The sequence below is a fragment of the Mesoplodon densirostris genome, chromosome 8, assembly GCF_025265405.1.
Source record: "Mesoplodon densirostris isolate mMesDen1 chromosome 8, mMesDen1 primary haplotype, whole genome shotgun sequence".
NCBI classification, from domain to species: domain Eukaryota; kingdom Metazoa; phylum Chordata; class Mammalia; order Artiodactyla; family Ziphiidae; genus Mesoplodon; species Mesoplodon densirostris.
The window spans coordinates 21,489,635-21,561,723 of record NC_082668.1 but is presented as its reverse complement, the minus strand read 5'-3'; positions in this window follow the sequence as shown (position 1 = coordinate 21,561,723).

Below are 72,089 nucleotides of genomic sequence, written 5' to 3'. Positions count from 1 at the left end.
CAGGCAGGAGCTGGTGTGTCAAGTACAGGGAGACAATGCTCTCTATTCTAGAGACCCAGAGGTGAGTTGTCATGGGCTAAAAAGAAGTGACTGAAAACTAAAAACACACTAATAATTTACTGATTGACTGGCACCATCTATGCGTATACGTATCTATCCATCTACTTAGCTATTTTCTCACAGCTGTAGAACAGATGTCACAAATGTACATAGCCCTGGTAAGTCACAGGATGCAGGCTGGGTGGGGACTGGGGAGAAACATGGGTTCAACAGGGGATGTTACAATTCACTTTCAGACTATTGTTACCATTTGGGACTATGAAAACAGCCTTGCCCCACCCTACTCTGACCTTTTTTTTTCTCCCCAAAGATTTAATTGGATATTTAACTTTATTACAAAACCCTTTTTATTTTTATTGTGGAGACTCTCAAGCATACATAAAAGTAGAGAGAATAGTATAACAAATCCCCACGAGTCCATCCTTCAGCCGGAAACAACCATTATTCCGTGGCCATCCTGCCCCTTATACACAGCTCTCTTCACTTCGTCCACTTCCACTGACTGAATTTTAAAACATATGGAAAACATAACTCTTCAGCTTCATGTTCACAATTATGTTTATGGAGCCTCTTTCTTTTTTTTTTTAAATGAATAAATTTATTTATTTATTTATTTTTGGCTGCATTGGGTCTTCGTTGCTGTGCGCAGGCTTTCTCTAGTTGTGGTGAGCGGGGGCTACTCTTTGTTTTGGTGTGTGGGCTTCCCATTGTGGTGGCTTCTCTTTGTTGTAGAGCACGAGCTCTAAGCATGCAGGATTCAGTAGTTGTGGCACGTGGGCTCAGTACTTGTGGTTCGCGAGCTCTAGAGCTCAAGCTCAGTAGTTGTGGTGCACAGGCTTAGTTGCTTCGCGGCACGTGGGATCTTCCTGGACCCATGTCCCCTGCACTGGCAGGAGGATTCTTAACCACTGCACCACCAGGGAAGTCCTGGAGCTTCTTTCTTCTTGCACCCTGAAAATTCACCCAAACATTTGCAAGTAATAAGTAGGGAGATAGATGATTTCCTTCTATATTATAGAGGAGGAAATTGATGCCCAATAAAATAATGTTTGAGGAAAGTGGGTCAGTGGAGGATAAATGACTTTGAGGTTCCAGAGTTTGGACATCTGAGAGGATGGTGGGGGAAGCAGATGATCTGGGCAGAGGAAGCACTGAATAAAGGTGGAGAATGAGGTGGAGAGGGTACATCCAGTGAAGCTGCCCTGAGCACAGAGAAGACAGCAGGTCTGGAAAGAGCAGAGCTGGTGAGAGAGACCTGGAGGTCATCCACAAAAATGTGGCAGTATGAACATGAATGCCCAGAGGGGAAAGCACTGGGCAGAAAAGAGCACCTCGTTCTGAGCTTAGGAGGAGAACTCAAGTTATTGCCAGGAACCCAGTTATTACTGTTTCCCGGGAAGGCAGAGAGGTGGTGCTGGGAGGGAGAAATGATGGAGGGCATCTGTTTGACTTGAACTTGGTGAAGGAAATCACCAAGGAGGGCACTGGTCATCATGTGAAGGTGGGAGGAGATTGGGACATGTGGAGAGACATGAGCATTTGAAACAGCTGGGATGGACTGGGTGGGAGAGAGGACGCCTGGGAAACTCATAGGAGGAAGTGACTGCCTGCTTACCCAGAAGGGAAACCTCTCTACCCACACCAAAAGTTATCTGTTCCAGGAGAGAGAGAGAAAGAGAGAGAGAGAGAGAGAGAGAGAGAGATTGAGAGAGAGAGAGAGAGGGAAAGAGAGAGAGATTGGGAACCTCTGCTGGTTTGAGTTTCAAACTTCAGGGAACATCTAGAGCCTCTTTTAAAAGCCATATCATTAGGTCTGGCCCACCCAGGAAAATCTACCTTTTGATTGACTCAAAGTCAACTGCAAATTAATTGAATCTGCAAAGTCTCTTCACCTTTGCCATATAAGGTAACATAATCACAGGAGTTGATATTCTATCACGATGTTCTAGTGGTTAAAAGCAAGTTACATGTCCCACCAACATTCAAGGGAAAGGATTATAGAAGAGTGTGGGTCACTGGGGGTCATTCTTGAATACTGCCTACCCCAGTGCTTGACAGGTCAATGTCATTTTTGTCCTCAGGTTCCCCACCAGTACAATAATAAGACTCTGAGTCCTCGGAGCAGTGCTAAATCTCATGTATAGATCTAATTGTCAAGAGAGAATGGATTTAAGAGAGGAAGAAATATTAAGTTGTCTTCAAGCTTCTCAAGTTCTGTAGTGTTTCAAAAAAGTCAGAAGAGGATACCAGCATATGAACTCAAGTCAACAGACATTTAATGAGAGTACTTTAGCACCAGGCACTGTCTTTCATTTTGTGTTACCAGGGACACAAAGATGAGTGTGTTTCTTGATTGCAGACATCTTTACAGTTTTCTATGAGATCAGACACATCTACTGAATACAAAGTAGCCTAAAGGAAATATCTTGTGAGATGTAGGCAGCCAGCCTGGGAGCCATAAGACCCATACTCAGGGGTATCCCTACAATACACACACCTTGATAGATGTCCTATGGCTTCTGGTCACTTAAGTACCTCCTTTTATTTCTGATTGCCATAGGGAGCACAACCAACTCCAGGGAAGAACATACAGACTCTGTTATTGCCAGGCTGTGCGTCAGCATTGGCTGACATCTGGTCAACCCCACAATAATAAAGCTGCACAGCCCCTCAGTGCAAAAGAGGATGACAGCCCCGGTGAAAAATTGGGTTTTCCAGTTCTAACGTCCAGGGGTTATTCAAAGTGTCAGGGATATGAGAGGAAGGGAAGACATTCAAAAAACTGACGAGGAGTGTTTGGGCTGGGAGTGGAATCTGCTCCCTTCCTGAGTCTGACCCATCTCACCCCCGAGTCTTTGAAGTGTGTTACCTGGACAGTGAGCTAAGCCATGCTTGGCAGGAGGGGGCGGGAGGCTGTGTGGTCTGGCAAAGAGCAGAGCAAGGGGCAGGGAGATGGAGCTTGGATCTGCGGCTGGCTCACACCACCTCTCATGCCAGGCATTTCACCGTTCAGTCCAGCTGGAAAATGAGGAAAAGACCCAAGTCGGGATTTCACTGAGAAATCCAGATGCCTTTCACAAGAATAAACAAGGCAGTGTTTCTCCCTCTCTGGTCTCTGTTTCTGTGTGATTGTGTCTATTTCTGGGTCTTTAGGGATGTGTGTGTGTGTGTGTGTGTGTGTGTGTGTATGTTTTAGCTGTGATCATTTCTCTCTGTTCCCTGTCCTCTTACTTTCTCTGTGGACCAGCTTCAGGATGTGATTTTGGGTTCCACTTCTGTCACTGTCTTCAAGTATGACTGGGCTGAGCCACAGTGCCCCTCACCCCCTTATGCCTCTCTTTAGCTTACTTTCTGGCTCAAGTGAGGTCTGCGTTTCTGCTGCATCTTCTGAGTGGCATGTCTTGGCAAGCCTCTGCCCCTCATCTTGACAATGGAAATGTTGAGGATCGGGGTAGTAGAAAAAGCTCTTGACCTGGCAAAGGCCTTGCAGGGCCCTGGTTCTGTCTGTTGCTGGAGCAACGGCAGAGATTTTTTTTTTTTTTAATAGGCACTTCTGGTACAGGGACAAAGAAAAACAAAAACAAAAAAATCACTCCTTTAAAGTGAACACTTTTCTATGGCCTTAGATTTCATTTTCTCTGCCCCCTACCCCTGCCCAGAGTCCTCAGATGGGACAGACTTCTTCCACATTTCTACCATTTTATCCTTCCCATTTAGTCAGGAAAAGTAAATCAATTTTTCCTTCCTCTGGCCTTCCTCCCTTCTCATTCTTCTTCTTTAGGGTGCTTTGGGGAGTAGATTGCCTTTTACCGTGTGCATTTAATTTGACTCCATTTAGAGAGGGAGAACCTTGTTTGGTGGCTGCTGCATCTGAAAACATACTGGTTAGGAGTCATACAGACCTGAGTTGAAGCATTTAGCTGAGTGACCCTGGTGAGTGACTTTTCTGTAGCTCTGCTTTAGTTTTCCTAACCTATAAAATGGAAATAAGCCCACTGTGCAGGATGGGAATACTAAAAGGAAAACATATGTAAAATTCTTAGCACTGTGTCCACTAAATGGATGGGCTTTGACCTTCATACTCATTGTGGGTAGTGGACACACAGTAGTTCATACATCTTTTAAAGATGCCTTCCCTTCTCAATGTATTCCTCTTTCCCTTTTTATTAGGCTTAATGATGATTGCCCTGCCTTGCTCATAGCCAAGCTCAGTGTCTTGAACCCTCTCTGCCAATCAGAGTGATTGGCTCCAGGGAAGACACCTGACCCTGTCACAGCTCACCCATGGGTGAGGCTGGGCCAATTAGATTCTCCCTTTCATAAATGTGAATGAAAAGCACAGAAGGAAGGACCAGTTGGTGGTGGTCATGGGAGCTGAGAAGTCTTAGGAGACTGAGGTAATAGGACAACAAGAGGAATGAACACATACTCAGCAGCAAATGGCCCTGATTCACAAAGGCTTTTGGCTTTCTTGTTCCACGGTCTTATGATTGTCCTCACAATCCCATGACATTCCTTCTACCCTTTCAACAACCACTTTCTTCCCTTGACTAGTTGAAGAGGGTTTTGGCTTTTTGCAACCAAAAGAGCTTTTTAAAAAATATTTTATTTATTTTTAATTTTTATTTTTTAAATATCTTTATTGGAGTATAATTGCTTTACAATGTTGTGTTAGTTTCTGCTGTATAACAAAGTGAATCAGCCATACATATACATATATCCCCATGTCCCCTCCCTCTTGTGTCTCCCTCCCAGCCTCCCTATCCCACCCCTCTAGGTGGTCACAAAGCACCGAGCTGATCTCCCTGTGCTATGCGGCTGCTTCCCACTAGCTATTGGTTTTACATTTGGTAGTGTATATATGTCCCCAAAGAGCTTTTATTAAAACATCTTCATGGATTTTCTGATTTGGGGTGGTGCTAGGCTGTCACGGAAGTCCTCTTCTTCTCCAACCTTGCAGACTGTTGGGATTGTGTGTCTTTATGGACTGTTGACTCTACAAGAGTTTGTGTGATATGAGTTCATTATCCTGTTAATTTTCATACATAGAAAATTTTCACTCTTAGGAAACTCTTGATGTGCTAAACATTGGTTCTTTTGCTGAAGTTTGAACTCTTCTTTCATAATTCCTTTTATTCCCTCTGGGATCCTTGTAGCGCTACCTATTTTTCTCCAAATTATTTGGGTGCCAGGACACTGGAGATCTTCTTTTCTGCATCCAAAAGAGTTGGAGTTTCTCAGCAGAGAGATCCTGGAGATACAAAATCTGTTTTGAAAGTCTTAAACCATATATTACCCTTGAAAGCTGCTTGCTATTTCAGATCTTGATGCTGTGCCTCTGAAAATTCATCGTATATTCACAGATAGCATTTTTTTGATCCTCCTGACAATACTTGGCTGGTTAAGTGAACCTATTCTACCAACCTGGACATAGAAGCTCAGAGGAAGTCTGGTTGACAGTAGGGGTCTTTGGAGCACATCAGCTTTGGAAACCTGGGTAGAATGCCTCCTTTCCCACTATCTCAGGCTCACTGCCAAACTTCTAGCTACAATACTGAGCCTTGGGTAGAGCTCATTTTAGGGGGAATCAAAAACATGAGGGATTCTGTCTATATGTGCCCAATAAAGGAGACTTATCTCCAACAGATAAGATAAGATGTTTCAAGGAACCCTACCAGGGACTTGGGAGATCTTTGCTTTTATCCACTTGGAGAGAGCTCACCAACTTGGAGGATACACAGCTCTCCATGGAGTGAGCAGGGAAGGGACTTAGAGATGTCCCGAGACTCTGTCTCCATGGCCGTGGTAGTCTCATGGAGCACAGGGTTGGGGCACATGCATAACAGGCACAAAGCACACCTCTAGTCCTTTAACACCAGATCTGCTAAGATAGCACCACTGCTGTCATGGATATCTCTGGGATGTTACCTTAGAAACCAGCTAAGCTGCTTCTTTGATTTTCTCTAGTACCTGGGAATTAAACTCTTCATATGAGCTAATACTTTCAGCCTTTTCTTAGTCCAAACTAGCACTGTCATGGAGGGAAAAATTAGAATGAGTGAGCTAATAACCTCTTGGGATACCAAAGGTCTTTGACGTTTGGTGAGTTTGTGCACCCCTACCTCCCCACCTTTAATTACTGACCAGATTCCTGAGTGAGATCAGGAGTAAGACAAATGGGTGAAGGGCTTGAAAAGAGCCTGCTTCTCTCTAGAACCTCAGCCCTGGTTATTTTCAGATGACTGTCTGAAAATTCACAATGGATCAATGTTCATGTTCACGGTAGAGTGTCTATGTGGGGCTAGGTGAGAGTACTTCTGTGGGGCATCTAGTGGTGGATGCCTTAGGGTTAGGGATGCCAGACAGAGTATAGAACGGCCAGTTAAATTGGAATTTAAATAACAGTGAATACATTCAGTATAAGTATATTCCATGCAATATTTGAGACATACTTAAAATTTATCTGTTGTTTATCTGAAATTCAAATTTAACTGGGTGCCCTATATTTTTATATTTATCTGACAACTCTTCCTGGGGTGAGCACAGTCCCTAGTGACTCCAAGTTTGTGAGAAGGTAATATGTGCATATGTTTGCATGTAGGAGGCATGGGTACCAAAGCAAATAGGAACGGTGTATGTGTAAAAGTGTGTCTGTATCTTAGGAGGAAACAACATCTGGGTCAGAGATATTGATTCCAAAATTATTTTTTATTTCCAAACATTTCCCAAGACCTTAGAGATCCTTGGAGAATTCCAAAGGCCCTACTAAAATTTGAGCGATTGATCTTCCTAAATTAAATAGTCCCATTAAGTCATTTGGAAGAATGAGCTAGCTAACATTCTAAGAGTATAATGTAGAACTTTCCCCCTTCTTTTTATTATTAGTTTTTAAAATCATTATTTAGGATTTTTTTCATTACACTCCTCTTTCTTCTCTTTGATGACCATTGAGGAGATAAAATATGAAGACAGAAGCTGTAGGAGTTTAGGTGTGGTTGGGGAAAAATAAATCGACTCTTAGAGGTTCCTGTGCAAAAGAGAGGGGCATCCAGAGAGGGCTCTGTGGGTGCGGGGAGAACAGGTTCTGGGCTGGGACTCAGGGAAATCTGGCAGCAGATGAATCAGTCCCCGGCAGGTCTAGGAATGGAGGACTCTACACAGCTGGCTCCCGGTGGTGAAAAGGGAGTGGCAAGTGAGGGCTTTTATCCCCAGGCTAAATCCTGGAGGAGGACGGGAGGGACAGGCAGCTTTACAGGTTGTAACAAACTCCAAAGCCTTGCCCAGAGTTCTCTGGTTGCCCTGGAATGGAGGTGTAAGCTCAACTGCCAGTCTGGGGTGTCTGGATCTTTTTGTTCAAGGCAGATGTGACATTACTTGATGTTAGTTGTCAGAGGACTTGACCAGGGTTAAGCAGTGTTAAGTGCAGGGCAGGGGTGAGAGGCAGGCTGGTCCTAAGTTTCCAGCTCTGGCAAGCTCTCCCTGCTTGCCTGGGTAGGACACACACTTTCCAACCGAGTGTTCTGTGACATCCAGGTGAGCTTCTCTCCTTCTTGGCAACCTTCTCTGGGGATAAACTAGTCCCAGGTCTGATACCTGGGAGCACACACACACCTTGTCTCAGTGAGCGGCCATCGGCCAATTAGGAGGATGTTCAGCCTCGCTGGTATCTCATTCTCCAGTTCTAGACAATACGCCTGGCTGCAGATCCTGGAAAACTTGGGTCTGATGAAGCTGGAGACTCAACCTGTTAGCACAAGTGGGAAATCAGGATTCCTGCTGGCTTCCCTGCGCCTTCACGTTCTTGGCCAACGTGTGCACCAGCCCGTTCTCTGCAGACACTGGCAAAGCATTTCCCTTCTGTGCCGCATCTTTGACTCCCATTTAGCTAAGGGTCACAGACAAACTGATATATCCCTTTGGCCTCAATTTCCTCATCTGTAAAGTGGGTGGCACTTCATCCATCCCTTCCCTCAGCTTCAAGCTAGGACATTCCTTCCTTAAGCTTATGATGCTATAGATTAGATATGGAGTTAGAATCTCCCTCTCTCTTTTTTGGGGGGATGTTATTTATTTATTTATTTATTTATTTATTTATTTATTTATTTATTGGCTGTGTTGGGTCTTCGTTGTTGCGTGCAGGCTCTCTCTAGTTGCGACAATCGGGGGTTACTCTTTGTTGCGGTGTGTAGGCTTCTCACTGCGGTGGCTTCTCGTTGTGGAGCACAGGCTCTAGGTGCGCGGGCTTCAGTAGTTGTGGCGCACGGGCTTAGTTGCTCTGCAGCATGTGGGATCTTCCTGGACCAGGGCTCGGACCCATGTTCCCTGCATTGGCAGGTGGATTCTTAACCACTGCACCACCAGGGAAGTCCCTCTCTTTTTTAGAACTATTGTTAGATCTTTATTTTAAATACATTTTTTCTCTTTTCTTTTTCTTAAAAATTGAAGTATAGTTAATGTAGAATACTATGTAAGTTACAGGTGTACAACCTAGTGATTCACAATTTTTAAAGCTTATACTCCATTTATAGTTTTAGAAAATATTGGCCATATTCCCTGTGTTGTACAATATATCCTTGTAGCTAATTTTATACATAATAATTTGTACCTCTTAATTCTCTACCCCTATTCTGCCCCTCCCCTCTGCCTTCTCTCCACTGGTAACCACTAGTTTGTTCTCTCTGTGAGTTTGCTTCTCTTTTGTTATATTCACTAGTTTGTTGTGTTTTTTAGATTCCACATATAAATGATATTGTATGGTATTTGTCTTTTTCTGATGTATTTCAATAAGCATAATACCCTCCAAGTCCATCCATTTTATTGCAAATGGCAAAATTTCATTCTTTTTTATGGCTGAGTAGTATTCATATATATATATGTGTGTATATATATATATATATATATATATATATATATATATACACACATATATATACCATATCTTCTTTATTCAGTCATCTGTTGATGGACACTTAGGTTTCTTCCATGGAGTTATAATCTCTTTGTAAAGCCCTTAGAGGTTGGTTGCCCCTAACATTTCCACTTTCTTAACTTTGGAGATTCACGAAGATCTTAAGATACAGTCCTTGGGAATGTCAAGGATTTACTGTACATCAGAATATCGATAGTGTGTTATCTCTGGTTGTTGGGATAATAGATGATCTCGTGTCTTCTTTGTACCTTTTGTGTGAGTATGCATTACTTGTACAAGGATAAATTATTACCTTTAAATGCTGTCTTGAGAAGGAGAGGTCCAGGCTGTTTGCTAACCTTTTTCTGGAGGATGCTGATGGGGGAGCAGTGATTTTGTGTAGATGCTCGGATCTTATTCTGTGACCTCTGGTAGTTCCTTCCAACACCTGAGTCTGTGCTCAGTGGACCCAGCCAGCTCTTACCTACCTGCAGGAACCTGTTGCCAGGAAAGAGAGACAGAGGAAGCAAGGGAGAGAGAATGGGGAAGGGAGATAAGGAGGAGAAAGACAGGAGAGTAGAAAGAGAAAACTGCACTGTCACAAAAAGCTCAAAACTTCCCTTTCAACCTTTCCCTTGTAATTAGTTGGTGTAGCTGGAGGGGAAGAGCTCTCGGTGAGTTAGAACTTGTTGGGCCCCAGTCCTCAGGACTTTTTTTTTTTTTAACATCTTTATTGGAGTATAATTTCTTTACAATGATGTGTTAGTTTCTGCTTTATAACAAAGTGAATCAGTTATACATATGTTCCCATATCTCTTCCCTCTTGCGTCTCCCTCTCACCCTCCCTATCCCAGCTCTCTAGGTGGTCATAAAGCACCAAGCTGATCTCCCTGTGCTATGTGGCTGCTTCCCACTAGCTGTCTATTTTATGTTTGGTAGTGTATATATGTCCACGCCACTCTCTTTGTTTAAGACTTGCTCAAGTGTTTGGGGAAAGCTTAATTCTCAGATGGTTCCTCCTCCTTCTCTGTCTGTCTTTTTATTTTAATTCCCTGCCTGGAGGGGGTTTGTGAAGGGTTGGAAACTTTCTAGTGTCCTGGCCAAGAAGCCTTTTCCTCAGGGCTGGTCTGGAGATGCTGGCAAGAACTTGGTTGAAGCAGGTTTCTCTCCACAGTGATTTGGGGGCTGACTTTGCAAAGGTCTTGAGGGGGAGCAGCGGAGGAGGAGGGGGGGTGGCCAGGGTCCAAGAGTGGCTAGTGCAGTCTGCCTCTTTTCAGGACCCTTGTGATTGCATTTTGGGTCCTCTCAGATAAGCCAGGACAATCTCTGTATGTAAAGATTATTGGCTTCCATCTATAAAATCCCCTTTGCCATATAAGGGAATGTATTCACAGGATGCAGGGATAAGGACATGGACATCCCTGGGGGGGGGCATTATTCAGTCTACCACACGGATGGTTTGTGCTTCTAGAACAGTCCTCCTACCTGCCTGTGCATTATACCAGTAAACAAAACTCCCACTTACCCAACACGGACTCTGGGCTTGGAGCTGGACCAAAAGCTCTGTGAGGAGCACCTTGCTAACCCCTCATAACCCTTTCTGATGCTGGTGCTATTATTTTTATTCTCATTTTACAGTGATGAAACTAAAGCCTGAGATTTCAGTGACTTGCACGAGGTCACACAGAGAGTAAATCAAGGACCTGAGATTTGTACTCAGGTCCGTTTGGTTCCAAGATCATTCTCTTCTACATCCCACTCTCCTGGGTATGGGAGCCAGGCCCCTAAGAAAGCCCCCATTGGTCCTTGCTCGTTCCCTTATGTAGGCCCCTCCCACATTGTACCGGGATGAAAGAGACCACCATGAAAGTGAGAGTGTGTGTCTTCTGAGGTTAGGGCATCAAAGTCATTGTAGCCATGTTCTGTCTTGGACACTCACGCTGGGGAACTAGACATCATGCCACGAGTCCTCTCAAGCAGCCCCGTGAAGAGGTCCATATGGTGAGTAACTGAGGCCCCCTGCCACCAGCCTGCACCAAATTGGCTGCCACATGCTTGAGCCACCTTGGAAGTGGAACCCCCAGCCCCTATCAGGCCCTCAGATGACCGCAGCCCCAGCTGACATCTTGACTGCAACTTCATGAGAGACTCAGAGTTCAAACCTCCCAGCTAGGATACTCTCAGAAACTATGAGAAAATAAACTTTTTTTTTTAGCCACTACTTCTTGAAGAAATCTGTTACACAGGTATTGATGACCAATACAAGGTCCAAGTTCTAGAAAGATGGGCACGTTTTGCTCTGAGCTCTAGCTATGCAAAGGAGGTGCTGGTCAGACCTTTACCCTCTGAAGCTTGTGTTCCATTCCAGCTGGTTAGCGCCTAGTCCTGGAGTGAAGAACCCAACAATTCCAGGATATTCCCCATTCCTGAGCCACTTCCCAAAAAGAGCAGAAAGAGTGTTCGTCTATTATCCTACTGCTCTAAAACCACCCATGGCTCCCTAATGCCCATAAATGGTTCTCTCAAGCCTAAACTCCTTAGTCTGGCATTTCGACTCCCCATCTCCCTTATATCACAGCCCTTCTGGTCTCATTTTTCATCGATCCTCAGGCTGCCCCTTCAGGCCTGGTTGGACCAAGGTGTTCACTGCTACAATCTCTTCTTGGTTACTGGCTTGTACTGCTCTCCCCACATCAGTTGCAAAGGAATGAACAAATCCAGACTGAGGATCTGGGAGATACTAGGAGCCAATGAGGGATGTTCTTTATGTGCAGTGTCTCTATTTGCACAACAAGCCATTTTTACAGAGAAGGAAACAGGTGAAATGAACTGCCCAAAATCCCAGGGGAAGTAAGTGATGGAATCAGTCCTGATAGAGTCAGTCCCACTCAGCCCTGTGGCTGTAAGTTCAGTGTTTTTCCACTATACAGTATTGCATCTGACTCACATTTCTATAGAATTTTACAGTTTATAAAACCCCTGCCTATGATAATCTTTATTGAGTTCCACAACAACCCAGGGTTATAGAGAGAGCAGAAACTGCTCACCCCATTTCACAGATGATAAACTTCACAGGGGGAAGAGGATTTGTCCTCATGGGGACAAGTATCAGAGCTGTGATTCCAACTTAATCTCTGTCTCCAGACCCACTGCTCTTTCCTCTGCCTTCCTTTTGTGCCTTTCCCTAAACCTACCAGAGATTTTTGCGTATCATTGATACTCAATGCATATTTGTTGGCTGTTTGATCAATTTTGTAACGCATTCTTTAGTAAATGGTGCAAAAAGCGGTCTGGTGTCTGGAGAATCATCTGTGATGACTGAGACTGACTTTAAAACAAGAACTTAAAAAGCTCTGGCAGAAAGGTATGAGGGCAGATTCCAGAAGAAGCTTTATGATGGAAAGTCTGAGAGTAGTTACACAATGTTGAACAAAGGAGGTGTGGGATTAATTCTGCTGGGGAATCTCTAAGAATGATCCATCCTTGCCTGAGTCTAAGAAAGTACTGTTTATTTTTAGGGGCAGGGTGATGGACAAAATGAGCCATGGAGGGTCCAGATAGTCCAGCATCCATGAATCTGTTGTGGATGTCATTGTCATCTGAGTCACTGAACCAGAGCAAAGAGGAGGAAGATGGTGTCAAGTTCTTCGCTGGGGACTTCTCATCCCCTGAGCTGCTCTACAAAGAGACTCTTTGGGGACAACTCATAGAGGATCAGGTTCCATGGGCTTGTGAGGACTCACAGGTTGTCCCACCCATGCAGAGTCCTTAGATATCCTGAGTTACTGCAGTGGGCACTCAGTGACTGTCTGCTGAATGATTGCATGAATGTCACATAAATGGATAAATGGATAGCTGTGGCTTTCTCCTGTCTCTCCAGGGTTCTCACAATGTTTCACCCTGTCCTGGACACCCATTCTGGTTACAACTGTTCTTCTTCTGGCTTCCTTCTGCCCTCTAACCACACTCTAACCAAACCCAGTGGACTCTTGTCTTGCCTTCTGTGGACATAATCCAGGACTGGTCACCCCCAGCCTGTAATCATCAGGACCTGGTTTTGTTTTGTTTTGTTTTTCATAGTAGGGTCATCTTTCTTTCTTTTCTTTACTTTTCTTTTTCTTTATAATATTTATTTATTTAGTTTGGCTGCACCGGTTCTTAGTTGTGACACATGGGATCTTCGTTGCGGCATGTGGGATCTTTTAGTTGCAGCATGTGGACTTCTTAGTTGTGGCACGCATGTGGGATCTAGTTCCCCGACCAGGGATCGAACCTGGGCATTGGGAGCACGTAGTCTTACCTTGTGGACCACCAGGGAAGTCCCTTGACCTGTTTTTTTTTTTTTTTTTTTTTTTTTTTTTGCGGTACATGGGCCTCTCACTGCTGTGGCCTCTTCTGTTGCGGAGCACAGGCTCCAGACGCTCAGGCTCAGCGGCCATGGCTCACGGGCCCAGCCACTCTGCGGCATGTGGGATCCTCCCGGACCGGGGCACGAACCCGTGTCCGTTGCATCAGCAGGCAGACTCTCAACCACTGCCCCACCAGGGAAGCCCCACGACCTGGTTTTTTTAAGCACCTTTTTGTTTGGAGTCAGAACCTACTTGGCGTAAGAGATGTGAAGAGACTCAAGTGCAGCCAGAAAGCACCCTTGAGCACCGGGCTGTCTGGGGCTAAGTCTCCCTTTCAGAGTCCACTCGGGTGTGTGTGTGAGTGAGGGGGCCATTCCCCAGATCACAGTGGCCTCCATCTGGGGGCCAGGAGACACGGCTGACTCAGGATCTGCCACACACGAGCCAGCACATATGACCTTGGACAAGTTCTTCCTGCTCTGGGCCCTGGGTTCCTCACTGTGAATAAGGTGGTTGGAATACTTCATTCTGTCCTCCACTCAACAGCTGTTTCCTGAGCACCTATTACATGCCAGACTTTGATGACATGGTGGTAAACACAATACAGTTTCTGCAGTCATGGAGCGTATATACAGGGGGAGTCAGACAAAAGCCAGAGGAAGCAGTGAGTGACTGGGGAGCAGATGTAATGTCAGATAGATGGGTGTGGGGAAGGTAAGTGCAGCGGGTGAGTGGGAGGTGACTGATGGGGGCCTGCCTTAGGTGAGGTGGTCATGGGAGGCGTTTCCTAAGAGGTGACATTTGAGCAGAGACATGAAGAAAGGAGGGGAAAGGCCAGGCATGTCTCTCAAGGAGTGGATCCTCAGAAAAGGAACAGCAAGTGGAGACCTTTGGAGGGAAACTGTTTGGTGTATTTAAGAAGCAGCAAGGACAGGTGGGGACAGAGTGCAGGGGCCAGGCCACATGGTAAGGACCTTGGATTTTCTCCTGAGTGACTGGGGCAGCCATGGGGCTCTGGGAGCAAGGGACTGGCATGTTCTGACGTGGGTGTTAAAATAATAAGTTGATCCCAAGTTACCCGACCTCGGGCTACTCCCAGTCCCAGGCTAAGTGGATCTGGCTTGGTATGGGAGGAGGAAGGATAGACCCAAAGTGAGGTCCTGCCTGAGAGGCAGACTTCATGAGCTGTGCCAGGACAGACCGAGGGAACCTGCCTGCCCATGCCTCGTCCTGTTCTTGCTCCCCAGCTGCAGCCCAGGCCTCGCTGGTGCACAGGAACACAGAGCTGGTGGACAGATGAACCTGCACCCCACAAACCATAGGCCATGGCGGCTGCTGGGTTGGGGTGTGGGATACTAACTTAAGGATTAGATGTTTGGGGTCTCCCAAATGATATGTTCTTCCCTCTTTAGAAAAATCCTTCCTCTTTTCCCCCTTCCTCCCTCTAGTTTCTCCCATCTCCATCTTTATTCTTCCAGTTAGTTCCCTTTTCTTCTTTATCTATAACCACTCCCCAAGGACTGAATAGCATCTCCTAGAAGCCGAGGGCTTATTAAGTAAAACCTAATAAGATGGGCTCCCTGGCCCATCAAAAAGCTAAGACACTTGCCTTCGGTCTGAAAACTAGAAAGTTGTAGAGTCTGTACTTGAAGTCAGGGAGTATGATTCTGGAATTCTCTAAAACCTCCTAGTAGGTCCCAGGGAATCCCAAGTTGTGATAAGACCAAGGATGCAGGTACACCCAAGGCACTCTTGGAAGACAGGGAAGGGAGCGCTGGTCCAGCAGCAGATGGGGACGGGGCGATCAGGGAAGTCTTCACAGAGAGGTGGGTGTTTGAAATAGGGTTTGAAAGATGAATCGGATTTTGCCAGACAGAGAAAAGATGTATGTGGGAGAATGTGAGGAAAGGCCCAAAGCAAGGAGGCTGGGAAAATCCATGGTGTGTTTGGGGAGTGACTAGTCAATTATCTAAATTAAACACCAAAAGAGATTACCTTAGTGGAAAAATCAGACACACTGTTTGTTTGAACAAATCTGATAGTTTTTGTTTTGTTTTCAAGTAACTGTCACTAAATAAACAGAATAATTTTCAGGTAATAAATGAGATTAAATATTTATTTTATGTTCAGGTCAAAGGGTAAATATAATGAGGGGAGAAGGGAGGAGAAGATTGAGCTCAGGGATAGGGAATTTCCTGTTTAGACAGAATAGTGTCTGGTCAGCTGGCGACATTTGATCCTGAGAGGAAAAAAAAAGAAGTTTGGGAAAACTGGTTGAAAGGATCTGAAACACTCCACTCTATTGGAAAACCATTTCTCAAGTCTCCTACTCCTTTTTCCTAGAAATAGTTCATTTTGTTTAGAGTATTAAGTGAAGAAGGGATTTAAAGAGAAGAAATTCTGATTCATAATCATAATACCCCATCTTTCTCCCAAGGAGCTCAGGTTGCTGGAGGGAAATTACATCATTAATTCCTCAGCTCATTACCGCCTCTTTTGCCCCCAAATTATTCCCCCGGCACTACCTGGAGAGAAAAAGGTAGCCCTGGCATAGCTTCTGTGGCTGGCATGGTGCTCCAGTGGGATCTGCCAGGATGTGCAGGCCGTGACTTCTAGGACTTGGGTCCCAAGGCTCTGCTGTCTTTGCTCTGTCCACCCCAAGCCTTCAAAAGAACACTTAGATATCTGTCTACTTAACCCCAGTGGGACCTCACCCAGCCATACTAGATATCAAGCAATATCCACCTTCCCTAAAAATCTTCAGAAAAGAAAATACCACGACCTTCTTTGAAAGTGTATCTAAGCCCCAGTAGAGCGAGGAAGTGCTTGATACCTAACTCAAATCTCTTCAGCTGTAGTGAGCCCCATTCTTTTGGGTCTTGTTTCCAGCTGGCACAAAGAACAGCTATTTTGTCTCCATCACATCAAAGAACCCCGGAACCTTCCCTTAACTGGACAATTTTTAAAGTTAATTTGTTAGATCCTCCATCTTGCAAAAGAGAAAGCTAGACTTTTCTAAAGCTGACAGAAGAGAAATTCTTGCATCCCATCTGCTGGTGGAGGTGGATCCACTGAGTCAACTATTCTTTGGTGAGTACTCACTGAATGCAGAGACCTGTCCTGGGTGTCACAGAAGATAGCAATCAATTATGGCAGCTCTCTGTCGTGAAGGAGCTTGTAGGAGAGGATAAAGCATGTATCCACAAAAAGCTAAGCATCAACTTAAGAGTTAAATGTCAGTACAAAATAACCATGGACAGTATCGTGAGGGAGCGTATTATTATATTAATTCAAATAATAATAGCTAATATTTATTGACTGCTTGTTATGTGCAAGGCCTGTCCTGAGTGTCTTGTATTCATTAACTGATTTCATCCTTACCACTCCCTTCTGAGGTAAGAACAATTACCTTGTTTTTGAAAGGACAAAACTGAATCATAGAAATATTGAAAGACTTGCCTAAGATCACAGAGTTAGTAAATGGAAGAATCCACATTGTGAACCCAGATTATTTAATAGCAGAGTATGAAAGATTAAGTTCCAACAGGGAGAAAATACAATTTTTATCATGATGGGACACTGGGCAGATGTCTGAGGGAGTCTATGGAGAAGGTGGAAGGGGTTTTGCACATCAAACTCTCTGTGACTGGCAGAGCTACTGTGCTTTCTCCAACTTTAGTAGGACCAAAGATTCGTTTGTCAATGTATTGTAGTGATACCTGGATGGTCCCCGAGGTAGAGTAGGTGGAGAGAGCTGGGGGTCAGGGGACAGAGGCAGAGGCCTGGGTCAGCCTGACTTGTTATGTGTCCTTGGACAAGTCACTTTCCCTGTGGGCTTTGTTCCCATCTGGAAAATGAAAGCGTGTTGGACTCAATCTCTTAGGTCCTGTCCAGCTCTAAATACTAGTTGTTATGCTTCTTATAGACACAGATACTATACGGAGCATAAATGGTTCAGCCCAGCCCAGCGCTGGGTACATCTTATGCCAAGTGTTCAAGAAATGGGTGTCAATTTGATTGAGTTTCTTCAGGAGTGTTGAGGGGGGGACACCCCTTGGGGCTGGAGCAAATGGGCAAGACAGATGTCACAGAGAAGATGGAACTGGGGTGCAGAATAGGTGGGGGAGGTAGCTGAGGTCACCCTTTCCTGCCCTAGAGATGTGAGTCTATGTGTCTAAGTTATTGCATTGACAATTGTCTTTAATCATTGCATCAGATACGATGTGCTCAGTGGCAAATAACAGAGAATTTCCCTGAAATCTGCTCTACCATGAAGGGGATGTTTTAGCTTGCATAACCAAGAAGCCTAACTGAGTGGTAGACTTCAGGCATGACTCAATCAGGGCGCCAGCTCTCTGTGGTTCTCTCAGTTCTGCCCTCTAAGTGTTGGCTTTGTCTTCAGGTTACTTTTCTCATGGTTGCAAGATGGCAGCGTACAGTTGCTGTGGCTACATACTCCTTGTTCTTGGCCACCCTCAACCAATAAAATAGAGTCCTGTGCAGGACTGGTGACATCATTTGTGGGGCCCAGTGTGAAGGAAAATGTGGGCATCTTGCTCAACAGTTATTGAGAATTTCAAGAAGGCAAAACCAGAATATTAAACCAATTATGGAACCTTAGGAAGTGCGGAGCATTGTGTGACTGTATAGGTCACATGTGCATGAGGTTGGTCTTGGTCCTGTGCTTAGTCTTATTGGGCCAACTTGAACTAATCACTATGATTCCCAGAAGGATCCCATAAGTAGATTGGCTTATTTAGGTTATTGCTCATTCATGGACCAATTCTTTCTCTTTTAATTTAATTTTTGTTTTATATTGGAGTGTAGTTGATTTACAATGTTGTGTTAGTTTCAGGTGTACAGCAAAGTGATTCAGCTATACATATACATATATCCATTCTTTTTCAGATTCTTTTCCCATATAGGTTATTACAGAATATTGAGTGGAGTTTCCTGTGCTATACAGTAGGTCCTTGTTGATTATCTATTTTACATATTGTAGTGTGTATCTGCTAATCCCAAACTCTGAATTTATCCCTCCCCTTTTTCCCCTTTGGTAACCATAACTTTGTTTGCTATGTCTGTGGGTCTGTTTCTCTTCTGTAAATAAGTTCATTTATGTCATATTTTAGATTCCACATAAAAGTGATATCATATGGTATTTTCTTTCTCTATCTGACTTACTTCACTTAATATGATAATCTCTAGATTATCCATCCATGTTGCTGCAAATGGCATTATTTAATTCTTTTTTATGACTGAGTAATATTCCATTGTATATATGTACCACATCTTCTTTATCCATTCATCTGTCGATGAACATTTAGGTTGCTTCTATGTCTTGACTATTGTAAATAGTGCTGCAATGAACATTGTGGTGCATGTATCTTTTCAAATTATGGGTTTTTCTCCAGATATATGCCCAGGAGTGGGATTGCTGGATCATATGGTAATTCTATTTTTAGTTTTTTAAGGAGACTCCATACTGTTCTCCACAGTGGTTGTACCAATTTACACTCCCACCAACAGTGCAAGAGGGTACCCTTTTCTCCACACCCTCTCCAGCAACTATTGTTTGTAGACTTTTTGATGATGGCCATTCTGACTGGTGTGAGGTAATACCCCATTGCAGTGTTGTTGTTTTTTTTAATTAAATTAAATTAAATTTTATTTTTTAAGTAAGAAGTAGATTTTTTAGAGAGAAACACACTCCACAGACAGAGTGTGGGTCATCTCAGAAGGCAGGCCCAAAATATGGCATGGTTAGTTTTTAACCTCATTGTAGTTTTGATTTGCATTTCTCTAATAATTAGCAACGTTGAGTATCTTTTCATGTGCTTTATGGCCATCTGTTTGTCTTATTTGGAGAAATGTCTATTTAGATCTTTTGCCCATTTTTTGATTGGGTTGTTTGTTTTTTGATATTCAGCTGCATGAACTGCTTGTATATTTTGGAAATTAATCCCTTGTTGGTCCCTTTGTTTACAAATGTTTTCTCCCATTCTGTAAGTTGTCTTTTCCTTTTATTTATCATTTCCTTTGCTGTGCAATGTGGACCAATTTTTATGATAAGTTGGATGGAATTTTCTGATTGGCTCAGACCAATCAGGGCTCATTTTTGGAGTTCAGGTTGGGCCATGCTCCACCCAAACTACAAGTGCTACCAAAACAAAGGAGAGGCAGCCACAAATCAACACAGTTAGGTATCAATGGCTCTGTGTATGGTTTCAGAATGGGTGGATCACATAGTATCTTCCCACCAGACAAGCATCTGAAATGAGCTCCTATCTCAAGAAGTAGCCTTGCTGTTTTCTCCTCCCTCCCTCTTGTCCAGAGCAAATTATCCATCCCTCTGGTGAGTGGAGAAGAACATAGATTTTAGGCAGTGTGGAATTAGGGGAAGAACTCTGAATTCGCACTTCTAGGTATCTAAAGGAATGAAATCAGTATCTTGAAGGGATATCTGCACTCCCATGTTCACTGCGGCATTGTTCACAATAGCCAAGGTATGGAAACAACAAGTGTCTGTCAAGAGATGAATAGATAAAGAAAATGAGTATATTTACAGTGGGATATTATTCAGCTTTTAAAAAGAAGGAACTTCTGCCATTTGCAGTAATGTGGATGAACTTAGAGAACATTATGCTAAATGAAATAAGCCAGACACAGCAAGACAAAGCATGCATAGTATCACTTATATATGGAATCTAAAAATGTAGACCTAGAGAAATAGAGAGTAGAATGGTGGTTTCCAGGGGCTGGGGGGTAGGGGAAATGGGGAGATATTGGTCAAAGGGCATGAACTTTCAGTTATGAATAAGCTCTGGGGATCTAATGTATAGCATGGTGACTATAGTTAATAATATTGCATTGTATATTTGAAATTTGCTAACAGAATAGATCTTAAGTAGTCTCATCACACACACACACACACATGCACAAATGCTAACATGTGAAGGGATGGATATGTTAAATAGCTTGATTGTGGTAGTCATTACACAATGTCTACGTATATCAAAACACCACATTGTATACCTTAAATTTTTTTGTTAATCATACCTCAGTAAAATTGGGGGAAAATGATGATTCTATGTGAGGTACTTGCATGCAGATTTAAGATCAGTGTTATTTCAGTGAATGAATGTGAGCACCACACTGTGAAAGTTGTAAATAGTGTGTAAACATACATGTATGAAAGCTGTTTCTAATACTAAGAAAAAAAAGATTGGAATTAACCTCTCCACTTGATTCTTTACTAGGTACGTCATCTTGAACCCATAACCTTATTTCACTATCACTGTTTTTTTTTTTTTTCCCCCCCACACCGGGCAGCGTATGGAATCTTAGTTCCCTGACCAGGGATCGAACCCACAGCCCTTCAGTGGAAGCGTGGAGTCTTAACCGTTGGACTGCCAGGGAAGTCCCACTATCACTATTTTCTTGGCTTTGAAGAAAAATAACGCCAGCCTTACCGTCTTCAGAGGGCTGTTGTGACAACTGAATGAGAGTGCATAAGTGAAAATGCTTTTCAGTCTGGTCAGGATGATATGTATGAAAAGGATTGCTGCTATTTATTCTAAAGTCTGTGGGCTTTAACATCTTGAAGGCTTAACATGCAAGTCTCTTCCAGATTTTAAATAGGAAATAGAAGAATGGCTAGTAGAAAGAAAGATAGATTGGGTAGGGCAATTTGGGAAGGTCATGAAAAGACTCTTGAGCTTTAAAAATTAGGAGAAAGGTGATTGGTATTAGAGCTAGAGAATAGAATTTCTTGTCCAAAACAATAATTTCAGAGGCAAATCATCCTAATTTCTTACTGATATGTAAAATCACCTCTTGGTCTCCCTCACTGGGTCTCCACCCCATCATCTCCCCCTCCCATTACCATTCTGCTTTCCTCACCCTCTAGACCCCACACCCCACAAATAATTCTTAAGCTGATCCTACTACCTCTCCAATCACACTTCTGGTGCCTTGGCTCCGATATCTTCTAGGCAACTTGGAAGGGATCACCAATCATGGGTCATCAGTTCTTGATAGTTGAGGGTAAAGAGAATGGAATTAAGTTCCAACAGGTTCCCAGGGCCCAGGCCTCGGGTTCATGCCTTCCTCCAACCTGAGATTTCAGCATCCATCATTCTTGACAGTTGCTTGCACGGGGAGGCCTCTTCCAAATCTGTAAATCCCAGGTGCTCCAACAGGGAGGGCAACTTGCCTGCAGCCTATCAACACATCTAGATGTCTATCTTGACATAAACACCTGCAAAACTGAAGGCACATCTGCACATAAATTAGACGTTACCCATCCAACCTAAAGTTGGTTATTCCAACAGCTCACCCCCTTGTGTCCCCTTCTGCCCCACCCCAGCACACCAAAAATGAAACAGCATGATTTCATACTGTCTCACATAAAAAAATACACTAATGGACAATATCAACCCTTCCACGTTCCCTTGGTGGTCCTGAAACTTGGATTCTTGTAGATGTGGGAACAACTAAAGACGTTACTTTGCTCATTCTCCTATTTCTAGACAATGTTCCATTCAAATAATCTCAGGAACAGGTTTGTATATGATTTTCTTTTGAAATTACCATAGAAGGAGACGTCATAGTGTCCTTTGGTTGCCCATTCCAGTGCTTTGCATTCTGACAGTTTGGTAAAGCTTAGTGACAATGAGGACATATGTATTGGCTGCTTGGTATCCATTTTCTCTTTCTTTCTTTCTTTCTTTTTTTTTCTGAAAACACCACCCTAATTTCAAATGGTGGAATTACCCATGGGTGCAGTCTTCGTCTCAGTAAAGTCCTGTCCTGGTCTAACCAAGAGGTGGGTCCATGCCCCAAGCTATGCAGTGGATTTTCTCTCCCAGGACTTAGTTGAGATGAGCAAGCAGGATGAGCCACACTGTTGGAGCCCATTCCAGAGGGGCTCCTGGCAGGCTGGGCTTCTTTCCTACCCCACACATGCCCTGACCTACTCTGGACCCAGCCTTTCTAAACCTGGTCGCCAGCTTTTCCTCTGATCTTGTGAGCCACGTATGTTGGCCCCCAAAGTAATCCCCAATCCCCAGGTGAGTTGTTTTTGTTTGTGTGGTTCAGCTTGTTTTTTGTTTGCTTTTCTTTGAGTCTGCCAGTGTGAATTCTGTTTTCTCCTAACCAAAGAAACTTATCTAACTTCATAATGCATATACTTTCCCTGGACAAGAATATTCACACTCATGGCTCCAATATACAATCAATATACTAGAATTTAAAAATCTGATTTTAAGTCCCTGATCCTTTCCCCATTTCCAGATCGATAAATTCACTTTGACTAGGCTTCTCCACCAGGGTGTACATAGCCATGCCTCATATACAAAACCTATAAGTTTCTTCAACAGAGCTTTTCATTTCTTCTTCTTTTTTTTTTTGCACGTACCAGATACCAATCACCATGCTAAGTACTATGGACTTAATAGCAGGCCCTTTCCTTAAGGACCCGTGGTTTAGTGTGTGGCTTAGAGAAGTAAACACTTCATTCCATATGGTGTGCTCAATGCTTTGCAGAGAAAACAAGGGAGGGTCCTAACACCAGCTAAAGGCTTCAGGAAAGGCTTGCTCAAGGGGATAATATCCAGGTAGAATTTAAAGTTGAATTGGAGTTAGCCAGGTAACTATGGGAATGGGAGTTAGATCTGACTGTCACCAGTTCTTATGGCCTTGTTTACTTGTTTATCCTCGAAATGCCCTCACTTCCTGCTGGAATGTAAGTAACAGCATGAGAGTGGTGAGCTCGTCTGTCAGTTCACTTCCTGTATCCCAGGAAGAGAGCCTGGCACATTGTAGATGCTAAAATAGTTCTACATAAACATGTTCTGAATATGAGGCATCTCCTGAGGTGGGTGCCGGGTCCCTGCTTTCCTTACCTTGTGCTGCACTGGGGGACACTGGGGGACACTTGAGGACACTGGATGCCATCGGTTGTTAGAACATGCTGTGCTGTTCCAGGCTCTGGGCCTTTGCACACGAGGCCTGTGGTGCTGTCTTCCCTCTGCCTGACCGGTCTCTGTCCTTTCACAGCCAAGCATGGGGTTCTCCATCACCTCCCCCTGTACCCTTGTCCTGACCCCACTCTTCCACCTCCCCTCCCCGGCCCCTGCAGGACCCTCTCCAGCCTGCTGTCACGGTGCTTCCTGCCAAGGCTGCTAGATTTAACAAATACAAACATAGGCTGCCTAGTTAAGTTTGAATTTTAGATAAACAACAGTTTTTCTTTTTTAAGTATAAGTATGCCCCACATAGTATTTGGACATACTTGTACTATAAAATTATTCCTTGTTTATCTGAAATTCAGCTTTCACTGGGTGTCCTGTACTTTATCTGACAGCCAGACTTTCCAAACTGGGTTTTGGCCACTGATTTTCCTGTTTCTCCCTGTTCCCATCATTGTAAGACATTTCTTCCCCCATCTCTCCACTGAGCCCTGTGACCCACTTGCTGTCCCTCAGGCCCCAGACTGCTACCTGTGAGGTCAACCTCTTGACCATTCGGTAGAACCGGACAGGGGTCCATGTCACCTGTGGGACATGGACTGCCTCTCTGCAGACTCCCTGCTAGGAGCCCTGGGGCACAGCTGTGTGTGGAGGGCAGATTTTAAAAGGGCCCTTTCTTCTGGTTCATCACTGGGGATGATTTTTCCTTCCTGCTTCCTCCCTTCCATCACCTCCTCCAAACTCAAGAACTTCAGGAATGAGCAGTAGCTCCGCTGTTGGGATGGGGCTGGTCTAATGACAAGATAACAATGACTGCTGATACGACTAACAGCACTGGGTGTGTCATAGGTTCTGGACGCTTTACTGAATGCTTCCTAAAATCATCTCCCCTAATACGCATGAGAACCTTAGGAGGTGGGTTACTTGTATCCCCATTATACAGCTTATTATCATCCCCATAATGCAGATGAGGAAACTGAGCTTAGAGAGGTTACTTACGGGATCCAAGTAGTACAGTTGTGAATCAGGGGGTGGGATGGGGGCGAGGCACTCTCAGCCAGGATAATTCAGGACATCTGTCCCTCATGGGATGGACATTTCCAGAGGCGTTTGCTTAGTATCTTTCCAAGGGTCCGTTAATAGAAGAGGCTCTTTGGGGAACCAGGGAGATGTGGTCAGATGGAGGTTGGACGGTTGTGAGCCCATGCTCGCCCCGGCTCTACCCTTCCTGCCCCGGCGCTGTGCTAGGACCCGGCTGAGGAATACGGTGGGGTATCTTTGTGCCACCCCATCCTACCCATACAGTGGGTTAGCGTTCTCTGGACTGTGACTCTGGATATATATAAATTCTTATTTTTGCCTGCTTTCTCTGCTATCTCACTCTTTATATACCCCCTTCTTCCTCCCTCAGTAATGACCTTCCCAGTGCTTTCCCAAGCCTTGCTAAGAAGTCTCGGAAGCCTCACCTGGAATAAACCCTGCCTCCCCAAGCCCCTTGCAGGCCCAGAGCTGTGCTAGGTAGGTGTGCCTTCTGAAGGTGCAGCTTGAGTGGGAGCTCTGGGTACCCTCTCCCTTAGCCCATCAGCTGTTGGGCAGCCGGGGCCATTCCATCCAGGTGGCTTGAGCTCCTGACCTCACTCTGTGTACCTGGAGCCTTGGGCAGCCATCCACCTCTCCAGTGTGAATACACCCACTTTTCATGTTTTCAGCCTTTGCTCATTGCCAAGGCCATTTCTACCTGGAGCTCAGGTGTGACTCTCACATAAATCCTGAGTCCCCTCTCTCCTCCCACCTGCCCCTTTACCAGCAAGAGTAATCACAGGATCGTAGTGTTAGCCTTAGATCAGATTTCAGTGAGAGATCATCTGATCTGATTTCCTCATTTTCCAGATGAGGAACTGGAGGCCTAAGAAAGATTAGACAGTTAGTCAAGTTCAGAGTTAGCAGTGATTTGTCTTTTTTGAAAACTGAAGACGTGAACCGAGTATCCTGGAGAGCATCGGCCGGTGGGTCTGGGTTATTCCACTGAGAGGTTGTGGCCCCAGTGGACGTGACCAACGGCAGAGTGGCGTCTCATGAATGTTACGGCTTGGTTATCAACCAGGCTTTGTGTCCTAGGATAAGTCAGGACATCTGTCCCTCTCGGGGTGGACATTTCCAGAGGCGTTTGCTTAGTATCTGTCCAAGGGTCCGTTAATAGAAGAGGCTCTTTGGGGAACCAGGGAGATGTGGTCAGATGGAGGTTGGATGGTTGCCAGATGCCGAGAGGGTGGGAAAGGTTTGCCCTTGGACAGGGGAGGGGGATGAGAAAATCCCTGAAGTCCCAACGAACACCCAGATTCTACAAACTCTGTAAGCTGGGACTCACACCCAGGCCTGGAGGTGTTTTGTTATTTGCTTATTTGTTTTCCAGATTCTACAAACTCTGTAAGCTGGGGCTCAAACCCAGGCCTGGAGGTGTTTTGTTATTTGCTTATTTGTTTTTCAGATTCTACAAACTCTGTAAGCTGGGACTCACACCCAGGCCTGGAGGTGTTTTGTTATTTGCTTATTTGTTTTTCAGTTTGGGCATGCTGCCTCCACCTAGGCCATTAGGGCCATCAAAGTCACAGTGGCCATCCTTCGACCTCTGCACCCCTGCGAAGCTGACGGAAGTCTATCACGATGAGAAATATTTCCAGGGAGGTAAATTTGTTCTCTCTGGACCCCATGCTTTGGTTTCACATGCTTAAGAGTTAGGAAGTCCTCCCAAGTGTTCCCCCTGGGGGCGGCTTTCATTCTTCCCTCCTTTGTAGGTCATTGGTGAAAATGAAAATCATATTAATTAATTTGTTAAACATTTACTGAGCCTTACCGTGTAACACGGTGTTAAACTAAGGGGTTATAGAGATGGACAAGTCAGAGCTCACATGTTCTTTCAGCTGCAACTGTCCACAGGCTGCCAGGCCCGGATGCCAAGTTTCTGATTCAGGGCCCTTGGCATCCCCCTCCTCTCACACCCAAATACAGGATTCAGTTACAGCCATGGCCCCCTGACAGGGTTTGCTTACATTCGGGGATTATCATCCCCCCCAATTCCCTTTTCTCTGGGGACTGTGCTTTGGAGCATAGTTACATCCAGGTGTTGGTGGGCAGTGAGGTGACTTCAGAGTCCGAGAGATTTTCCCCTCCTCCTCGCAATTCCCAGCCGGCTTGCTGATGAGAGATCTCTCTCCTTCCTTTTAGGAATTTGCTACTCATTAAAATGTAAATCCTTCTAAAGAGAGGTCTCACTTATGCTCTGATCAGTTGCAACTGATGTTGATGTAGTTGGTGATGAAATAAGATCTTTTTCTTATTTTCATATAATTATAAAAGTTATTCCTGATTACTGAAGAGAAATGGAAATATATAGAAAATGCGTAAATAAGGAAACAAAAATCACCCATGTTCTTATAACCCAGAGACAACTGTGGTTGAGGTTTTGTTCTAGTTTCTAGCAGGCATATTGCTTAGTTTACTGAGAGGCTAAAAGCAAAATCTCTGAGCAAGGGGCTAAGCCAGTTATTAGCTTTGTGTTCTTAGCACAAATGCTTGGCAAATGGCTAAGCTTTTTCTGCCTCAGTTGCCTCATCTGTAAAATGGGGATAATTGTGGTGGCTACTCTATAAGGCTGTTGTGAAGACTTAGTAAGTTGATACATGTAAAGTGCTTAGAGCACTGCCTGGTATATCGTAAGTGCTCAAGAAATGATCCTTGTTAGTATTATTATTGTGATTGTTGTTATTGTTTTGTAACACACTCATAACTAAGCCTCCCTGGGCTGCCTCTGTGGTTCTTGTTTTGTGCTATCTGGAGGCCAATCCCTGTAGTCCCTGGACTCATCCAATTCCAACTCCTAAATCATTACTGAGTGATGTAGATTCTTCTAGAATTTGGGAGATGTTGGAGAGGTTTACATCACACTATGCAGCAAATTCTCCCTCTCCCCATGCACTTTAAACATCTGTGAGCTTTCTCCGAAGTTTTAATCCTGGTGGAAATTGTCCCATCCTCTCTTCTCTGTCTTTCCCAAGAAACTCATCCTCAGCTTCTCCAGCCACCTGGCACTTAAATCCTCCCACCACCGTCTCAGAATCTCATCAGCTTACAAAGCTAGCAGCTGCACTCAGTAGAACCAAAGAGCCAAATCCTGACCAAGCACACCCCCGGGGCTTCATTTTATCTAGCCATGGGTGGGTCAATTTACACACATGGACACACTCAGAGCAATGTGCCTAGGTAGACCCCCCAAACAGGAATCTTTCTTCTTACACTCTTTGGTGTCTTGCTTTTTTTTTGTTTTTTTCACTTGCTAATATATTGTGAGCACTTCCTATTACATGATGGCACATCCATGGGGCAAAATATTATATGGTCATTAAAAAAAATTTAAAGGTTCTTTTATACAGGTTTCTTGTTTTTTTGTTTTTGTTTTTTAATAAGGAGGAGGCTGGAGGCTGCAGGCACTGGAGGTAATAAGAGGCTAACCATGAAGGCTGCCAGCAAGTCAGCTTCCGTGACCACGCTCACAGCCCTCTAGAAGCTGGCTTATACACACCTGCTTTGCCATCATTATTCCCTTCCTGAATGCTCTCAAGACCATGGATTGGAACATGTTTTTGTAGCTTTCTAGCAACTCCTCTTCCTTCTCCTCTGCCTGTCTTACCTCTTCTACTCACCCTTAAAGATGGGGCCTCCACAGGGTTTTCCCTGGGTCATTTCTCATCTATCTGTATGGTCTCACAGGCACCTCCTCTATTACAGAGCCTTCAGTCATCATTCACTTACCTAATATCTTTTCCCTCAGCCCCAGATCTCTGCATTGAGTCCTGACCTCTCTGCTTGGCTTTCTCCCAGGCCCCAGTCAACATGTTCAAAGTGGAATTCATAATTTCTGCTCCACGCTTGCTCCCCGTCTGGTTCTCTGTTTCAGTCAGTGGCATCCTGTTCACCTACTCCTCAAGCTGGAGGCCATCTCTATGTTGTCTTTCCCCTTTCCTTCCACGTCCAATCATTTTAGTCAGTATTTCATAAAATTTTATGTATTCAATCAAAACTATTATCCTTTATTTTGAAATTGTGTTCATCCCGTGTCTTTGATATCAAAATACTTAGAAAAAAATGAGATGTAGGAGATGGTAGATGGCAGCGGTTTTTGTCTGTTTGTATGTTTTCAGTATCAGTGATGGAGATACTGTTGATTGCTACTGAAACCCAGACTCCTTCCTTTTTCCCAACAGAATCCAGTTTTGTTCAGATTTCCACTCTATCCCCTGCTTCAGAGGGCAATTCTGATCAGTCTAAGGCAGCAATTCTCAGTGTGTCCATGAGACCCTTCCAGGGGGTCTGGGAGGTCAAAACTATTTTTATTCTAAGCCATTATTTGCCTTTTTCACTCTCATTATTTTATGAGTATACACTGGATTTTTCCAGAGGCTGTCATGTGATATTGCAACAGATTGAATGCAGAAGCAGATATGAGAACCCAGCTGTCTTCTATTAAACTAGAAATTAAAGAGATTTGCAAAAATGTGGAACACTGCCACACTTCTCACTAAACTTTAACAAGAATGGTTATTTTTTATAACAAGTTATGTTAACATGTAATGTGTTTATTATTGTTACTTTAAAATACATTGACAAATAAATATTTTTAAAAATTTCCTGTATTAATTTATAACACAATACACATCAATAGCTATAATCCACCTAAATGAAAGCTCTCTGGTGTCCATTTTTAGAATATGAAAGGGGTCTGAAGTAGAAAAATTTGAAAACCAATGGTCTAATCTGGTGACAGCTATTGCTTATGTAAGTGACCCAAATTAGCCCAATCAGATTAGATCATGGAAAGATTTATATTCCATGTCTGGGGCAGAGATTTCTCTGCTTTCTCTTGTTGGATGTGAAAGCTTTTTGTCTCCATTGCCACTGGTAGGATGTCACAATGCTGCTGATGTGACCTTGTATGAAGCCACTCTCTGCTCTTCTAGTGACATAAGAAGATAAATCTCTATACTGCTGGATCCAGTTTGAGTTGGATTCTTCATTCTTCACCTCTGAAAGCCCCTTAACTGATATAGCACTTACCAATAATACCAATATCATTCTACACCCAGTTCTGGTGTGTGTGTGTGTTTTCCAATGCCACCAATTAACCAAATTCTGATACTACCTAGAGATAGCATCACATCCCACAGGTTAAGGGCTCAATCCCACAAAACCGTCTTCCTTCACCCACTCCCTGCTCCCACTTCAGATGCCAGTGCGCCTGTGCTTATGACTGATGGGCTATGGATTGGAGGTTCCAGTGGCTCCTCCTTAGGTTCAACTACTTTGCTAGAGCAGCTCACAGAACTCAGACAAACATCTTACTAAATCACTGGTTGATTATAAAAAGATATCAGGAGCAGACAGATGGAAAAGATGCACAAGGCAAGGTATGGGGCTTGGAGCTTCCCTGCCCTTTCCATGCGATCCTCTCCCTGCAGCAATGTTTTCACCAACCTCAAAGCTCTTTGAACTCTGTCCTTCTGGGTTTATATGGAGGCTTCTTTATGTAGGCATGATTGATTACATCATTGTCCATTGGTGATTGATTCAGCTTCCAGCCTTTCTCAATTCACCTGAGGCCAAGGGGGTGGGACTAAAAGTTCCAACCCTCTAATCATGTGGTTGGTTCTCCAGGCAACCGGTCCCCATCCGTAGGTGCTTTCCAAAAGTCACCTCATTAACATAACAAAACATCGTTATGGCTCTTATCCCTTAGGAAATTTCAAGGGTTTTAGGAGCTCTGTGCCAGAAACATGGACGAAGACCAAATATATATTTCTTCTTATAAATCACAATGTCACAGTTAGAAAATGAGGAGTTGGCATCCCCCCTGTTGGCCCTAAACTTTGGAGGACATTTTACTGTTCTGTATAATCTATAAACCACCATATTAGATGATCCTCAGATCTTTCTCTGAGCCCGAGGAACCACCTAGAAGGAAGAATGGGACTGAGAAAGGCGGAGTAGCAGAGAACTGAAGCTGTGAAACATTGAAGGTTCACCACATATAGATGTTCTAGTTCAGAGTGAGAGACATTAGAAATAGGGTTGCCATGGAAATCATAGACCTGGTGTGTCCTTTGAGAGCCAGACTCTTTGAAGCTACATCCCTTTCCTTTCCATATTCCCTAGCCCCCACTCCTCCCTCCTCTAGCTCTCTTCTTTGTAAACCGAACTGTCAACGTCTGCTTGGGTGAACTGACTCATGGTGACAGCTGGGAAAGTTTGCTCCACTGCCTGATGAGGGGTCGATTAAACTTCACAGCCCTGGGACAGAAGAGCATTTTCTACCCTGGATATCCATACCACCAAATTGAGAACAAAGAAGGATGGATGGGGCAAGAGGCACCTGAGGCATCTGTGGCACCTGGGTGACTGTCCCCAGTACTTTCTCCTTCTGTTGGCAGTTGTACTAGTCTCTATTTTGTCCCTTTAGTCAGGACTTTCAAAGGATCTTGCAGATAAGTTTGGGTGAAATGGGTGGGATGAAAGCATGGTAGAGAAACTAGTTCCCATACCTTTGAAAAGAGCATTCTTGCCTGTTTAAAATTAGCTTGGTATCAAGCGGCAATATTTGATGCCTTTCTTAACAGGACACTCTCTAGCCACAGCAGATATTTCCTGGGAGTGAGGGAATGACTATATGCAAATTTACAGGTACTTCAAAGTGAGTTTGTACAAAAGCTGGAAAACATTTGTCTGGTTTTTATTTTCTTTTTGGTGGGCAGCAAAGTGGGAAAGAAAGCAGGAAAAGAGCTTGCTGGTTTAAAAGGACAAATTGGACTTTTCTCTAATAAACTGCAAGTAGGATACTCAAGGTCTTTCTCGTTAGAAAGAGATCAAAGCTGGATAGAAGCTCCTTGCACTATTTTGTTAAAAAATAAAAAACTGCTACGAAGACACAAAGCACACTAGATTTGGGATAAGCCCTGGGGAGACTTTATGTCCAAGTTAGGATAATCAAAAAGAGTTTAATTTACTCAATTCTGGAATAAAACCAAGGTTGCATTCAGCAATATTTGAAACCAGATAAAGGTCAGCGAATGAGATGCCCAGTTGTGTTTAAATGTTTGCTTCCATTTATTCATGTCTTACGTTGTACTCTAAACCACTCACCTTCCTTTTTTAACTAAAAAAAAAGATAATCGTCATGCCTAATCGTTTTATCATAGCTTTTAAGTTTTAAAAAAGCATAAGGAATGAAAAAAGCATTTCCTAATCTTCAGTATTCTCTTTTTTACTCTCAGGGGTCCTTAAAGCCAAAGAGAGTGTCTGTTAGTGAATTAGAGTAAAACCACAGGATAATTACTTTCTGGGCTACCAACGCAACATGAGTTGCTTTCTGTTGTGAGAATGCTGAAAAGTTGCCACAAAATTAAACCAATTAAGATAATAATGGGAGAAAGAGAAGATTAAATTTATTTCCATCTGATTTAACTTATTAATTTCTCAGGGGAGAAGGATTCCCTGCTGTTGACCTCCAGGTTTTAACCCATGAACCACTTTTGTTCTCAAGATGTACTTGGGATTTAATTCATACCCCAAAGGCTGGGCCTTTTTAGTTGACTCAAATGCCTCTGACCTTTAGGAAGTAGGTTTGAGGAACGAGAGTCAGGGAACAAGTTAGTCAGTCAACAAATTTGTTTGGAGCCCTTACTGGGTGCCAAGCATGTTCTATAGTCTGGCAATTCAGCGTGAACAAGTCAGAACTCCTGACCTCCAAAAGCTTATGCTCTAATGGGGGGAAATAGATATAAACACACAAACAAATAAAGCAATAAAATAATTGATAAGTGTTACAAAGAAGACAGAAGAGGGAAATGTGATAGAAAGTCACTTCCCAGCAGGTAGGACAGCAAGTGCAAAGGCCCTAGGGCAGGGTTACACTTGGTGTGTTTGAGAGAAAGAAGTCCTGCTTGACTGAGGGCTAGGGGGAGAAAGAATGTAGTGTTATACCATCTCTTCTTTTACTACTTCATCATGGCCTATGCAGCTGAAATCTTCCAAACTGTTCTCTACCTTGTAAGTGGGAAAGCTTACTATAAAGACAAATGCCTGGGAGGGATTTGTTGAATTTCATGCCAGGTCCTACTGCTGGTGCTAGCCAAAGTCTAGGGAAACTGGTGTCTTCCTTCTCAGCAGCTTAGGGAATATAGTTTTCTCACTAGGTTTAGGCTTTCGTTCAACCATAATTACATTGTCAGGGATGGTCAGTTCTAAATAGGTTCTCCCACTTCTAGTTGCCGAAAGTGGAATCCACTCCAGCTAGTACAGGCTGGAAAGGACTTATTAAGAAGTATAGATATATCATGGACCAAGTTGGGGGGCTGAAGAAAAAGATTCTAGGCTGAGCTTCCAGGAATGACTTCTTAAACCACACTGCAGAACTGCACCCCCATGGAAACCGCTGCCTCTTCTGTGGTCAGAAAGCCAGCATAGCCACAGCTGGCTGTTCTTGCCCCCCCTGCCTTTGCTCCAGTCTGCTCCAGTTGAATATACATCCCATACTTGTCCTCTCTTCCTTCATAATTTGATGCCAAATCAAAGTCTTGAATGAGTGTGTATGATTAATAAGTCCCAAGTTACATCTCAAACCTTAACTGCTTGGGCAGGAAGGTCAGCTAGAAGCTGGAGTGGGAACTGAGGAAGGTAATCTACTGAGCCTGGCACCTCAGCTCAGCTTGGGTTTTGCCAACTGCATTCCAAATTTTGGGGCTCATCCCGGTTACTCCAGCACTCTTCTCTTCTGTACACAAGGCTGGGACATCTATAAAACCACAAGCAATTTTCCTTTTCAGATCCTGCATTCAGAGCTGTATGGCCCTAGGCAAGATGTGATCTGGGCTGGGCTGGTTTAACGTGACATGGATTTGGAGGTGTCTGGGGGGAAAGGCTCATCCAAAGAGTAACATTTAGACTCTGAGCTCCAAGAGTGGGTAGGCCATGGTTATTTTTGCTCATTTTTACAGCTGCAGTATCAGCACAGAAGTTGACATGTAGTAGGCACCCAATAAATATTTATTGAGTAAATAAATGAAAGAAAAAAAATAGGGTGAGGAATGGTTAGGCATTAAATACTAAGCAAATTCATTTGAGTCTATGTGTGTTTAACAAATGCTAATAATGCTTGCTATGTGCCAGGCTCTGTTCTAAGTGCTTCACAAATATTAACTCATTTAATTCTCATAACTACTCTATGAGATATGTACTATTATTAATCCTATTTTAAAACTTAGATACAGAAAAGTCCTGTTTCTTGCCCAAGGTTGTACAGATAAGAAGCGGTGGGGCTAGGGACTGGGTTGCCTCAAATATCTTCTGTTGTTATAAGACTAATCTATTATTGATTTGGCCTCTATATACAGTCCTACATGCCTACATGTGATAATATGAAAGTAAATGGTTACGATAAGGTGCATACATAGGGTGTGTTGCTGTTAAAACACTGAAATCCACCTGTCCTTATTTTCTCTTTATACTGCCTCCCAGCCCCTTCCAGTCTCCTCCAGGCCATGCCTGCTCAGGTCTCCTTCCCCTTGTTCTTGCCTCATTCCTGTGCTGAGCTGGGTTTCAGTGTGATTTCAGTTCCCAGGAGGGTCAGTGGGCCCTTGGGCACACTGCTGAGCGATAGGAGGCTATGCCTGCTTGAATGAATCCCAACACAGTGGTAGGGCCTGGTGTGGAACCCACTGTTCTCTTGGGTGAGTCCAGAGTTAGAGACTTCTGACTGCCCTGACTACAGTGGCATTCTAGAGCTCTGTGCTTTCTTCTGGAAATGCTGGGGAGACCACAACACTAGCATAGAGCATCCTGTCCTCCACTGTCCATGGCGTCCATCTGCCAACCTCCTCCTTGGCTGGTTTATTTTAGGGTAATGGGTGCCTTGGAAAGACTGAGATGGAGTGTTGTCAAAACTCTTCTGGCCCGGGAGAGTATGGTATTTGCAAATGCTGTGGAGAGCTGGCACTTTTACAGGGGCAGTGTGGATTATCTGCAGAAAAACCAGATACTCTGCTGGCATTCTTATAGATAACATGGGGCCGTGCGGGAGAGCATCCTCTTTGCCAGCACAAACAACAGTGTTGTGGGAGTGGGGGTAGGGAGGAAGGGTGTGCTGTTCAGAGTTTATTCCATCCATCCATCCCCTGCTTCCAAGCAGACAGATGTTCCCAAGCTTAGATAGACCTCTTGAGGCACCTTCTTTCTACAAAGGTGCCTGGCAATGGGGAAGTCCTTCTGATATCTACCTATAGGTCCTTCTGCTTCAGGACTACCTTCTCTGTTTTCCATGGAAGTCTAACCCAATGTGCTTCAGATATTCAGGAAAAGCCACCCATTCTCGCTGCCTCTGACAAAGAATTTCCCACACTGTGGGGAATCAAGGCTCCCTGTGCCCAGGTTGCAAGAGTACCTGTGGCCCTACGGCAGGCCCAGTGGGTCCTGAGCCCTTTAGCTCTTGACCTTCCCCTCGGTGAGTCACAGAACTACATATCCTGCTTCGTCTGGTTGGAACATATTTTTCCCCTTGAATTTTTTTTTCTCCTTTTGGTGTTTACATGAACTGGTTGAACCCGTCACGTGGTGAGTCCGTGTTTATATTTGCAGAAGCTCTGCCTGGGGAAGTTTTGTTTGCATAGAGGTCACCCCATCCCTGGGCTTGGCTGCAACCCCACACTGGGGTTTCAGCAGTAGTAGCTGAGCACACAGCAGGGGCTACCCTCCCCATTTTCACTTATCTCTTTGTCCTAGGTTCCAGGATCCTGGTCCCAGTGGCTCTGTTTCTCAAGAAGAGGAGGAGGAGGCAAACTCAGGGGAGAGTGGGGCCATCTCCCTCCCTCCTCATCTTCAACCCAACCCAGTGTTTTCCCAGACTTGTCTGTCTCCTTTCTCAGAGCTAACTGTCCTCTGTGGTCTTAGAGGTAGACTTGGGTTGGTGGAGTAGATGGTAGAATCTAAAGATGGGCTGCTCTGTTGCCAACCTTCCTTCTACTGGGCTGACGATGCAGTCAGCATTCTAGGATGGTTGAGACCTTGGACTTTGGAGTCAGGCAGAACTGGGTTGGAATCATGCCTTTGCCAGTTACTAGCTGTGTAGCCTTGGACAATACCTCTAAATCTATTTCATCATCTTAAATGACTCTAATAGTTCTTACTCCTTAAGATTGTTAGAGGATTAATTTAGGGCATGCATACAAAATGTTTTTAATTATGATGGTGATGATGATAACTATCTTACCAGTTAGAACTGGCAACTTTTCCTCATCCCCATTTTTCTCTTCTTTTAGAGCATTGTTTCCCAAATTTTTTCATTAGTACTCCCCTAAGTAGCCTTTTTAGGCATTGTTTTCCTTATCATTTCCTCTCCTCGGCTGTATACTCTAAATCTGTTCATGTACTCTAACACTTTGGAGGCTGCAAATCAATCTAAGATATTTTTAATCCCCCTAAGAACTAATTTTCACAATGATATATTCCCTAGTTGAGAATGCATGTATTAGAGAGAGGTTCTGCTGCCTGGGGAATCATACAGGTTATTATTAAAGTCTTTTTTTTTTTTTTTTTTTTTGCGGTACGCGGGCCTCTCACTGTTGTGGCCTCTCCCGTTGTGGAGCGCAGGCTCCGGACGTGCAGGCCCAGCGGCCATGGCTCATGGACCCAGCCGCTCCACGGCATGTGGCATCTTCCCGGACCGGGGCACGAACCTGTGTCCCCTGCATCAGCAGGTGGACTCTCAACCACTGCGTCATCAGGGAAGCCCTATTATTAAGGTCTTTTGATTAGATGTAGAAACACATAAACCCCAGTGTAGCCATTTTGTGGGCATGGCTGTCCACAGGAGAGAGTCCCAAAGAAACCAAATGTTTGTCACACAATAATGGGTACTTATTGACCATAACGGTAGAGCTAGAGATTTTACTTGTTATGGTTTGAATTGTACCTTTTTTCTCCTCTCCTCCATTTAATGTTTGTCTTTGGGACAGCTCTCCCTGGTAGGAGAATTGGAGGATCCATAGTCACTCTTGCTTACGGGACTGGAGCCCATTCTCCTATGGTCTTTGAGACTCAGTGGTGACCACCACACTGATGTTGACCACATGGCTGCATCTATAGCTATACATGAGAAGTAAAATGTAGGAGTGATTTAGAGAGCTGACACTTCTTTGTACGGAAAGAAGAGGAGGGTTCCTGAAGGAGAGTAGCATTTAGGACACAGAAACTTGAAGAAGTGGGTGTTTAAGGCCATGTGAATGATCTGAGTGCAGAGGGGTCAACTTAGGGGTGAGGCAAAGCTGTCTTTCCAGCTGTGTAGGCCAGGCCTTGCACAATGGAGCCATTACATAGAGTGTTATGTGAATGGTGCTCCCAGGAGTTGTGCAATATGGCGGACCTGCACAGATGACCTCTTCCTTGTGAAAGTCTAAATGTTAGATGCCTTCCCTTGGGAGCTGAAAGATAGACTCCACGTTCACAGTTCACTCAAAGTCTGACCAGTCTAAATTAACCATTTCCTTTTTAGTTTTCCCTAATTCTCCAACAAAGCAATGTGCATATAACTTCAACATGGAGTGTTAGTCTTGTGGTGGACAAGAAAAAGGAGAGGGATGTATTGTCCCATCTAGACTTGCCCTGAGTTCTAGTAGAGAATGGATATTGACATCTTGGAAGAGATACGGTTCCAAATCTTTAGGGTGACCGGAGGCGAAGCCTGTGGCAGGGCATCCTGAAAGGATATATACACAAAATAATGTCTGATCCTGCAAATACCTACCTAGGCCAAGCTCTCTTGAGAAGGGATGCAGAGTTGGGGTAACCCCTGAGTTACGGTCCTCTGCTGAGGTCTTGCTATATGCCAGACAGGCTGATAAGTGCTTGGATTTAAATTCTTGGTCCACAATGTAGGTGATAATGATACCTATTATTTAGCTTCTAGATTAAAAACTTTTTTTTCCAGACTAGGCAATGTTAGTCTTGGTCCCTTCTAGCCCTGACATCTTATGGAATCTGCCTGAGGGAATGTTCAGTCAGTTCTGCTCCAATGTGGATGCACTCATTAGCATCTTTCTTGAAAGGAAGTGTTGCTTATGAGGAAGAGGAGCTCGATGTCTGGGAGGGAAAAAGGCAGAGAAAAGGAAACTTGGAAGCATGGAACACAAATGTTTGCATCTTTGGCTCTGCCTGGAGCAGAAGCATTCTTAGCTTTTTCTCCAATATCACTATAAGCTTTTAATCTTTCCCATTCCAAATGTTTTGAGGTGTTTCTTCTTTCCTTATTTCTTGGCCAGTTGTCCCTTTCCTGAAAATTTCCCTAGAGACTTGATGTCCTGCCCCTCAACACACTTTGCCACCTGCTTCATGGCATCAGACTATACAGTACATATAAAGGCAGCCCTGATGGGAAATAATCCTCACTCCAAAGTGGGATGCATCTTGGTGCTGTTTGTGGGAGAGGGTGGGAGAGTTTACATGCTGGTGGTGAGAATGTGAACGTGGAGTAGCACAAAGAACCCTAGGGCTGGATTCAAAACACTGTGGTTGCAGTCCTGACTCTGGCCTAAACTTTGGGGAGCCCATTTAGGCTGACTTAACCTGGATGACTTCATCTGCAGAAGGAGGAATCTTTGAGATTAGCTTTGAGGTTTTTTCTTTGCCCCAACTATTGGTATGTTATGACTTAAAAATTTTTGGTTGAAGGAATCACCAATTCCTTCTCCCCACAGTGTCTGTGTCCCACTTACCAACCACTTAGGGCTCGCAACATCATTTTTCCAAATGGGACTCTTAGTGGCTCTGCGAGCTGGCGATGACATTGGTTTTTCTTTGGCTTGAGTTTTATGAGACTGATTCTATGCTGCTTCGCTGTCCCCCTCCGCCCAATCCACCCCTTGCTCATCCTTAGTCAGGAGGGCACTTCCCCGTGAGCAGCTGGGTGAGGGGCCTGAGAACTCAGACACCGAAGGCTGAAGCCAATTTAGGAATGGGTCTTCCAAAGAAGGTAGGGGGAGGGCACCAATTGTTAATGGTACCAGTCGGTTCCCAAACCTCCGATGATAATTGCATAACCATGAAAATATTCTTCTACTTTCTCCCATCCCAGGCCTTTAGGCAACTAGCCTTGGAAGGAAGAACCTCTTTTCTTCCAGACTGTGACAACTCTTATTTTTATTCTTCCTTGAGCTCTGTGTATCATGGCAAAACTGTACCAGAGCAACTGGTGGCTTGCTCTGTGAGCGCCTCACAGAACCGGGGTCTTTTGTCTTTTTGGACCCAGCTGATGACAGCTGACACCTCTCTGGAGACTGGAGAGTGAGGAAGGTCTTGGTCTTAGTGTCCCCTCCCTGCTCTATGGACCAGAGCAGGGAGTTGAGTGGCAGGACGTGTTAACCCTACAAGCTAAGGCTGGGAGTTTCTCTGCTCTGTCCTGCTCCTGCTTCCACATGGATCTTCATCTCTCTGATGGTTACCCCCTCCACAAAGCAACATCTGCCCCATCTAAGAAACACCTCTTTTTTTATTTAACCAAGGCACTTCTCCTGCTCTGACCCTGCATCAAGCCCCTTTCTGGCATCTCTGTCTAAGGAATAAGAAGGTAGAAGCTAAGTACTTGTGAAACAGGATATGGTCGCCCTTGCTAAACATAAAAGTTATGTTTGCCAACAAATCTCCAATTCCTGAGGAAAAGCAGTATTTTTAGGACTCCCTCAATGCCGCCCATGTGGAAAATGCCCAGTCTGGAGAAAATGTGGAGGAGAAGGTGTGGATGTTTAGGAGGTGGGAAGGTATGTTTCTGGGAAATGAGAATGCATGTGAATTTATATTACAGAGGAAAATAGGAATGGAAGAAAGGATCCATTAAGAACGTCCAAATACTAAACCTTTTGGTAAGAGGAGCCATATTTTGTACCTCTGTTGGTACCTAGAAAGGAATGACCACCATTCACCCTGGACAGAAAGATCCAGGGAATTTCAATCCACTTTAGACTATAATTATCTTAAGAGCATGATTTCCTTCACAGCTTCAGTTTTCATTGCTTTCCTCTTCTTTTATTTGGACTGTAAAGCAACTGAGAAGACTGTGCCTTCCATACTGTATTTGGAAGTAGCCTTGCATGAGCTTAAACATGCAAGCCCCAGGGTCTCCTTCTGTCTTCTCTGCTCCCTTGTGAACCACCTTGGACCCCTTCAACAACCAGTCCTCAAATTGGGCTGCATCCCCTAAGAAGGCTGGATGGAAAGAATGTGTTGCAACATGGAAAACTGCTTATGGTATAACGTTAGGAACATGAAGACATCACAGGACACAAGAACATGTGAATTGGATGATAGTTATGTACTTTAAAAGATATATAGTGGAAAAAACAGAAAGATATATACCCCAAATACTATCCATGATGAAATTATGAGAAGTTTTTTCTTTCTCCATTTCCAAAAGTTTCAAAATGTATCTTTTTCAGAGCGTGTATCTGTTGGAGGTAGGCTTGAGTGTACCAGTCATTCAGGTGTCATCTTTCTTGGCCATTGTCTGTCTTCTGAATTTTAAAAAAACTGGGTGGGAACCAGACATTTTTCCAAATAGAAGATCTATAGAAGGTTTTCTGGTTCAGTACCTATCTCCCTCACCTCTGATTTTTCCCTAAACAACCTGAACACACAAACACACGCGCACACACACACACACACACACACACACACACACACACACTTACTCCCTTCTACCCCAGGCTACGTGCACAGAAGGCATTGAGTGTCTCTGGGAGAGGCATCTGTACAGACACTGTTTCAGGCCAGCCAGCTGGCCTCCAGCTTCTGTCCAGCCACTTGAGATGGTGGGAACTCAGCGGCTGCTGAGTCGGACGTGGGAGAATTGCAGAAACCACCGGTGAATTGCTCCTTTGTTCTCCTCCTAATCTAATCCTGGGGAATAGAGAAAGGAGTTTTCCTGGGACTTGGAGTTCAGCTCTCCAAATCCCTCTGTCTTTGACCCCACCCTGAGGCTTGGGATGGGGGAGGGCAGGTGGAAAGACACAAAGGAGAGGGTGGTGTCAAGGTCGTGAAATATTCAGCAGTCCCCCCACCCCCCGCCCCCCATCACCTTTCTCAAGGGGCTGGAGTTACACTGACCTCGTGTTAGGACCCCTGCCTTTCCTGGGTCTGGGCCACAGCACAGTCTCAGAAATTTCTCTGTGACTCCCTTCCTGCTTCACCTGCCCTCTACCCCACAGCCGTGCGGTGGCTGAGAGCCAGGGAGCAGGTGCAGGCCTTTCATATGAATGTTTAGATCTGAAATTCTCACTTCCTAGCCAATCACCATTCCCGTAATCAATTTATCCCATGGCCTATACACGTGATAAGTGCTTATTTTCCTGTACTTACCTGGTTAGAGCCCCAGGAAAAGGAAGACAGATTCATGGTTTAGTTTCTTGTAAAAACCATTTAGCTTTGCTCAGGTCTGTGGCCTTGGCTGCTGCTCCCTGAAGCCTGGCAGTGACTTTTGTTAATTTGTGCGGCCAGCTGCAATGATAACAATAGCTAATGTTTATCGAGTGCTTGACACTCTGTGGAGAGCATTATACATGTTCACTCCTTCCGCCCTCCTCTCGGCTCTGTTGCAGGTGAGGACGCTAGGGCACGGAGATAAAGAACTTGCCTGGGATGCCCCAGCTCGAAAGCAGCAGAGGCTCTTCCTGAACGTGAGCAGTGCAGCCCGAGTCCACGTTTACCCCTGTGCTATTAGGCCTACGGCCACCCTGACGAGGGAGCATGGATGCCCCAGGGGGACCCAACCCTGACACCCAGAAAGCAGTCATCACATACAACAGGGAGGAAGGGGGCTTGCGGGCCACAAAGACATACACAGGCACCGCCTTGCAAAGGCCACAGCTTTCATTTGTGTGTCCCCAGTTACCACCATGGTGCCAGACACATAGTAAGCTCGTTAGGTTCAACGGAATGAATGGCTTGCCCAGCTATTAAATATCTGTCTGAGTCAGGGACGGTGCGCTTTACATTCCTGTAGGAACAGGAGCAGATGTGTCTAATACATGTTGCACAAAAGAAGCCTTTACGGATGAAGCAGAACATGAGGTTGTGTTCGGTTTGCCGTTTTTCTTATTCTTCTCTAATATCCACCCTTTCCTGCCCACCTTCCACACACACATTCATTGTCCTCTCTTCTGATTGTTCTGGATATTTTCTTGTTCCCACCCGATGGCTGCCTCCACTTCCTCTCTGACCCCAAGGAGGCAGCTTTCCCCAAGATGCTTTCTGGATACATCTTGAGCAGGAGCTTGGGGAGACTCCGAGACCCTGGGACCGAGGCCAGGGGCCCATTAGGCCTGGGTGCGTTTTTTGCAAGTTGCTTGCCCTCTCTGAACCCAAAGAGGAAGCTGTTGCACCCTGAAACGATGGGAAGGGGGGGTAGAGAAATGTCCCTAATCTGGACTGTGAAAAGTTCTCTTGAAACCCTTAAGAGAGGCCATGCTCTTGAGGGCTGGGCTGAGTGGGAATGTGGAAGGTCTGTGTTGGTGGATTAATTTGGTGAGCTGCATGGGGACCTTGGAAGCTGGTCACATGGCTTTAAACATTGTTTCTTATTGCATCTGGGTTTCTTTTTGCCCTGTGTCAACTTGAGCCAAGGGGACCGAGGTTGCAGGTGAATCAGCTCATTCTCAATTTCAGCTGGCATGAAAGCAAACACGTTGCCCTTTGAGGGATACCTAGCTTTGCCAACAGGCTCCAGATGCTGGCAATGACTGTCTAATGTGCCTAATGGCTCTGGCATGGACCAGCAAGGCATTCTGGGTATTGACATGGAAATAAATGGGGCAAAATGTGTGTGGGTGGGCAGAGAGATGGTCTACTTGCAGATTTAGGGTGTTCTTTGCCCCAGGGGACTGTCAGTCTCTCCCTAATGCAGTGACTTAAGAGTAGGCGGGTGGTAGCGGGGAGAGGAGGGTTTGGAGAAAGAAAACGGAGAAAGAGAATGGGCAGTGGGAAACCAGCTGCCGGGACACAGTGCCAGCTCGTGTTTCAGAGGGCTGCTGGAGAAAGAGCTGGGCCAGGTCTCAGAGGAAGCCCCTGGGCTGCCCAGCAGGCCCACCCCACCGGCCACGTGAGCTTTCTCTCCCACCTGGCTGGTGTTCCCTCATGGGGAGCCTTAACTCTTTCCCTCTTTGTAGCTGCCCTCAGCTGCTCCCTTTGGTCCCTGTAAACACAAGTAGCCTTGCTCTGAGGACTCCGATGCTGGTCTCTGGTGTTTCCCTGCTCCCAGGAACTTGGCCCAGCAATCTCTAGCCTTTCCTTCATCTTTTGTCCAGATTGCTCATCGAGAGTAGTCAACACCCTGCCCTTCAGGTGCATGGTCAAGGGATGAATGGATATCGAGTCTTCTCTAAGCATCCCCAGGAGCCCCCTCCCTGCCCCTGCTAACAGAACACGGTTCCCACCATCTCACTGTGCACCCCAAATATCACTTTAAAATTGGCCATCTATTGGGCACTGTTTTGGTCAGGCTAGGTGAACTGCTTCAATGGTCTGCACTCAGATCTCAATGGCTTTGCAGGGGATACACTGATTTCTTACTCACATCTTCAGGGCTGGAGGGGTGGATTTGCCTGGGGTGGGGGTGGGAGGACTCTGCTCCATGAAGTCCCTCATCCATCCAGTGGCTCTTTTTATCTACAGCTCTGAGTCTTCCATGGATACTCGGAGCCACTCTGTGGCAGGGATGAAGAGGGAGAGACCATGGAGGAGCCCCTGGGAATTTTTTATGGTCTGGGTCTATAGGTATGTTCATCACTCCCCCCAGCATGTCAGGCACATGCCGCATCTATTATTTGGGAAGCTGGAAATGTACTGCCCTGGAAGTAAAGACCAATGGCTCAGTGAACAGATAGACGGTCTCTGTCACAAACACCTTGAGTTTAAGAGTATAATCTTTGGCATCAGACTTAAGCTGAATGCTGAGTCTCGCCACTAAGTAGCATGTGCTCAGAACATTGGACAAACAATAGGTCACTGCAGTTAAGTGAAGAGGATGGTGTTCAAACTGAGGTCATTTTGACACCAGAGCTATGTGATTTGGGGCTAGTTGCTTACTCTCTCGGGGCCTCCATTTTTTCATCTGTAAAACGAGGCTAGCAGTACTCGCCAGAAGGTTGTACAGATAAAAACATGTTGTACTTAAGCCCTTAGCACAGAGCTCAACCCATAAAGGCTTGATAAATGTCACCCGTCACTGTTCCTGCTACCTAGTGTCATTATGGTTGTTACTTCATGCTAAATCCTCTGATGGGGGCTGGGGACAAAAAGTTATGCTACGGAGAAATTAACCCCAGCCCTTGAGGGTCTCATAATCTTTTAGGGAAGACAACATGTCAACCAGGAGTTTTAGTATGTGACATTCTTTGTGAAGGGGTGGCTGTGGTACAGAGAGGGGCGAGAACCTCATCTTAGGGTTCAAGGGAATGAAGGCCTCTGAGATGTAGGTTAAAGAGAGGAGACACTTTGAGAGATGGAGAGGTGGGGCGTGGACACTTGGGACTGGGGCTTAGGACGTGGGCGAGATGGTAAGAACAAAGACCTAAGGGTGGGAAGGGCCGAGCAGCCCACGTGAGGTGAGGGGCTGGACCATAGCAGCCCCTGGAGAGGTGCTGGATTGCAGTGCAGGATAAAGTGTAGGTTAGTTGGAGCCAGATCAAGAAAATAAAATGAAATGAAACTTCACTTTGGCCTGTAGACAGTAACGGCCTCCTTGGCAGCCTTTGGCCTTGGCTTGTGTTTGCCTGGAGACCAGCCTCAGCATGTTGTCCCTTTCCAAATCCACAAATCATGCTCCTAAAACAGAGGAGATGCCTGAAGAGGATATATCCCTTCCCATATAACAAAACTTTCTAGAGTTTAACCATCTCCGCTCTTCCTCTGGTGGCTACCATATCCTTTTGCTCTCTTTCTATAAAATCTCCCCTTTAGTTTCTATTTTCCTGCCCCAAAGAGGGTCCAAGCCTCCTACACCCACACGGGACTCCTGCATCTTCTCCTGGGCTCATCTTTCTCTTAAGTAGAACAATTCAGTGCTGATTTGCCATCTCATTATGCATACCTACACTTCCCCTCCTTTCTGTAAGACAAGGGTCTTCTTACCCTTACCCAGGAGACAACTAAATGGTATTTTTTCCCCTCTGTCAAACAGATTAATTGACCCCCAACTCCATGGGAGACACTGTGTGTGGTGGTCATTAGGGCTGTTTACAGGTATGGGGTAGAATCACCCTTCCCTCCCCACTTGAATCCAGACGCGGCCAGTGACTCTCTTTGGCCAATTGAATGTGAGTGGAAGTGACGAGTCTCACTTCCTGTTAGAGGCTTTAAAAGCTACTGTGGGATTGCTATTCACCTTCACCTTTGTCCTCTGTCACTGACACTGATGATGCTTGAGATGATGCAACCCGCCTTATCTAAGGTTGGCTACTGGAGGGAGGAGAGATGGGGCGCTTCAGCAGATCTGCAATACGCATGTGGTATAAAACAAACCTGTGTTGTTTTAAGCCTCTGAGGTTTGGAGGTTCTTTGTTACAGAGCATATCTTCCCTGTTCATCCTGACTGATAAGCCTGGCGACTGGCACTTGGTAGGATCCATCATAGACAGAAACCCTCAGAGGTTAAAATCCTAGATTGCCGAGTCCATGAAATGCTTTCTCATGAGAAGAATGAAGACTTTGGGGAAGCACCACTGGTACCCCAATAGAGAAGACTCCCTAATATGTGCTCCAGATAACTTCAGGTGTTGCTGTACGAGGAAATGGGGTAGTGGGGCAGCCAAGGATGGGCTGACCTCCAAAAACCTCAACATAGAGGTCTTTGCCTTCCTTCTTGTTTTATATCCTGCATTCTTGCACTGTCTGCACAATCTTTCTTCAGCTGTTTAACTTCGCCAAGTGACTTTACTAGGGTGGAACAAATGTTATGTAGGTAGATGGTCTGCCCATTTAACTTTTATGTGCTTGGTGGGGAGGTGCTGCTGAGGGGAGGATGGAAATGGGGAACAGCAAGAAAAGGAAACAGAGGAAGAAACCAATGGATAAAGAGAAGCATCTTCTGGGGACAGGTGGTCATATGAAGATGGTACACAGTGGAGGAGGGGGTATGGGAGCATGATTAACTCAACCTTCAGTGCTCTGAGCTCTCCAAGAGATGGTAAGTTATACCCAGTTTGAATCAACCTCAGCGTTTGTTTATTCATTCATGCATTCATTCACTTAAACTAATACCTATTGAGAGTTGCAGGCACCATGCATTTGAAGATAATAAAGACATGGTTCCAGGCTTCCAGGAACTCCCAGGAAAATCTGTGATTAAAAAATAGTGAGCTTAGGACTACTGGTATCCACAAGGGAGTGGTCATAAAATGGTTAAACACTAAGGTTCCCAAACTGCTACAGGTCCTGAGGAATGAACAACTGATCCATTTCTAGCCAAGTCTCCAAATAAGAACTTCCCTTTCCCGCCAAAAAGAATTTGGAATGATCCTCCCAGTCTGGCAGCTGAGGATGCTGGGAGTCTGAAGTCTTAACGCCTAGATTAGCTGGAAAGCTGCTGCAGGTCCAAGCTTTTTTGCACAGTTTATTACTAGGGTAGGGTTTGCTTTTTTAAAAAATTAATCAAACTGAGCAATTTGAGATTTAGTAAGTGAGCCCTGGAGATGTAGGGTAAGCTGTGGGATGCACAGGTGAGAACAGAGGAGTTGCGAGTGCAGCTTGGTGGACAGACCAAGACTCAACAGTCTGTTCTCTAAAAGTTGAGGCTTTTTACTACATGGGTGGGAAGGGAAACTGACAGATGATATGAGATGCCCACTCCGACCCACAGCCTCGTGGTTGCATTGGATAGGTAATGTTACCTGTTCAGTTAAATGTCAGGAGATCTCATTGTGGAGTTGGGGCTTTGCCTGCCTCATCAAACCCTTTGAGCATCTTCACACAACTCACAAAGTGTTGCAGGTTCAGGTTATTGCTTCCAGGCTGTGAGAACCTTGCCTGACAATCAGAGAACATTCTGGCCTCTAGAGCTGTAACACCACCCAAGGTGCCCTCTTTTAGAGTTCTGTCTTTGCCCAGCTTTTTGGCCCTCTGGGAGGGTCATGTTTGACACAGGAGCTGGTGTGCAAAGTCAGTGGTAGGTCCGAGGAGAGAGTGATTCTCTCTTTTGGGGCTGGAGACTCCATCTCCTCCTAGGGAGGCCAGGGAAGATTCCCAAGAGGGTGAGGCTTCAAGAAGGCCCCCAAGAAGGTGAGGTACATTTTCTGGATGAATATAGGTGTTTCAGGCAGACAGAATTGTTTTTGAAAAGGTACAGAAGGATGAAACAGCCTGGTGAAGTCACGGAGCTGTGAGTAGATGATGACTAAAGCATAGTGTGTTAAGTCTAAAGGCTTATGTTTAACGATTGGCATTGGGTTTAGGGTGAAACTGCCTTATGCTCCACCACCAGCTCATTCCTGCCAACCCAGATTCTATTCCTGTTCAGCATATCTTTAACAATGCTTTCTTCCTTGCCCTTTGGTCTTCTGAACTACCTGAATGTTGGTTACAGTTGATAGCTTGGCAGATTATTTTCCTTCCTTAGTGGGACCTAAACTAAATGGTGCATCTTACAATGAATGCACTTTAGATTTTTTTTTTTTCTTTTTGCGGTATGCGGGCCTCTCACTGTTGTGGCCTCTCCCGTTGTGGAGCACAGGCTCCGGATGCGCAGGCCCAGCGGCCATGGCTCACGGGCCCAGGCGCTCCGCGGCATATGGGATCCTCCCAGACCGGGGCACGAACCCGTATCCCCTGCATCGGCAGGCGGACTCTCAACCACTGCGCCACCAGGGAGGCCCCATGCACTTTAGATTTGATGAATTATCATTTAGTTGGTTGATGTACTTACATTTACTTCTCCAAATCCATTGAAGCAACACCATCTTCAGGCTTTCATTTCGGTCTCTCTCGTTTCTTGGTTTCTTTCCTTTTTCCTATCATAGTTCTCAGCTTACACAGATGTAAGTTAGCTACCTGTCAATAATCATGAAATTAACATGCTTAAGTCTCATTTTATGTTTGATATTCTCTACCTCTCTAGTGAATTATAGATTAGGATCAATATGCAACAACTTTTAAGAGGATAGTTTGAGGCAGTGAAAAATTAGAAATGGACAAAGTAGTCAACAATAAAGGATAAGTTTAATAAATCATGACACACCCATAGGAGAGCATGCCATCTACTATAAAAAATTGTGTTGACAAAGATCTACATAACTGACAGGAGAAATGTTCATGTCTTATTGATATATCAAAAAAGCAGGTGAGATGTGGTATGATCCTGATTAGGCTGAAATATTTATATACAGATACATACACAAAATATGAGTTTTATTTTCTTTTGTGCTTTTTCTTTACTTTGCAAATTTCTACAGTGAACATGTACTGCTTTTATAATCAAAAAAATCTGTTAAATTCATTACACATATTTGAGAGGTGGGAAATTCTTCACCATGACTTTTTAGAGTCAGGCAGGACTTCTTTAACTTTTGTTGGAACTTCACAGCCCTAAAAACAGAAACTAAGAGTTTTGCAGACTGTTTCCTGAAGACAGGGCCATTAGGTATGGCAGGAGGAAAGTCAGTGCGGTGCTGAGCTTCATCAAGAAGAATACTGAAACCAGAAGTCATTGCCCTGCCCTCCTCATACAGACTGTGATGCCAAAACATGTTATTTGCTGGGTCTCATATAAAAATAATAGAGAGGCTCACCCCATAATCCAGTTTATGGAAGACATTCTGTCTGCTTTTACAGAGGATTCCCCATACTGAAACTATGGAGGCTGAGGAGTTATATATGGTGCATATTTATGAAGCTCTCCAGAGTTGGAAGAGGACAAACACGAATATGATTTTCAACACCTTCTTATGAGAAAAAGGGAATATCCCTAGCATGAAATGGGTAATTTTAGAAAAGAATTTAAAAGGACACATACTTTCCAGAGCCATTAATACCTTCTGTAGAGATGATTACCTTCCAGAGGTGTTACAGGTGGGTCACAGAAAAGCCTAAGTGAAATTAGTGGAGTAGGACTATGTCCCTAACTTGGTGGCTTCCAGCCTTTTTTTGTACTTGTGGCATCATATTGGAGATACACTTGATGTGGTTAAAGACCTCAAGATAGCACTAATGAGCCATTAATGACTACAGTGCAGTCATCAACAGCAGTATAATAATGTCTTTCAGTATGTATAAAAGCATCCAGTCTCCTCATAAATGGCTTGTGTTCTTTTCAGTGCTGTGGTCCTTATGAGTAGAACTCTCTATTACCCTGACACACCCTGTTACATTCTCTCCAGTGGATTTTTATGTGTTCCACTGAACATGGGCTCCTTCCTCAGGACTTAACCTTTGTCCCTGTTATGGGCTGAAAGTGTGTGTCCCCCCAGATTTATATGTTGAAGCCCTAACTCCCAATGTAATGGTATTTGGAGATGGGACTTTTGGAAGGTCATTAGGTTTAGATGAAGTCTTGGGCCCCCATGATGGGATTAGTGTCCTTATGAGAAGAGGAAGAGAGATCAGCTCTCTCTCTATTCCCATGTGCAGGCACCAAGGAAAGGCCATGTGAGCATACAATGAGAAGGCAGCCACCTGCAAGCCAGAAAGAATGTTCTTACCAGAACCCGACCATACTGAGACCCTGGACTTCTAGCCTCCAGAACTGTGAGAAAATAAATGTCTGTTGTTTAAGCCACTCAGTCTATGGTATTTTGTTACAGCAGCTCAAGCAGACTAAGACAGTCCCCTTACCCACAGCAAGCTGTACTACTTGCTAAACTGAGTCACCCAATAGCGTCAGCTCAGAGAACTACATGACCATCACTGCCCTACCAGGGTGTATACTCCAGTGCAGCAAGAATAAATATCACACTTATTCAGATTCCGTGGCTCACTGGTGAAGGTCAGGGGGATAGTGGTGGAGCACTACTGTCCCAGCCTGTGATGGCTGGCTCCAGCATATGGTCAGAGAGCTTGTAACACTGGACTACCTGTACCTTTGTTCTGACCTAGGATGACACTTCTTATGTCTTTGCTAAACAAATATTTGTAAAATAAATGAATGAGGTATTCTTGGTGTTTCAGAGGTCTCATTGTCTGTACGATATTTCTTTGGTTGTATCTCTGGAAATCTCTGGGGTTTTGACAATTCACCCATTCTTTTTTTCTAGTTCCTGTTGCCCAACCCTATGTATAGAATGAGAAACCAGGCCAGGGTGAGGAATGCCACATTCAGGTGAGAGAGGACTTAGTTGAGGCCATTAATTAGAGGAGTCTTCCTCCTTAGACCAGTTTCTTAGTCTTGGCTGCCAAAGCCTAACTAGTTAGTAAAATAGCAGATCAAATTAAAATTGTGTATGTGTGTTGGGGGTGGTGTGTAGGCATGTATTTTCATATTGGTTAGGTTGTATATTGATGTCCTCACAGATGAAGCTCTCAAGGCTATGTCCTCATAGAATTATGACAATTCTGATAGAGTAGGGAATGTCTCTGTTGTGTGTGCTTGCAGGTGGGTGAGGGTGGAATGTGTGTATAGGTTGAAAAAATTCCCCGTTGATCCTGATTTACTCTTCACTTGAGAATGATTCATTTAGGGAACTGTCACCTCATTTTTGCATCCTCATGAAAATGTTGTTTCGACTTTATTTCTCTGGATCTCCTTCATCCACACTCTGGGCTCATCACTTTCTAGGGTCATTATCAGAGGGAAAAAAGCCCAACTCATTAATAAGCTGATACAACACCAAATGCCTGATTTTGCAGAGCAGCGTCTGGCTGTAAGAGAAGCAGGACCCATGGGTTTCTATTATTGTAATTAAGTGCTAGATCCCAGTGGGCAGACAAGTTCCAAATCCCAAAACTTCTTTGTCTTTTGCATGAGTCAGGATGGGCTGAGATTCAAGTTTGCTGGATGAACACTCTCAAAGTCTTTGATGCAGAAGGTGCTGTCTGGGGAGAGATAGGATAAGGCCCAGAGAGGCTGGGGGTGGTGAGGTCTGGTGGAAAGGTACAACCGGCAACAGGTCTGATGTGGGAAGGGAGAGGCCAATCAGAAAGTGTGTGGATAAACAAGGAGAGACCAGGGGCCTGTAAATGACCATGAAAGCAGTCCCATGTTCTCTCTTCTCCCTCCTCATAAGACAAGCTCTGTTCAGTAGCCGGAGTGTTGAACTCTGAGGGCTGAAACCCATGGAGAGATCACTTGATGTATTAGTTTTCTATTTGCTGCTGTAACAAGTTACCACAAACTTGGCGGCTTAAAAAACGTGATTTTATTATCTTAAAGTTCTGTGATCAGAGGTCTGACACAAGAATCACTGGCCTACAAAAACCAGAACTGCATTCCTCTCTAGAGGCTTATAGGGGAGAACCTGTTTCCTGGCTTTGTCCAGCTTCTAGAAGCCACCAAAGTCCTTGGCTCAGGGTTGCCTTCCCCCTCTTCAAAACCTGAAACATTGAATCTTTTGAGGATCCTTTTCCACAGTCATATCATTCTCTGACTCTCCTGCCTTCCTCTTCTACTTTTAAGGACCCTGTGATTACATTGGCCCCACTTGCATATCATCCAGGGTATTGCTGTTTAGTAACCTTAGTTCCATCTGCAAACTTTATTCCTCTTTTCCATGTAACTCACAGGTTCTGGGGATTAGGGCATGGTCATCTTCGGGAGCTATTATTCTGCCCTCCATACTTGGTTTTGCTCCTGGTCCACTTTCACCATCCAGTGCAGGCACAGGCTGTGTGTTTTGGTAGCAACTCAGCTCCATGAATTAAGGTCTCAAAGACATCCTCCTTCTACTTGTAGCTCTACTTCTGCTTACCTTCCAGCCTGGAACACTCCTAGAAGTGCATAAGGAGTAGTTTTAGAGAAGAATTTTAAAAGGTGTACTACTAAACATGCAATTACCATAGGACCCAGCAATTGGCATTTACTCCAGAGAAATGAAGGCTTATCTTCACATAAAAATGAATGTTTAGGGACTTGCCTGGTGGTCCAGTGGTTAAAAATCCACCTTCCAATGCAGGGGACGCGGGTTTGATCCCTGGTCGGGGAACTAAGATCCCACATGCTGTGGGTCAAGTAAGCCCACACGCTGCAACTACTGAGCCTGCGTGCCACAACTAGAGAGAAGCTCGTGTGCCACAACGAAGAGCCTGAGTGCTGCAAGTAAGACCTGACACAGCCAAATAAATAAATTATATATATATAAAGAATGTTTACAGCAACTTTCTTTGTAATAGTAAAAAACTGGAAACAACTCAGATGTTCTTCAACAGGTGAATGGTTAAACAAATTGCGGTCCGTCCATATGATGGAAAACTACTCAGCAGAAAGAGGAAGAAACATTTGATATACACAACTACTTGGATCAATCTCTAGAGAATTATGCAGAATATAAAAAAGCAATCTCAAAAGTTTTCCTACTGTATTACCCCATTTATATAACATTCTTAAAAAATTTTTTTTTGAAGTATAGTTGACTTACAATGTTTTGTCATTTTCAGGTGTACAGCAAAGTGATTCAGTGATTTGGTCATAGTGATTCAAATACTTTTTCAGATTCTTTTCCCTTATAGGTTATTACAAAATATTGAGTATAGTTTCCTGTGCTGTACAGTAGGTCCTGGTTGGTTATCTATTTTATATATAGTAGTGTGTATATGTTAATTTCAAGCTCCTAATTTATCTCTCCTCCCTTTCCCCCTTGGTAACTATAAGTTTGTTTTCTATGTCTGTGGGTTTATTTCCATTTTGTATATAAGTTTATTTGTATCTTTTTTCTTTTTAGTTGCACATATAAGTGGTAACATATGATATTTATCTTCCTCTGTCTGGCTTACTTCACTTAGTATGATAATCTTTAGGTCCATCCATGTTGCAGCAAATGGCATTATTTGATGCTTTTTTATGGCTGAGTGATACTTCATTATATATATATATATATATATATATATATATATATATATATATATATATATATATATATATTCCACGTCTTCTTTATCCATTCATCTGTCGATGCACATTTAGGTTGCCTCCACGTCTCGGCTATTGTAAATAGTGCTACAATGAACATTGGGGTGCATGTATCTTTTCAAGTTAGAGTTGTCTCTGGATATATGCCCAGAAGTGGCATTTCAGGATCATATGGTAGCTTTATTTTATAAGGAACCTCCATACTGCTCTCCACAGTGCCTGAACAAATTTACATTCCCACCAACAGTATAGGAGAGTTCCTTTTTCTCCACACCCTCTCCAGCATTTATTACTTGTAGACTTTTTGATGATGGCCATTCCGATCAGTGTAAGGTGATACCTCATTGTAGTTTTTTTTTTTGATATTTATTTATTTGGCTGCATCTGGTCTTAGTTGCAGCACGTGGGATCTTTGTTGTGGCATGCAGGATCTTTCGTTGTGGCACATGGGCTCTTCATTGCAGTGCACAGGCTTCTCTCTAGTTGTGGCACGTGGGCTCTAGAGCAGGCAGGCTCAGTAGTTGCAGTGCACGGGATCTCTAGCTGTGGCATGAGGGCTTTAGAGCATGTGGGCTTAGTTGCCCTGTGGCATGTGGGAACTTAGTTCCCCAACCAGGCATCAAACCCCCATCACCTGCATTGGAAGGTGGATTCTTAACCACTGGACCTCCAGGGATGTGCCCTCATTGTAGTTTTGACTTACATTTCTCTAATAATTAGTGATGTTGAGGATCTTTTCATATGCCTCTTGGCCATCTGTATGTATTCTTTGGAGAAATGTCTATTTAGAGCTTCTGCCCATTTTTTTGATTGGGTTGTTTGTTTTTTTGATATTGAGCTGTAGAAGCTGTATATTTTGGTGATTAATCCCTTGTTGGTCACATCATTTGCAAATGTTTCTCCCATTCTCAGGATTGTCTTTTCATTTTGTTTATGGTTTCCTTTGCTGTGCAAAAGCTTTTAAGTTTGATTAGGTTCCATTTGTTTATTTTGTTTTTATTTCCATTTCTCTAGGAGATGGATCCAAAAAGATATTGATGTGATTTATGGCAAAGAGTGTTCTGCTTATGTTTTCCTCTAGGAGTTTTATAGTATCCGGTCTTACATTTTGGTCTTTAATCCATTTTGAATTTATTTTTGTGTATGGTGTTGGAGAATGTTCTAATTTCACTCTTACATGTACCTATCCAGTTTTCCCAGCACAACTTATTGAAGAGCCTGTCTTTTCTGCATTGTATATTTTTGCCTCCTTTGTCATAGATTAATTGACATAGGTGTGTGGGTTTACTTCTGGGCTTTTTATCCTGTTCCATTGATCTATATTTCTGTTTTTGTGCCAGTACCATACTGTCTTGATTACTGTAACTTTGTAGTATAGTCTGAAGTCAGGAAGCCTGATTCCTCCAGCTTCATTTTTCTTTCTCAAGATTGCTTTGGCTATTTGGGGTCTTTTGCATTTTCATACAAATTAAAAAAAATTTTGTTCTAGTTCTGTGAAAAATGCCATTGGTAATTTGATAGGGATTGCATTGAATCTGTAGATTGCCTTGGGTAGTATATTCATTTTGACAATATTGATTCATCCAATCCAAGAACATGGTATATCTTTCCATCTGTTTTTGTCATCTTCAATTTCTTTCATCAGCATCTTATCGTTTTTGGAGTACAGGTTTTTTGCCTCCTTAGGTAGCTTTGTTCCTAGGTATTTTATTCTTTTTGATGCAAAGTTATATAACATTCTTGAAATAACAGAATTTTAGAAATGGAGAGCAGATTGGTGGTTGCCTGGGGTTAAGGAGGGGGTAGAATGGGAGGAGGTGGATGTGGTTCTAGAAGGGCAAGACAAGGGACCCTTGTAGTGTAGTATATCTTGACTGTATAAGTAGCAGCATCCTAGTTGTGATAGTGTACTATGGTCTTGCAAGATGTAACACTGTGGGACTTAAGTAAATGACACAGGAAATCTCTCTGTATTATTTCTTATAACTGCACATGAACCTCTTATTTTCTCAAAACTGTAGATTCACGTGCAGTTGTAAGAAAATTTAATTAAAAAAAATGCTTTTGACTTACAGAACCAGCAACAGACTTGGAGATGTTGCTGCCTTCCAAGGAGGCACAGGGGAGTTCTAGAAACCTGCACATGTGCCCTGAGGGCAGTTAGTGGGTTCAGAGCTTTGTCTTTAATTCAGCTTATGCCACTTTGGAAACATTTTGTATGTTTTTGAATATGGACATCTAAATCATTTCCTCCAGTGTCAAGAAGTTAGTTTCACACACAGCATCAAGTGTATGGGACCACTGAGGGTTCCAGACAAGATGGCACATCCCTCGGTAAAGGTCTGTCTGTCTTCCTTTGTCCTCTCTCACACCCTCTCTCTCATGTCTCTCCTTCCACAGGCTTCACAAATCCTGCTGGGTAGAGGGTGCCTGGGTGCTGGGTCTTGGTGGGGGAGTTGGAGGGGGAAGGGAGGGAAGGAGGAGGGGAGGGTAAAGGGAGGGCATGGGGCTCTCTTTCTTGGGAACTACGGCCCCCCTTTCTCTCCTCTTCCCAGTTGACCGCACCCAGCCACGTGCAGGCTGTGGTGAGGGAGCCATGGGGGGAGAGCGCTGGGTCAGCAGCATGAGGTGGCTCCTGGCTGGCTCCTGGGGTTGGCTTTGCTCAGGGCAAGAGCTGTCAACTCTGCTCTTTTGAAAATGAGCAACAAAGGGGAAAAGAAAGAAAAGAGAAAGGGAAGTGGGGGAGCCCAGGGTGGGAGCGGGGGAGGCCAGGGCCGCGAGAACAGGTGGGGACTATTTAAACAGAAGGCCTGACTCAGCCGTTTTCTTTCACTGAGTTTCCAAAAGACTGTTTGTTTTAACTCCTCCAGGCGGGTGACAGGAGCAAGGCTGGGGGTGGGGGGCATCCCCATCCCTGGGGAGGAAGGAGCCTGGGCTTTGTGGGGGAGGGGGAGAGTGGGGGGGGGCAAGGCAGGCAACCTCTGGGCTCACAGCAGCCTGTCCTTCTCCAGGGATCGGGTTAGGGGTTTCATTTTGCTTACTTTCTGGTTTCTGAGTTCCAGGATAATATTTTGTCAAAACTAGGGAAACTTTGGGCCCCTTTGGGCCTTACAGAGGCTGGGGAAGTGGGGCTGAGAAGCTCGAGGAAGAGCTATGAATGCACCCTGCCCCCGAATGGAGAAGAGAAAATAAATGCCATATGTTAGAGATTCTAAAAATTGATCTAAAGACATGTAGATGGAAAGAATGACAAAGGGTGGAGAAAACAGAATTCTCAGGCTCTCCTCAGTCTAATTATTGTAAGACACCAGAAAGTTACTTTTCTCTTCCCAGAAGAATGCCTACACTTTCTGAGTATTTGGTTCCATAACTGTATTCATGAACAAGGTAGAGTTTGGGACTTGTAATTAGCTCCTGACAAACCACACCTCCTGCAGGAAGGCCTCCAAGTCACCTTAAAAGGAGTTACATTTATATTTGGTTTCCTCTAGCTCTCTGTCTCTCAATGAATTTACCCTGGGCCTGCATGTATAACCCCAGAGATCAGTGACATGATCTGTAGCCAAGAAGCACAATTTATAAATCCAGGGAGGTTTTTTTTTTTTTTTTTTTTTTTGTGTGTGTGTGTGTAAGCAACCATTCTGAAAGATAATTCCTTTCAAAAGGTTTAGCCTTATTGGGGCAATATTACTGCCTATGACTAAATTAAGCATTTTTCAGATTTGATAGATTTCTCCCTGGGGAGTCAGGTTCAACCTGAACTCCAGCTTGAAATACATTGGGTGGAACACAAAGCTGTACTTCATCCAACAAATGATTAGCATAAAGAAGAGTGTAAATAGGACTCTAGTTCATGGATTTGTTAATCCCCCACACAACCTGCAAGACTGTAGCCCAGGTTGATCTTATCAGGTACTGTCCATACTCTCAGTCTCCACTCCGGATTGGGATCTTGGCCCCTTCTCTGTCTCCTCCTCTCCCCTCCACCTCCTAGTCCTCCCTGGGGCTGCCTGTAATATCTCAGCAAGGCTTTGCCTGAGCTTGTCCACTCCCACAGGTCAAGGAATCTTGCATTTCCCCTGCAAAGAACCAAGCACAGTGTCAGGCATATGTGCTTATTAATAAATGCCTGTTGACTTTGATGATGGTGAGTAAAGGAAGGAGGTGGGTCAGGGGCAAACCTGCAATATTTCACCAGGTTGTTTTGCTTGACATCAAATCAGATTCAAAAGCCAAAAAAACTCAGAATTTCTACATTTGACCAGATTCCTAATCCATCCAGGGGAATGTTCTCACACCCTGAAGATGTGTAGGAGCTGATTCCTATTCTAATGCTTCTACCTTAGCAGGGAATCAGATGAGGGGAGTAGGATCTGTGCCTTATGGCTTTTCTGGTGACTTCGGACTCTGAAAAATTAAGAGGTTGGATTAAATGAGAAGTTCTCCCCTTTTTTCATCACTGAGGATCCCATGATTTCTTTTATTGTCACATGACCTCCATATTGTAGAATATTCATGATTAGGAACTTTAAGGATAGTGTTCCATGTTTCAAATCTTTAAAATCAAAACCTTAAGTGCTAATTAATGCATAACTGATGTTTACCATATGGAGTTTACTTAGTTTTAGGGAAAAAACTTGCAATTATTCTAAGTATTGCTGTGCTATGTCCTGTACTAAGCCCTATATGCAACCACCATTAAAATCCAAAAGGAGGGGTGTCAGAGAGCTTCCAGGCTGGTGAAGAAGAATGCCTCCACATGCTACTGTGCTGGGCTCCAAACTCTAAGAGGACTGAAGTTTCTTTGTTCTTGACCTCACCCTATGAATCTCTTCATCTGGCTGTTGGTTCCTGTGCTTTAATATTCTCAGTAATAAACCACTCATCTGCCGTGTGACTGACAGGGTCTTGGTGCTCTGGCCTGGTGTCAGGCCTGAGCCTTTGAGGTGGGAGAGCCAAGTTCAGGACATTGGACCACCAGAGACCTCCTGGACCCACAGAATATCAATCAGCGAGAGCTCTCCCAGAGATCTCTGTCTCAACACTAAGACCCAGCTCCACCCAATGGACTACAAGCTGCAGTGCTGACATCCCATGCCAAACAACTAGCAAGACAGGAACACAACCCCACCCACTAGCAGAGGGGCTGCCTAAAATCATACAAAGTTCACAGACAACCCAAAACACACCACCGGATGCAGCCCTGCCCACCAGAAAGACAAGATCCAGCCCCACCCACCAGAACACAGGCTCCAGTCGCCTCCATTAGGAAGTCTACACAAGCCACTGAACAAACCTTACCCACTGGGGGCAGACATCAAAAATATCAGGAACTATGAACCGCAACCTGCAAAAAGGAGCCCCCAAACACAGTAAGTTAAGCAAAATGGGAAGTCAGAGAAATAAGCAGCTGATGCAGGAGCAAGGTAAAAACCCACCAGACCAAACAAATGAAGAGGATATAGGCAGTCTGCCTGAAAGAGAATTCAGAGTAATGATAGTAAAGATGATCCAAAATCTTGGAAATAGAATGGAGAAAATACAAGAAACATTTAACAAGAACCTAGAAGAACTAAAGCTCAAACAAACAGTGATGAACAGCAAAATAAATGAAATTAATAATTCTCTAGAAGGATTCAATAGCAGAATAAGTGAGGCAGAAGAACGGATAAGTGACCTGGAAGATAAAATAGTGGGAATAACTACCGCAGAGCAGAATAAGGAAAAAAGAATGAAAACAATTGAGGACAGTCTCAGAGACCTCTGGGACAACATTAAATGCACCAACATTCAAATTATAGGGGTCCCAGAAGAAGAAGAGAAAAAGAAAGTGTCTGAGAAAATATTTGAAGAGATTATAGTTGAAAACTTCCCTAATATGGGAAAGGAAATAGTCAATTAAGTCCAGTAAGTGCAGAGAGTCCCACACAGGATAAATCCAAGGAGAAACATGCCAAGACACATATTATCAAACTATTAAAAATTAAATACAAAGAAAAAATATTAAAAGCAGCAAGGGAAAAGCAACAAATAACATACAAGGGAATCCCCATAAGGTTAACGCTGATCTTCCAGCAGAAACTCTGCAAGCCAGAAAGGAATGGCAGGACATATGTAAGGTGACAAAAGAGAAAAAATTATAACCAAGATTACTCTACCCAGCAAGGATCTCATTCAGATTTGATATAGAAATTAAAACCTTTAGAGACAAACAAAAGTTAAGAGAATTCAGCACCACCAAACCAGCTTTACAACAAATGTTAAAGGAAATTCTCTAGGCAGAAAACACAAGAGAAGGAAAAGACCTGCAATAACAACCCCAAAACAATTAAGAACATGGTGATAGGAACATATATATCGATAATTAACATAAATGTAAATGGATTAAATGCTCTAACGAAAAGACATAGACTGGCTGAATGGATACAAAAACAAGACCCATATATATGCTGTCTACAAGAGACCCACTTCAGACCTAGGGACACATACAGACTGAAAGTGACAGGACGGAAAAAGATATTCCATGCAAATGGAAGTCAAAAGAGCTGGAGTAACAATTCTCATATCAGACAAAATAGACTTTAAAATAAAGATTATTACAAGAGACAAAGAAGGACACTACATAATGATCAAGGGATCAATCCAAGAAGAAGATATAACAATTGTAAATATTTATGCACCCAACATAGGAGCACCTCAATACATAAAGCAAATGTTAACAGCCATAAAAGGGGAAATTGACAGTAACACAAAAATAGTAGGGGACTTTAACACCCACTTTCACCAATGGACAGATCATCCAAAATGAAAATAAATAAGGAAACACAAGCTTTAAATGACACATTAAACAAGATGGACTTAATTGATGTTTATAGGACATTCCATCCAAAAATGACAGAATACACTTTCTTTTCAAGTGCTCATAGAAAAATCTCCAGGATAGATCATATCCTGGGTCACAAATCAAGCCTTGGTAAATTTAAGAAAACTGAAATTGTATCAAGTATCTCTTTCAACCACAACACTAGGAGACTAGATATCAATTACAGGAAAAAAACTGTAAAAAATACAAACACATGGAGGTTAAACAATACACTACTAAATAACCAAGAGATCACTGAGGAAATCAAAAAACCTAAAAACAAATGACAATGAAAAGAAGACGACCCAAAACCTATGGGACACAGCAAAAGCAGTTCTAAAAGGGAAGTTTATAGCAATACAATCCTACCTCAAGAAACAAGAAACATCTCAAATAAACAACCTAACCTTACAACTATAGCAATTAGAGAAATAGGAACAAAAAACCCCCCAAAGTTAGCAGAAGGAAAGAAATTATAAAGATCAGATCAGAAATAAATGAAAAAGAAATGAAGGAAATGATAACAAAGATCAATAAAACTAAAAGCTGGTTCTTTGAGAAGATAAACAAAATTGAGAAACCACTAGCCAGACTCATCAAGAAGAAAAGGGAGAAGACTCAAATCAACATAATTAAACATGAAAAAGGTGAAATAACAACTGACACTGCAGAAATACAAAGAATCATGAGGGATTACTACAAGGAACTATATGCCAGTAAAATGGACTACCTGGAAGAAATGGACAATTTTTAAGAAAAGCATAACCTTCTGAGACTGAACCAGGAAGAAATAGAAAATATAAACAGACCAATCACAAGCACTGAAATTGAAACTGTGATTAAAAATCTTCCAAGAAAAGCCCAGAACAGATGGCTTCAAAGGTGAATTCTATCAAACATTTAGAGAAGAGCTAACACCTACCATTCTCAAACTCTTCCAAAATATAGCAGAAGGAGGAACACTTCCAAACTCATTCTACGAGGCCACCATCACCCTGATACCAAAACCAGACAAAGATGTCACAAAAAAAGAAAACTACAGGCCAATATCACTGATGAACATAGATGCAAAAATCCTCAACAAAATACTAGCAAACAAAATCCAACAGCACATTAAAAGGATCATATACTATGATCAAGTAGGGTATATCTCTGGAATGCAAGGATTCTTCAATAGATGCAAATTGATCACTGTGATACACCATATTAACAAATTGAAGGATAAAAACCATATGACAACTTCAATAGACACAGAAAAAGCTTTTTACAATATTTAACACCCATTTATGATAAAAAAAAACTCTCCAGAAGTAGGCATAGAGGGAACTTACCTCAACATAATAAAGGCCATATATGACAAACCCACAGGCAACATCGTTCTCAATGGTGAAAAACAGAAACCATTTCCTCTAAGAACAGGAACAAGACAAGGTTGCCCACTCTCACCACTATTATTCAACATAGTTTTGGAAATTTTAGCCACAGCAATCAGGGAAGAAAAAGAAATAAAAGGAATCCAAATCGGAAAAGAAGTAAAGCTGTCACTGTTTGCAGATGACATGATACTATATATGGAGAATCCTAAAGATGCTACCAGAAAACTACTAGAGCTAATCAATGAATTTGGTAAAGTTGCAGGATACAAAATTAATGCACAGAAATCTCTTGCATTCTTATACACTAATGATGAAAAATCTGAAAGAGAAATTAAGGAAACACTCCCATTTACCACCGCAGAAAAAGGAATAAAATACCTAGGAATAAACTTACCTAAGGAGACAGAAGACCTGTATGCAGAAAAGTGTAAGACACTGATGAAAGAAATTAAAGATGATACCAACAGATGGAGAGATATACCATGTTCTTGGATTGGAAGAATCAATATTGTGAAAATGACTCTACTACCCAAAGCAATCTACAGATTCAATGCAATCCCTATCAAACTACCACTGGCATTTTTCACAGAACTAGGACAAAAAATTTCACAATTTGTATGGAAACACAAAAGACCTCGAATAGCCAAAGTAAACTTGAGAAAGAAAAATGGAGCTGGAGGAATCAGGCTCCCTGACTTCAGACTATACTACAAAGCAACAGTAATCAAGACAGTATGGTACTGACACAAAAAACAGAAATATAGATCTATGGAACAGGATAGAAAGCCCAGAGAGAAACCCATGCACATATGGTCACCTTATCTTTGATAAAGGAGGCAAGAATATACAGTGGAGAAAAGACAGCCTCTTCAATAAGCAGCAAGCACTGGGAAAAATGGACAGCTACATGTAAAAGAATGAAATTAGAACAGTCCCTAACACCATACACAAAAGTAAACTCAAAATGGATTCAAGACCTAAATGTAAGACTGGACACTATAAAACTCTTAGAGGAAAACCTAGGAAGAACACTCTTTGACATAAATCACAGCAAGATCCTTTTTGACCCACCTCCTAGAGTCATGGAAATAAAAACAAAAATAAACAAATGGGACCTAATGAAACATCAAAGCTTTTGCACAGCAAAGGAAACCATAAACAAGACGAAAAGACAACCCTCAGAATGGGAGAAAATATTTGCAAACAAATCAATGGACAAAAGATTAATCTCCAAAATATATAAACAGCTCATGCAGCTCAATATTAAAAAAACAAACAACCCAATCTCAAAATGGGCAGAATACCTAAATAGACATTTCTCCAAAAAAGACATATGGATGGCCAAGAAGCACATGAAAAGCTGCTCAACATCACTAATTATTAGCGAAACACAAATCAAAACTACAGCGAGGTATCACCTCATACCAGTTAGAATGAGCATCATCAGAAAATCTACAAACAACAAATGCTGGAGATGGTGTGGAGAAAAGGGAACCCTGTTGCACTGTTGTTGGGAATGTAAATTGATACAGCTACTATGAAGAACAGTATGGAGGTTCCTTAAAAACTAAAAATAGAATTACCATATGATCCAGCAATCCCACTACTGGGCATATACCCAGAGAAAACCATAATTCAAAAAGACACATGCACCCCAATGTTCATTGTAGCACTATTTACAATAGCCAGGTCATGGAAGCAACCTAAATGCCCATCGACAGATGAATGGATAAAGAAGATGTGGTACATATATACAATGGAATATTACTCAGCCATAAAAAGGAAAGAAATTGGGTCATTTGTTGAGACGTGGATGGATCTAGAGTCTGTCGTACAGAGTGAAGTAAGTCAGAAAGAGAAAAACAAATATCATATATTGACACATATATGTGGAACCTAGAAAAATGGTACAGGTGAACCTGTTTGCAGGGCAGAAATTGAGACACAGATGTAGAGAACAAACATAGGGACACCAAGGGGGGAAAGCTGTGAGGGGTTGGTGGTGGTGGTGTGATGAATTGGGCGATTGGGATTGACATGTATACACTGATGTGTATAAAATTGATGACTAATAAGAACCTGCTGTATAAAAAAATAAATAAAATTAAATTAAAAAATTAAAACAAAAACTGGGCAAAGGATCTGAATACACATTTCCCAAAAGAAGATTACATGTATATATATATAATATATATATATATATTATATATATACGTTAATAAGTTAAGTACTTGAAAATATTTTCAAGCTAGTTCGCCATCAGAGAAATGCAAATTAAGACCACAATGAAATAGCTCTCCACCTTCATGACCATAATTAAAAAGTCAGATAATAATGGTAACAAGTGTTGGTGAAGATGTGGAGAAATCAGACCTCTCATACATTACTGATGGGAGTGTGAACTCTTACGGTCTCTGGAAAATAGTCTGGTGGTTCATCAGAAAGTTGAACATAGACTTAACATAAGACCCAGCAATTCCACTCCTGGTATAGACCCAAGAGAACTGAAAACATGTCCACACAAAGACTTGTACATGGATATTCATAGCAGCATTATTCATAATAGCTAAAAAGTGAGAACAACCTAAATGTCCATCAATGGAGGAATGGATAAACAAAATGTGATCTATCCATACCATGGAATATTATTTGGCAAAAAAAAGGGATGAAGTACTGACACCTGCTACTACATGACTGAACCTTGAAGATATTATGAGAAGTGAACGAAGCCAGACAGAAGAGACCACATATTGTAGGACTCTATTTATATGAAAGGTCTGGAATAGGCAGAAAGACTAAAAGTAAATTAGTGATTGCCTAGGGCTGGAGGGTTGGGAAGGAATGGGGAGGTGGGAGGTGATGAAAATGTTTCAGAATTGATAGTGATGACGGTCACACCTTGTGACTCTGTGAATATGCTAAAAACTATTGAATTGTACATTTTCAATTAATGATCATATGGTATTGTGAGTTAAATTTCAAAAAATAAATAATAAAAAAGGAGTTCAGTGCTAAACTCCCTGCAGTGTTGGTGAGCGAAGAGCGCTGGAATAGTCAAGTAAATCTTACTAGAGGAGGTGGGATTCCAGCTGGGTCACGAGGAAAAGTAAGATTGATTGTGGAGAAGGTCTTGAGGTCTTTCCAGACTTGGGGGACAGAATCAGCAAAGGCCTGGAGGCAGGGGTGGCCTTGACATGTGTGGGAGGCAATGAGATGGTCCCCCTGCTGGGGGAGAGCACGCCTTGGAGAACTTCTGCTGGAGAATAATGAGCGGGTGCCATGGAACCAACCAAAATGCCCAGAAATCCAAGGTAGGGCGCTTGGACTTGACTCCATGAGCAGAGAGACACCGAAGTTCCTTGAGTAATTTGGTGAAAGCAGTATTTTAGGGAACTTCAAAGCTTCATTTGGTGGAGATGTGCAGGTGGAGTTGGGGCGGGGAGAGATTAGAAGCAGGAAAATGGACAGCTTGTTCATGTGAAACTGATGAACAGGGCTGTCATCCCTCCGTGCAGACCCTGCCATCCACCATATGTGCTAACCACAGAGGCTCTCCTGAATCCCAACACTCACACTGCTTTGCACCTTGCCCCTTTCCACACACCTTCCTCTACCTGCAAAGCCATGCCTCTTCTCCACTCAGTAAACTCCTATTTGACTTGGAGGACCAGTTTGAATGTGCTTGTGTGTCACACTGGTGGGGGATGAGTGTCAGGAAGGAGTGTCCCTGGAGTAGGGAGAGCCCTACAGGGCAACAGGGGCAATGCTCTGAGCAGCTCTGCCAGGATGGACAGTTCAGTGGTGGTCTGGAGGAGTCAAGGTGATGCCATGCATCAAAGGCAGAGGACCGAGTAAACATGGGGCTTGAGATATCGTAGGGAACCTGTGACTAGGAGGGCAGAGATGGGGGAAGTTTAGGGTCAGGGGTGCATATCTCCGTCCAGAAATGGCTTTGCAGGTGGTGTGTCCTGGTAGTAGGTGCTGTGAAGGAGCCAAGCTGGGCTGAAAAAGTCGCTTCCCTGGGCTCTCCTTTCAAGAGACATAGTTGCTCCCTCCTCTCTGCACTTACATTTGTTATGCTACACACTGAAGTGTGGTGTTAGTACTTGCCCATCTCCCTATGGCTTCAGTTGGACAGTAGACTCCTGGAAGCTGGTGATCTTGCTTTTTCTTCCACGGTGGTTCTGCCCAGATCCTGGTATCCTGCCTGACACATTGTTTTTGCTTAGTAAATGCTCTGTTTGTCCTTTCAATCTATGCTGACCCCTCCAATTCTCCTCGAGGACTTCAGGAGGAAATTTGATGGCTTTGAGATGACTCTGGCCAATATCCTGAAGTTCTTGCAGTGCAAATGGTCAGTATCTACTTATTTGATGTTGTTTAATTAGTGACATGAAGATGATGTCTCAGTTGTTGTCTTCTTCCCTGGGTTATCATGACCTTATTCCAGATCACCTCCAACAGTGGAATTGCAGGTAAATCACAAATATTAATACCTCCTTTTTATTTCTATGACTGTATTTTCTATGACAGTGGGGGTGGTGGTGTTCTGGGTCATCTACCTCTTTATCTGTTAGAGATTCCTTTTTAGTCATTGTGCAATGAGCAACCATTGAAATGGAGTTGCATTAAATAATGTGAATTCTTATGTATGAAATTAAAAGAGAGCAAGAAAGAAACAGTGAGCCAGTTACAATGGTGTATGTGGTGAAGTGAGCCTGAGGTGGGTGTGTCCATCTGCCACCAGCTTCTAGCCTCTGTCCCCAAGCACCTGCCCCACTGTGAGAAGCTCACCAGGTGAAGGGTGGCTCTAGGTTTACACCATGGCCCCTAAACACTGCTCAGCGACCTCAGTGACTGCACAGTCAGAGACTCGGATCTCTTTCTACCCTGGAATTAAAACAGACTTTGCTGAACCTACTGAGAGATGGTGTGCACTCTGGGGTGAATGGAATTGGAAGCTCATGTTGGTCTCATGACATCGTTGCTTTAGATGCTGACTTCGGAACCTAATCTCCGTGTAAGATGCTTCACGGAGCCACTTCTCAGAACTTCAGTGCCTGCTGCAATGATGACATGAACTAGGTTGAGCCCTGAGGGAGCTCACAGTCTTGTCCTGTCCCTATTCCACTCCCTGGGGCTACTTCTTCTGTCTTTACAGGTGACCAGATGATGCTACCCTGCCCTTTCTCTCTTTATAAGTGATCTGACATGGAAGGTTGAGGAGGGGGTTGATCTGATCCAGTAAATAATTTCTAACAGATCCAAATATAAACTTTTGATAGCTCCTATTTTTTTAATTTATGAAGAGGAAAGAGATACCTGCCCATTCCTGACACTGAAAATGAGGTTAGTCACCCTCTCGTCATATGATGACCAACACACCAAACTAACCACAATAGTGGATTTAAGCAATTGCTTTAGATTGTTCCTCATTTACCATCCATCCATCCACCTGCCTATTTATTTTAAATAAAAATGTCCTATACCCTATGGCAAACTTTTATGCAATATAAGAAGGCTGACAGTGACAAGCAAACTCTCCTTTCCTGCTCATCCTATTCCCCCAGTTTCTCTTCCCAATTTTTAGGGTATATTTCCACAAATATTTCTTGTATAAAAAGCAGTATTTTGGGGGGGAATGAATTAGGAGGTTGGTATTAACACATACACGCTACTATATATAAAATAGATAACCAACAAGTACCTACTGTATAGCACAGGGAACTACATTCAATATCTTGTAGTAACATGTAATGGAAAATAATCTGAAAAAAAATACATATATATATATATATCTGAATCACTTTGCTGTACACCTGAAACTAATATGACATTGTAAAACAGTTATACTTCAATTAAAAACATTTAAAAAGCACTACATTTAAATCCTTGTATTTTATTTATTTGTTCTTAAATAATATCATAAAATACATACTGTTTCACCTTGTTCTATTTCACTTAACAGTATATCTTGGATTTTCCCACATCTCTGAAGCTACTTTTCTCTCTCACTCCTTCCTGACGCTTCCTTCTTAGCTCTCACACTGACGTTCAGGCTCTGCTTGTGGCCTCTTCAGTTGTGGCAATGTATATGAATAACAACAATAACAACATAGCAGATGTATAGCACTTTACATATATTAACTCATTTAATCCATGCAACGAAATTATCCGCACTTTGTGGTTGAGGAAACTGAGGAATAGAGAGGTCACAGCAGGAGAGTGAGCAGTAAGAGCTGGGATTTGAAACAGGCAGTCTGGCTCTGGAGTCCCCCCAGCCCAACTTCTATGATACACCTGCCTTGGCCATATATATTTAGCTTTGTTTGCTTTATTGATTTCAATATTTCCTACATTCTCAGATGAGAGGCTCCTTCTTCTGGGTTGAGCTCTGCCCTCCACCCCTGCTAGGGGTGATAAAATTCAAACAGGCTCTGGGGCTGATAAAACTGGGAGTTGTGAAGCAACATGTACTCCTGGATGGAACGCAAACATTTGCACGTAATCTCATCTTCCAGGGATTACCTGATTGGGGAAAAAATTGGGTCACAGCAAGTTCCCAAACACATCTGCTCTGGCTGATGTGTCTTGGGAACTCTACGCAGTGCTCCCTGTACTTTCTCCCAGATAGGTTTTGGAACCCCTGAAGAATGCCTCATGAGTGCTGCACAAATCAGTCCCCTTGACCATCTCCCCTGGAAGCTGCCACTTTCCAGCCGCCTGTTCTGGTTCCTGGCCAGGGTGCCTCTGATTTTGCAAAGGCCACAAGGGGCAGTTACATACCAGATGACTGCCAAAGGGGCTGCCCTGCGGGTGCCTGCCTGTTCTGCTGCGAGAGGAGATAAGTGTCTTCCAAGAGCTCTGAGCAAAGTGCTTGGAGGGGTGCCCGGAGGTGGGGGAGAGCCTTTGGATCTTGGGGTTGGGGACTGCTCACAAGGGGGTGTCTTTGATCTGAAGACTGTGTCAGTGGATGTGGGCAGATGCTATTCTGGGCAAGGAGAACATCACAGACGAGACACACAAATCTGTCATCTGGGACTACTGAGGGGTGCTCTATGCCGAGCCCTGAACTCAGCTGGAGCTGCCCCTAGTTTCCCACTGATTCAGATCCTACCTGACTACACAGGGCGTGCGTGAAGCTCTGCCACCTCCTGCTCTGGTCCCTCTTGGACTTCAGTAACATTTATCACCCAGGAGAAATCGACACATATTTATTGAGAGCCAGCTGTGCTCAGCACTGCTTTCCATTTGATGTATATCTTCCTTGGAGTTGGGTGAGGTGGGGTGAGACAGGACCCTTCTTACCTCTTACGTTGTCTCTCCCTCCCTCCTCATCCCAGGCTGTGAAGGTTTTTCTCACTATTCAGCACTCATTGAGGGGTTGGCAGCCATGGCCAGAGCATGGCCTGGAGCTGGGTTTCCTAGAGCTCAGTTTAGATTAGGCACATGTAGCTGATGAGATAGAGCGTAAAGGGAGGAGGAGATGGGTTGCTGAGTCTGGCAGCATCAAAATCACCTCCATCTCAAGGTCCTGAGCTGTATCCTCTGTGGATGCATTTGTAAATTACTGGTCAAGTTCTTTGGGGGTTACAAAAAAAAAGCAAAGCAAAGCAAAGAGGAGAGAATATTTTCAGAATGTTCAGGAGAAAAATCAGAGCAGTTAACTTCTCCAAAAAGGCAGGCAAAGTGAAGGTGGGACGAGACAGAGACCCTGACACCCTGGGTCTCAGACTCAAGTTCTCATCCATGCATACTGCTACTAATTAGAGCCTGAGGTTTCTTGATGCTGCTTACCTGGAATTTTCCAAAAAGATCTGGGTCTCTCCATAAACCAGAGAGAAGGGCTGCTCCCAGGATTTTAGGCTGTATGACTTGAAACTAGGTTAACAACAAAGGAATCCACAACACAGTCACATGAAAAAGGGCCACACCGTGGAGGTGGGTGGGACTGCCTGCCTTGAGGAAGATGCTCTGAGTTCCTGGATATTTGAGGAAAAGAGTCAGTCCTTATTTTCTGAAAAGAAGTGGGGTAGAGATGAAAAGGAACCAGTCCCTCAAGGCAGGAGTTGAGTGTATAAAGGGGTATTTATTGTTTCTATCCCATAAGCTTTTGAAAATGATGAGAAGAGTTGCAGCACTTTTGGGGATTTTGGGGAGTTCTGGATTGTACTGGAAGTCCATGGAAGCTGAGTGAGAGAAGGAGGGAAGTGGTGCCTAAAAATACTCGGTGGAGGAAGGGCCCATGAGGTCATCTCCCCAGGATACTCTGTCCACCCTGGCCAGACTCTGGCTCCCACCCCTTGTCCAGCTCTGAGTACAGTCATCTGAACAGAGTTGTAGCTCAGTAATGAGTGTTGACTGACGGGCAGCTTGAGAGGGACACAGGGAACTTGGAGAGGGTTCGGAGGTGATGAAATGGCTGGAAACTGGAGCTCCGCGGCAAGGTCAAGCTAATGGGACTGGCTCCACCTGGACAGGAGCAGGGCGGGGGTGAGGGCTGGGGGAAGAGGCATTTCTAGCCCCCGAGGGGTCAGGTCCTGGCTCTGCTCGGCTCTGCAAGGATGGAATCAGAGTCATGTGTTGTTTTGCTTTTGGGGGTGGACCATGAGTTCCCAATGCATTTGAAACCCCACGGCAAGGCAGAGCTGCATTTTTCAGGTTATCTACACAATTGCCCCCTTCTGTAAATGGGAGTGACTAAGATTTACAGCCACTGCAGCTAACAGGTCCTGAAGCCCTCCCAGCCTATAAGAATGACTCGTGAGTGGTGTGTTTCAGACAGCTGGCATGGGAGTGGTGGAGACATTCTTGAACAGGTGGGGAGCCTGTCTAGTGCCCATTAATCACCCTCTGCATGAGGTCACCCACTTCTACAGTGGACCCTGGAAGGGAAGACTGGAGCGAGGCCAAAGTGGGTAGGTAAAGGCTCTTTTTCTGGGGGAAGAGAACGAGCTCACACTTATGGAACCCCTACTATTGCCAAGAACTTTACATGGGTTTCCCATTTAATTTTTCAATAATCTCATGAGGGAGAGAGAAGAGGGATTATTCTCCCATTTTATAGGTAAGAAGATGAAGGCAGAAAGAAATTAAGCAATTTACCCAAACTTGCATAGTTAATTAGTTGTACAGTTGGGGTTTGAATCAGGGCAGGTCTAATTCCAGAGCCTGTCTGCAGCTGGTGAGAGGAATGTGGAGAATGCAGTCAGATTTTCATTTGGCTGTGTGCTCTTCACTGGTACCCAGAGAGCATCCTTAGGTCAAGCTTGCTTCTGACTCTCAGGGTCCATGTCTAAATTAAGAGGGCAGTTGAAAGTTTCTCCAGAATCCCTCCCCATCTCTTAGGTCTGGTTCTGCTCTAAGTGGAGGGTCTACCTTGGAGCCTCTCTGAAGTCCCTTCCAGGCTGAGTGGAAAGCTGAGTGGGGAGGAGGAGGGAAGCAGTTTATGTGTCTGCAGGCAGCAAAAGAGATACAATCCCCAAGCTTGGATTTACAGTGGGTGTCTGGTTGCCTCAGCCTGGAATCTGAACCGAACCATTTTCCATGGGTGAATTAGCTAAACAATCCAGCCTACAAAGGGAGCAGCTCTGATCTGTCAGTTAACAAGCTGAGAGGGGTTGGGGGTGCACGGAGCTAGGAGGCGGGGGAGGAGACTGCTGGCGAGAAATCGACCTTCTCTTGTCTTGCTCCCCTGAGTCCAGCCTTTCTGCTTGGGAACCTGGGCGGGAGGCTGGTCTGATCTCCCTGTGGTCTGAACGGTGGGAATTTTTTTGGTGGCAGATTATATTTTCCCTAGGCGGTTTGAATTACACCTGCCCCATTTCATTTAATTAGGGCTGGTGCTGCTGTCTATTGTGTCCAGTGGGCCTTCCTGCATGAATAAATAGTAACATGTTTGTTTTCTTTTGGGTGGGGTATTTTTTTTTTTTTAATGATGGGTTGGCAAAGGGGAGAGCATAAGGAACGGTGATAAAATCATCAAGAAAGAGGATGTTAGACGGCAAATTCTAACTCCCTGAGCCTGCAGGGGTGACGCCCCCCCCCCCACTTCTTCTTGGACCCACTTTTACACAATGTATTCAGAACCTCCTCTGTTTTCACTTCTATTCCCCAGCCAGGCTTTCTTTCTCTTTGCAATATGCCTGGGAATCAGGCATTTCCTCCTTTAGCACTACTTGTCTCCCCTGCCCCTTCTTGTTTTACTGTAATTTTCCATCCAAACTCCTTTCTCTCTCTCTCTCTCTCAATAGCTCTGTCTACTATGAGATCATTAACGGGAGCTTGTTGAAAAACCAATGGTATGGTCTTGCCATGGAATGTTATGAAGCCAGGAAAAAGGATATAAAGATCTCCATATATGTTGTCAAGAACACTTGTCAAGAGACATTACAAAGAAAAAGATGTAAATAGTATGCTCCCTTTGTACAATAAAGGGATGCTTGTATGTGCACATACATTTCTGGAAATATAGAAAAAAACCACCAGCAGTGGTTGCTTTTAGGGAAGGGAGATAGAGCCTGGATTTGAAGAGAGATTTACTCTTATATTGCATACATTTTTGAGCTATTTGATATTTTTTATTATATTATCATTTGCAGGTATTAATTTTTGCAATAAAGAGTTGATTTATAAAAGGAAAACACGAAATATGAAAACATAATACAAGACAATACATATTTTATTACCAGGGGAAGCAGTGATTAAGATCTGGCTTAGAGGATCAGGTTTGAATCCTAGTCCCACCAAATATTAGATGTATGACTATAGGCAATTTACTCAATCTTTCTAATTCTCAGTTCCCTCATCTGTAAAATGGGGATAATGATCGTACCTACTCTGTGAGGTTTCTATCTTATAGTTTTCAGGGAAAGCTATTCATTCAATACATGAATAAAAGGATTTAAGTTTCAATTTCTTTATACAATTTTCCTTGTAAGTAAATGAACAAATCATTAAAAAAATTGTTAAGATCACGGATCTTGTTTTTCCCTTTAGAAAATGATAGAGCAAGATAATGAAAGCTCTAAATTCCAGGGAGAGTTAGAGACTTGTTTACCTGGGATGTTCCTAGAGACTGTGGGGAGGAATCGCAGACAGCTGAACCTTGAGAGGTGAAGAGAATTTTGCTGGGCTGCTTGGTGAGACCATCTCAGTCATGGGCAACGGTGAGGTCCAAGGGACCGAAGAAAGAATAGAAAATGTTAGTGAAGTGGTGACTAAACCAATTTGACAGGAGCAGAAGTTTCCTCCAGAGGGCAATAAATGGAGACAAAGAGGTTGGAACCAGCTTGTTGAGAGCCTTGAAGGCCAAGCCAAGGATCTCGCACTGTGCCCCAGCGGCAATGGGAGGCACTGCAAGTGTGATAAGGGAGTGGTTTAGCTATCTATCGCAGGGGGATAAATTATGTGCAAACATAGTGGATAAAACA